Source organism: Nelumbo nucifera, chromosome 4 (genome assembly GCF_055504915.1).
Source record: "Nelumbo nucifera cultivar China Antique chromosome 4, China Antique-T2T, whole genome shotgun sequence".
Taxonomy (NCBI): domain Eukaryota; kingdom Viridiplantae; phylum Streptophyta; class Magnoliopsida; order Proteales; family Nelumbonaceae; genus Nelumbo; species Nelumbo nucifera.
In genome coordinates this window covers 35291195-35363283 of record NC_142652.1, presented here as the reverse complement: position 1 = coordinate 35363283, position 72089 = coordinate 35291195, and the positions used below count along the sequence as shown (strand labels likewise).

At 41.8% G+C, this 72089-nt stretch overlaps 2 protein-coding genes across 7 annotated transcripts; one reads left to right on the top strand and one right to left on the bottom strand.

Annotated features, from left to right (window-relative positions):
- Nucleotides 1–16480: 16480 nt before the first annotated feature.
- Nucleotides 16481–50230, bottom strand: LOC104607393 (uncharacterized). 6 transcript variants are annotated; one of them, XR_016068545.1, is made up of 6 exons: nucleotides 45565–49709; nucleotides 45374–45438; nucleotides 44235–44376; nucleotides 44055–44148; nucleotides 18178–18387; nucleotides 16481–16979 (listed from the first exon to the last, which is right to left on the bottom strand). XR_016068545.1 is itself a non-coding variant. In XM_088886363.1 (3 exons), exons 1-3 carry the CDS (start codon nucleotides 50058–50060, stop codon nucleotides 16962–16964), a joined length of 573 nt encoding a protein of 190 aa, XP_088742489.1. In that variant the 5' UTR covers nucleotides 50061–50228; the 3' UTR covers nucleotides 16499–16961. The 6 variants fall into 6 exon arrangements, 3 of the variants coding, with proteins under 3 accessions (XP_088742489.1, XP_088742488.1, XP_088742487.1); XR_016068544.1 differs by lacking the exon at nucleotides 16481–16979 and adding an exon at nucleotides 17056–18024; XR_016068546.1 differs by lacking the exon at nucleotides 16481–16979 and adding an exon at nucleotides 17056–18019.
- A 17602-nt stretch (nucleotides 50231–67832) lies between these two features.
- On the top strand, nucleotides 67833–70213 carry LOC148792163 (uncharacterized). The gene is made up of 4 exons (XM_088903733.1): nucleotides 67833–68273; nucleotides 68394–68532; nucleotides 68620–69073; nucleotides 69568–70213. Exons 1-4 carry the CDS (start codon nucleotides 67833–67835, stop codon nucleotides 70211–70213), a joined length of 1680 nt encoding a protein of 559 aa, XP_088759859.1.
- The last annotated feature ends 1876 nt before the right edge of the window (nucleotides 70214–72089 follow it).

The window sequence follows — 72089 nt, the reverse complement described above, 5'->3', positions numbered from 1 at the left end:
TTTGATCCTATACATATCTAATAGTAAGATTTGGTCATCCTAGAGAATTGATTGCTGGAAATCAGCTCTGAATCCAAATCGGGTCAAACCCTACTCAAAGCTGAGAGTTATTCAATACATGTTTGCCATCGGGCAGTACTCTGAGCAAGTCGATTAGAAGGAGCAATGGGAGCTAGATAGATTAAATTTGCTTGTTGGTGACAATATTTAAGACGAATTGAATAACTTGAGCAAAAGAGAATCGATTTGCAATTTTTTTAGCATAAACAGCTAACTGCTCTCTTCATTTACTTTATTTTTTTATATAGCCTCCGAACTTGAACAACAGTCTCCTAATTACAACCAATTGCTTTCTTCATTTACTTTTGCAATACTCTTTACCATGTTTGCTACTGCTTTGTCCCAAGAGCTTAGCAAAATTGAGAAATTGAATGGCAACAATTATGCTCTTTGGAAATGTAGGATGTTAGGAGGATATTAGATGAAGAGAATGTTGATTATATATTAGATATGTATGTTCTTGCTAAACCTACTGATGATGATGCATTAACTATAATTTGTGAATATCGAAAATGGGAAAAGGACGATCTCGGACCAAGTTGGGACCATGTTTACAAACTTCTCCCCTTTTGGGATTACAGGCCAATATCAGACCAAGCTGGATTTGGCTATTAAGATTGGCAGCTATTGCAAACATTGGCCAAACCATTCTTTCTCTGGTACTCAGGTGGAGTGATGGGATCTACTGTGGGCATCATGTGCATGAGGTCAAGCTAGGGAGTCAGATCTTCAAGATGGTTAAAGTCATTCATAGTCAGACTGGGTCCTATGACTGTCTGCATGGTGTTAGACAGTTTTGTATGCCCTTAGCTTCAATCATTTTGATGTACTTTTGTTATTTAGTGGAAATAAATAAAGTGCATGTTTGATTCATGTTGTTTGGTTTAATTCTGTGTAAAACCCTAAAACTGGACATTTGTAGAGACTCATGTTAGTTTTAAATGTTCACAGCCGTTGGATAAGTCTGGGGAGATTTATCCTGCCAAGGCTGATACTGGTGTGCCACCAAGTGTTGGGATGGCCTGTCTTAGCCATCAGGGTAAGACCCGAGGCACATACAGCATGGGATTACTTGAATCCTTGAACCGGACCAGATTTCCAGTCTTGCCCTGGACCTTAGAGATAGATGGGCAAAACTGGAAAGTTACACCTGACCCCTAGACTCGATTATGACACTTCACTAGGTGTTGGATCAGGCTGCCTTTGATATGCCAATCAGTGAGATCCTTAGTGGGGATCAAAACCTGGGTATGTTGGGGCAGTTTGAGAATTCATCTGAGTGGGTGGTCATAGTGACAGAATCAGCCACTTTGTCGGACAAAGGGTAATGATCGGGAATGCACTCTCTCTGATGGAAACCAAACTGCCGGCAGTTGATTTCAATCGTTGGAATTTTGTTTTTGCAAAATTAATATATTTACAAATATATGTACGGTTTCAAAATGTTTGCAAATGGTTTTAATTCCCGGGATCCATGTGAGAGGAGAGTGCGGCACTGTTCCTTGCAGCCGAGGGAGAGGTCCTCTCTTGTCGGGCAGTGCTTGATCATTAAGGGCTGAGAGGTTAAGTGTAAGACCATTTAGGATAATACCTGATGGGCTAATCTTGCACCTGCCCACAGTCCCTGGGTTTTTATAAGATGGCTTGGCCCAGGGACCACTTAATGTAAGTGTTGGGCCCATAGGGTTCATACGATGGACTCAAGGGGTTCATTGAGTTTTTCAGTGAATTTGGCTGGGCCTTCTATTAAAGGCTGGGCCGAACCCATGTGGCTGGTGTGTAGATCAATACTTGGGTCCCACGCCATACAAAGAAGCCCAACTGGGCAGCAGATTGGAAACTAATTAAACACTGAATACTTAATGGGCCTAAAGCCCATTTCGAAGTGGGCTGATATGATCACCCATCAATGGGGCGAATTTGAGATTGAAGTTAGCAAAAAGGATTGGGCTCTTAGCCTTATCCACTCTTAGAGACCAAATTCAAATCAGATTTGAATCTGGTAACCTCCTGATAAGATCAGGAGTAAGCTAACTCTATCTGGGAAAAGGATTAAGATTATCCCCTATCCAAATACTGATTTGGATTGGGATAACTCCTGATTAGGAGATTTCTTAATCAAGAAGAAAAGAGAGGAGAATTTCGAATGAACCAAAAAAAGGGAGGGAAATCAGATTTCGATCCAAGAGGTTCTGGTAAGCAAGAAAGGTTCCTACGAATTGAGATTAGATCTCATTCTCTCCAGAAAAGAAAACAGTTCAGCCTTTTCGTTTCTGGAAATCTCCTCCTGCCGCCGCCATCTGCATTGTTGCAAGATTTGATCTTTGCAGAAAAGAAAGTCAAGAAACCAGTTCTTGACATCAGTCTTGCAAGAAAGACTGAAAGAATTCAGTGTTTAGTACATCCAGGGGATTCTTGTGAAGGATCCAGTGTGTAGGACGCACCCTGCTGGTTCTGTTCCATCCACAGCTGTGTCATCTTCAGCAGGGACAGATCTTGGAGCATTCTTTGGGCGTGAACACCAACTTTGGGAGATACTGCTTCTCCGGATCAGGTATAATCCTCCCATTTATCTTTTGGTACAGATCTGGTTTGATTAGGGTTCAAGTAGATCCTTGAATATTGTATTCTAAATTCAGGGAATATGATTCCCAGTTGGGAGAAGGTAGGAAATTTTTGAAATTCGCCCCACCCATTCCGCAACCTTTATGGCGTCCATTAGATGGATCCTACCATTCTTTCAGTGGTATCAGAGCCACAGGTTCGAATCTTGAACCAAAAGAAAATCAGATCTGACCCTGCGCAGATGGATAGAAGGTGTTCTTTCAAGATTGCGCAGATTGTCTTTTTTTTTTTTTTTTCAAGAAACTGTTTCTTGTTAAGGGCGATTGATCTGAAATTAATTTCTATTAAATCCAAAATTTATTTGGAATTGTTCTTTATTTATTTTGATTTAATGGACTGTTCAAACCTGGAGATCGCAGTGCAGTTTTAGCGCAGATGGTCTGCGCACCCTTTTTCTTTTCTATTTATTTATTTCATTCAATTCGGTCTGTAAATAATTTTTTTTTATTTTTTAGACTGAATGTATAGGATTTGATCAAGAATGTAATTAATAGAAATAGGATTTCTGTTATTTTTCTTGATTAAAGAAGATGGAAGAAGATGGCGGCGCTGGAGATTTGCAGATGGAGAAATCGTTTTCTGCGATTTGTAGTTTATGAAACTGCAACCCTTGTGATTAACCTCTGTTTTGCAGGTGGTGCGAACAGTCCATAATTGTTTTGTGTTTGCTAGAAATCAAAACTATTAATTTCAGATCATTCAATAATTAATTCTTGAATTGAAAATCAGTTTTGGACCATTTCGGACTAGATTGGACCAAAACTGTTTGGACCGAATCTGGGTTTCGAAAGGGGCTGTTCTCAGTCCAATTGTCTCACACTTTTGTTCCAAATCTGATGTTCAATTACAGGGATTAATTCGGCCCACCTGTAAAGCCCAGTTTTAAAGGGTTAAAACTGCAAAAGCCCATTATTGTGAGATAAGCTGTATGGGCCGAACTGCTATCTGCGATTCAGCCCATACACCTAGTGGACATTAATCGTTAATGACTTGGTTTTTAAATGGGCCGTTGAATGGGCTTTACAGCAATTAATTGATTGGATCAATTCCTCCTTTACATGTGATGTTTGGATGTTTGATGTGCTGCGACCATGGGCCATAAGTACTTGGCCCGTGATGACTCGTTAGTGGCTCTTGCGCACACCATGGCTGAATGCACATCATTGCCATGGTGTCCCTGAAGGTCATTGGATGACCCCCTCTTTGCCTGGTGGGCCCCACAACCCTGAAAAGGGATGCGTACGGAACCCCTAGCCGATGAAGGCCCACCAGAAATCTGACTTTATGAAAGTCAGTGGGAGCCACTTTGGTTTGACCTAAATTAGAACTAGGCCGTAATTTTGTTCCCTCCAGCAAATATGAATGCAAGTGATAGGGAGATCCATATGATGGACTCTCTAAAGGCCTTCCGTCATTAGCACAATGATGGGTCCATCAGTAATGAGGAAACGCACCATAAAATTGGGCTATCCATTTGCTGTTGGATCTGTTAGAGTGTTTCATAAGATGATAGGGGCGTCATAGACCGATGTGGGAGGGGCTTCACCAGAAAATGGGAACTCTCTCACGGTACCTTGGCGTAACCTGAATATGATGGGTGTGCACTCACTGACAGAAGGGTTTACCTGAAAACGGCTCTGAACCTTGTCTGACAGAGGCCAAAGGGAAACTCATTTGATGAGTGGATATGATCCGTCACAGAAAGGTGGTGGGGTTATGCAGCTGAAACAGTTGGCTTCACGCACCCCATGTGATTTCCCACATTTCCAGAGACATTTCGTCGTCTCCGTCACAGAGATAGGAGGGAAATCTCAGAGATGAACAAAATGGGAATGGAACATAGATTAAAAGCCATATCTATGTAGGTAAACATGAATCAAACTAAGGTTGTGGACTAATGATTTTGCTGTTTTATCAGAAAATGGCAAACGGTCAATTTGCAAAGCTTCTAGACGATAACAAGCTTAAGGGCCCAAACTATGCCGACTGGTACAGAAATCTTATGCTGGTCCTAACTTCTGAAAAGTTAGACAAGGTAGTGAAAAATCCTGCCCCGGAACGTCCGGGTGATAGGGCTTCTGAGGCCCGTAGGAGGGACTACCAAGATTGGGAGGATAAGAACTCCCTAGCCCGCTGCTTTGTCATTGCCTCATTAGACAACTCAATACAGAGGCAGTTCGATCAGATCGAACTTGCCAAGGACATATTGGACAGTCTAAGGACAATGTATGAGGAGCAGAACCGTTCTACTCGACAGAAGGTCCTGAAATTGTTCATGACCGCGCAGATGACCAAAGGGCAGAAAGTTCATGACCATTGTCTTCGGATGATGGGATACATCAATGAACTTGAAGCTCTTGGATCCGGGCTAGATCTTGGCACGCAAGTGGATGCCATCCTAAATTCTTTGCCCTCTTCCTTCAATGCGTTCACTATGAATTACAATATGAATAAGCTGAATGTCAGCGTCCAGGAACTCAGCAATATGTTGCAGAGGGCCGAGGATTTACTCAAGAAGGATGAGCCTGTGGTTATGCTTGCTGAAGCTAACAAATCGGGCAAGAGAAAGAGAAAGGCAAAGAAGCCCCAGAAGAAGACTACCAAACCCAAGAAGCAGAAGAAGAACAAGGCATCTGATGTCTGTCACTTCTGCAAGCAGACCGGCCACTGGAAGAGGAACTGTCCTACCTACCTGGAATCTAAGAAAGGTAATATCGAAACTTGTGTCATAGAAACTAATATGTTAGTTACTTCTGTGTCCTGGTGTGTTGACTCCGGGGCTTCAACTCATGCGTGTAACTCACTGCAGGGGTTCAAAGTTAGCAGAAGGCTGAGTGAAGGTGAAGTGACACTGTTCTTGGGAACAACTGCAAGTGTTGCAGCTGCGGCAATAGGAACCGTAGAATTAGTTTTTAAAGAAGGAGTCCTTGTACTTAAAGATTGTCTTTATGTACAGAACTTGAGAAGGAATTTAATTTCTGTTTCAAAATTGTGTGCTGATGGATATACTGTTTACTTTAGTAATATGATTACTGTTAAACGGAATAATAAATTCATCGCATGCGGGGAGCTAGAGAACGGTCTCTATGTTCTGCATCCTTCTTTGGAAACTAACTTAACCGAAACTACGTCGGTCGAAAATCCCAAGAAAAGGACTCGTGATACAGTAAATCTCACGTGCCTCTGGCATTACCGACTTGGCCACATCGGTGTCGACCGAATCACAAGACTGGTAAGGGATGGTCCTTTGGATTTTCTAACCATAGAAAATCTTCCCACTTGTGAACCTTGCCTCCAAGGTAAGATGACTAAGCGGCCATTTGACGGTAAGCCTGAAAGATGTGCAGGCACACTTGACCTAATACATACTGATGTATGTGGTCCCCTGAGTGTTAGGACACGGAATCAACACGTGTACTTCATCACCTTTACAGATGATTTTTCACGATATGGTTACGTGTACCTAATGAGACATAAGTCTGAATCATTTGAAAAGTTCAAAGAGTTCAGACAGGAAGTCGAGAAACAGTTAGGGAGAGAAATTAAGGCCCTTCGATCAGATCGAGGTGGCGAGTATCTCTCTGACGAATTCAGGGACTACTTAAAGGCCAATGGGATAGTGTCACAACTAGCTCCTCCTGCTACACCTCAACTCAACGGTGTTTCAGAGAGGAGAAATAGGACCTTGTTGGACATGGTCCGGTCACTTCTCGTACGCTCAGAATTACCCACATCCTTTTGGGGATACGCATTAGAGACTGCTATCTACGTGCTGAATAGGGTTCCAACCAAATCAGTTCCGAAAACTCCATATGAGCTTTGGACCGGAAGGAAGCCAAGTGTGAGACACTTGAAGATTTGGGGTTGTCCTGCACACGTTAAAAGAACAAGTGCGGACAAGTTGGAATCTAAAACCAGTCGTTGCCTGTTTATAGGCTACCCAAAGGATTCGGTGGGTTATCTATTCTATGACCCAAGTGAGCAGAAAGTGTTCTGCAGTCGAAACGCCCGATTCTTAGAATCCGATTACATCCTGGACACCCATCGTCAGGAAATAGTTCTTGATGAGGAGAGCTCAGGAGCAGTGGGAGATGACCCACAAGTTCCAGGTAATGACCAACCTAGAAGGTCCACCCGGGTATCCAGACCACCAGTCCGATATGGTTATGACCAGGATAGTTACCTGGTGGAAGCCTTGACTAGTGAAGAGGATCCCGTGTCTTACGCGGAAGCTATGTTAGACATAGACTCCCAGAAGTGGGTGGAGGCCATGAGAGCCGAGATGGACTCAATGGAGACCAATGGAGTCTGGACTCTAGTGGATCCGCCCTCCGGGGTAAAAGCAATTGGTTGCAAATGGATCTACAAGAGGAAGAAGGGCCCCGATGGCAGGATTGAGACCTTTAAAGCTCGATTGGTGGCGAAAGGGTATACTCAGAAAGAAGGCATCGACTATGAGGAAACCTTTTCACCGGTGGCCATGCTTAAATCCATTAGGATCCTGCTAGCTGTAGCAGCGTACCATGATTACGAGATTTGGCAAATGGATGTCAAAACAGCGTTCCTGAATGGAGATCTTAGTGAAGATATCTACATGCAGCAGCCGCAAGGCTTCATTGCTGCTGGTCAGGAACACATGGTATGTAAACTTAATAGATCCATATATGGACTTAAGCAGGCTTCTAGGAGTTGGAACATCCGTTTTGATTCTGCAGTCAAAACGTTTGACTTTGAGTAGAATCCGGATGAGCCCTGTGTTTACAGGAAATCCAGTGGGGATAAGATCACCTTTTTAGTCTTGTATGTGGACGATATCCTACTCATTGGGAATGATGTAGGAATGTTGACTTCGGTCAAGGTATGGCTATCACAGCAGTTCTCCATGAAAGATCTTGGAGAAGCTTCATACATACTGGGTCTTCGACTCTATAGAGATAGATCAAAGCGGATAATTGGATTATCCCAAGCTGCTTACATTGACAAAATTGTCAAAAGATACAGCATGGAAAACTCCAAGAAAGGAAACGTTCCTTTCAGGCACGGAGTCACTCTCTCCAAGAAGATGTCTCCCAAGACTTCTGAGGAGATTGAGAGCATGAGAGACGTTCCCTATGCCTCAGCTGTGGGGAGCATCATGTATGCCATGTTGTGCACTCGCCCGGACATAGCTCAGGCGGTGAGTGTGGTAAGCAGATTCCAGGCAAACCCAGGACAGGAGCATTGGACTGCTGTGAAGAACATACTCAAATACCTTCGAAGGACGAAAGAGTTTTGTCTGGTATTCGATGGTAGTTCACTGCAAGTTCTAGGTTATACCGATGCCGATTTCCAGTCGGATCCAGATGATAGAAAGTCTACATCTGGGTATGTTTTCACGATAGGATCGTGTGCTGTTTGCTGGAAAAGCAGCAAACAGGGGTCCACTGCAGACTCCACAACCGAGGCCGAGTACATTGCCGCAAGTGAAGCTGCCAAGGAAGCCGTGTGGATGAAGAAATTCATACACGAATTGGGAGCGATTCCATCCAGCACATCACCCATCCCGTTGTTGTGTGACAACAATGGAGCGATCGCCCAGGCTAAAGAGCCTCGGGCCCACTCGAAGTCAAAGCACATCGAGAGGAAGTACCATGTACTGCGGGAGATCGTTGGTAGAGGGGACGTCCTAATTCAAAAGGTAGCATCAGCGGATAATGTGGCAGACCCATTGACTAAGCCACTGACACAGAAGGTGTTTGAGAAACACGTGGAAAGTATGGGACTCCGGCTTGTACCAGATTGGACCTAAGTGCAAGTGGGAGCTGTTAGACAGTTTTGTATGCCCTTAGCTTCAATCATTTTGATGTACTTTTGTTATTTAGTGGAAATAAATAAAGTGCATGTTTGATTCATGTTGTTTGGTTTAATTCTGTGTAAAACCCTAAAACTGGACATTTGTAGAGACTCATGTTAGTTTTAAATGTTCACAGCCGTTGGATAAGTCTGGGGAGATTTATCCTGCCAAGGCTGATACTGGTGTGCCACCAAGTGTTGGGATGGCCTGTCTCAGCCATCAGGGTAAGACCCGAGGCACATACAGCATGGGATTACTTGAATCCTTGAACCGGACCAGATTTCCAGTCTTGCCCTGGACCTTAGAGATAGATGGGCAAAACTGGAAAGTTACACCTGACCCCTAGACTCGATTATGACACTTCACTAGGTGTTGGATCAGGCTGCCTTTGATATACCAATCAGTGAGATCCTTAGTGGGGATCAAAACCTGGGTATGTTGGGGCAGTTTGAGAATTCATCTGAGTGGGTGGTCATAGTGACAGAATCAGCCACTTTGTCGGACAAAGGGTAATGATCGGGAATGCACTCTCTCTGATGGAAACCAAACTGCCGGCAGTTGATTTCAATCGTTGGAATTTTGTTTTTGCAAAATTAATATATTTACAAATATATGTACGGTTTCAAAATGTTTGCAAATGGTTTTAATTCCCGGGATCCATGTGAGAGGAGAGTGCGGCACTGTTCCTTGCAGCCGAGGGAGAGGTCCTCTCTTGTCGGGCAGTGCTTGATCATTAAGGGCTGAGAGGTTAAGTGTAAGACCATTTAGGATAATACCTGATGGGCTAATCTTGCACCTGCCCACAGTCCCTGGGTTTTTATAAGATGGCTTGGCCCAGGGACCACTTAATGTAAGTGTTGGGCCCATAGGGTTCATACGATGGACTCAAGGGGTTCATTGAGTTTTTCAGTGAATTTGGCTGGGCCTTCTATTAAAGGCTGGGCCGAACCCATGTGGCTGGTGTGTAGATCAATGCTTGGGTCCCACGCCATACAAAGAAGCCCAACTGGGCAGCAGATTGGAAACTAATTAAACACTGAATACTTAATGGGCCTAAAGCCCATTTCGAAGTGGGCTGATATGATCACCCATCAATGGGGCGAATTTGAGATTGAAGTTAGCAAAAAGGATTGGGCTCTTAGCCTTATCCACTCTTAGAGACCAAATTCAAATCAGATTTGAATCTGGTAACCTCCTGATAAGATCAGGAGTAAGCTAACTCTATCTGGGAAAAGGATTAAGATTATCCCCTATCCAAATACTGATTTGGATTGGGATAACTCCTGATTAGGAGATTTCTTAATCAAGAAGAAAAGAGAGGAGAATTTCGAATGAACCAAAAAAAGGGAGGGAAATCAGATTTCGATCCAAGAGGTTCTGGTAAGCAAGAAAGGTTCCTGCGAATTGAGATTAGATCTCATTCTCTCCAGAAAAGAAAACAGTTCAGCCTTTTCGTTTCTGGAAATCTCCTCCTGCCGCCGCCATCTGCATTGTTGCAAGATTTGATCTTTGCAGAAAAGAAAGTCAAGAAACCAGTTCTTGACATCAGTCTTGCAAGAAAGACTGAAAGAATTCAGTGTTTAGTACATCCAGGGGATTCTTGTGAAGGATCCAGTGTGTAGGACGCACCCTGCTGGTTCTGTTCCATCCACAGCTGTGTCATCTTCAGCAGGGACAGATCTTGGAGCATTCTTTGGGCGTGAACACCAACTTTGGGAGATACTGCTTCTCCGGATCAGGTATAATCCTCCCATTTATCTTTTGGTACAGATCTGGTTTGATTAGGGTTCAAGTAGATCCTTGAATATTGTATTCTAAATTCAGGGAATATGATTCCCAGTTGGGAGAAGGTAGGAAATTTTTGAAATTCGCCCCACCCATTCCGCAACCTTTATGGCGTCCATTAGATGGATCCTACCATTCTTTCACATGGTGCCTTTTGGGGTTCTCAATGTGAGGATCAACGATAGTAGGTGCTTGCATGGCAAGGCGAGTGGCTTGGGGCGTGAGCTTGTTTCCCTAACGTCCCTATCATGGGTAGGTTGTAGTCAACTTTGTGCTGCATGGCTTGGAATTGCACAAGGTCAACCGTAACTTGATGCTGGGGCTCTCGAGGTGGAGAGCTGCAAAGCGAGTAGGATCTCCAAGATGGAGAACGGACTCCAAAGCAATCGTATGTGTTTTTGGGCATGGTTGCTTTAAGCTCATCGAAGGGTGTTTGAGAAATGACTTTTTGTACATTTCCTACAAACAATGCCAATCTGATGTTGTCCAATCTGAGGTGTTTCGAACCGAGGACACAATTAGACAACCTTGCCAAGTAGACAAGGCCGAGGTGGAAGGACGGAGTTGTGCACTGAGATCTACAACCAAGAGAAAGGTCAAAGGCCCGAGGAGTTAATGCTTGGTAGGTACTCCGACGCTCAAGTCTGTTGGGCAAAGAAAGAGGTGGCCGGGACGAGCAGGTTAAAGTAATGCTGGTCCAGGCCGAAGAGATAGTGCAGAGACATTCAAAGAATGTTCTTCCAAAAATCCCTTATCTCAAGTAGGGAATACTTGTTTATAGTTGGGCGTCCGTGTTCCGAATGGATAGGGCCTCTAGGGTTATCCGGATGAGGTCATCTGCCAAGGTCTTTGGGATATTTCCTCTTCCCCGGTGAAGTTTGCTTCCTTGTTCATGTGGGACACTCCTTAGTCGTGCTCTCCCATCACATGAGGTGCTGATGTGGCTTAAGAGAGGACAACCATGGAGGTTGCCACGTGGCATTCTTGGCCAAATCAACCATGACCCGAATAAGAAAAGGACAATAAGAGGGCTAGAACTTGCTTGTTAACTTTTATGGAACCTAATATAGAGGTTGTTTTCAAGGAATATAGTAATGCTAAAGACATGTTTGAAGCCATTAAATAAACATATGGAAAAATAACTAAAACCTATGTTCAACTTCTAATTGAGAAATATTATGGTTGTGAAATGAGAGAGGAAAATTCTGTAATGGATCATGTTAGTAAAATAAATGTGATTGCCAAAGAGTTGGTAGCCATTAGGAACCCCATTCCTGAGAAAATACAGGTCTCCACTATCCTCAATAGCCTCCCACCTTCTTGGGATTCTGTACTAACAACTCTAAACCTATTTGGAAGAGAAGTTAGTATAGAAAACTTACCTACTTTGCTAGGCTTAAAGGCTGAAAGAAAGATGAAGGAATCCCAATCTTCAACCTTAATGGTTACTTCCCAAATGACTAAAAAGCCTAAGGGAAAAAATTTCAAAGATAATAATAGAAAGAAATTCAATAAAAAGTTTAAATTCTCAAAAGGATTCAAGAAGACTAAGAGAAAACATTACTTTAGTTGTGGAAAACAAGGCTACACAAAATATAATTGCCTTGAATGCAAGAAGAACAAGTCAAATAATGAAAAGAACAAAACCAAAAAGAAGGATATAGTTTGTGTAGTCTCTGAATCTTACTTTACTGATTCCAATTTTTCTTATTGGTGCATAGATTCTAGCTCCTCTAAGCACATTTGCAAAACTAAAGAGATGTGCTTGAAATTGAAAGAAATGAAGACAAAAGGACACTGAATTTTTATGGGAAACAACCCTACACTGATGAACTTGGAACGAGAAAAGTAAAGATCCCCATAAATAAGAACATGAATTTCATCCTTACCGATGTATTGTATGCACCTAATTTTAGGAGAAATTTGTTATCTATACCTCTTTTAGATGAAAAAGATTTTGATGTACATTTTAGGGGAAGAAAAGTGACCATTGGGAAGCATGGTAGAGTGTTAAAGTTTGGGAATAATTCTAATGGATTGTATTGTTTGAATATTAATAAAGTAAATGCTCATTCTAGTTATGTTGACAGTGTTTATCATGTAGATGAAAATGCATATATATGGCACATGAAACTTTGCCACGTAAATAAGGATAAAATAATGAGAATGAGCTCCAATGGATTAATTCCCAAAATAGAAATAAATTTCAAATTCCATGAACCATGCCTTAGTAGAAAAATGACTAGACTCCCTTTTAAGAAATGAAAGAAATTGGATGAATTATTAATAATAATACGCTCTGATGTCCATGGCCCTTTGAATGTTAAAACACATAGGGGTATGGAATACTTTGTGACCTCTATAGATGATTTCTCTAGATTTGATTTTGTGTACTTGGTTAAGAGAAAATTAGAAGCATTAGAAAAAAATATTAAAGAATAAAAAACACTTGTAGAGACCGGTTAAGAAGAAATTAAAATAAAAACTCTTAGGAGTGATAGAATTGGAGAATATATCTCCAACCTATTCAATGACTTTTGTACACAAAATGGATTTATACACCAACTAACCACGTCCTTCACACCACAACAAAATGGAGTGAGTGAATGGAGAAATAGGACTATGTTGAATATGATGAGATCAATATTATCTCACTCAAATCTAGGAACACGCTTTTGGGGAGAAGCCTTACATATTGTTGTATATATTTTAAACAAAGTTCCAACTAAAATTAATAGCATAACACCCTATGAAATGTGGACCGATAGAAAACTAGATCTAACTGAGTGGAAGGAATTGATCTAACACCCCATAAAAGGAAAACTCAAAGTTAATGAGTCTATAGAAAAGTATAAGGCAATGCTAGTGCCAAAAGGGTACACCCAAGTGGAAGGAATTGACTATGAGGAAACTTATTCTCCAATTGCCAAGTTTACCTCTATTAGAATCCTAATGTCCTTAGTTGCCTTTTTGAACTTAGAATTATTCCAACCAAATGTTAAAATAGCTTTCCTTAATGGAAAGCTGAATGAAGAAATATACATGACTCAACCCATAAGCTATGTAATAGAGGGACATGAAAACAAAGTGTATAAATTAAAGAAATCATTGTATGGTTTAAAATAGTTCTCTAGGATGTGTTACCAAACTTTTCAGGAAGCAATCTCTAAACTTGGATTTGTTCCTAATAAATTTGATCATTGTGTTACTCTCTGAATAGTGAAAGTAGTTTTGTTACTCTTTCATTTTATGTAGATGATCTTCTTATTGCTAGAAATGATGTGCCTATGACTACTGGAACTAAAGATCGGTTAAAAACCAACTTTGAAATGAAAGACATGGGTAATGCTAGCTAAATAATTGATCAATCATTGTGGGGATTGTTAGATTTTAATCTCATAAGAGATTAAATCCAATGGGTTTGACTTGTCAGTTACATGAGAAATTGCACTAGCACACTTGATTGGAAAATTAGTTTTTTTCTTACAAAATCCAGTTTTGAACTTATCCCACATTGGAAAATTATAAGCTTTGTTTTCAACATTTTAATAGGAACTGATTTACACTCCTTAGAAATAGAAGATGAGAGTGTGAGGGTTTGATACCGCGCAACGCACACGCACGCGTGTGCGCGACACAATGAGACGCTTTAGAGGTGCACTTTCCTCGCACTTCGCATGCACCCACGTGGCTCGCGAAGGATAGCTTTGGTTTTGGTGCGATGCTAACCATTTATCACCGTTGATGACATCAACGGCCACCATTCGATCTAATGTGATCAAGAGGCACAATTCAAAATTAACAGTCATTAACTGTTATTTACCTTTTAAACAGTCACAATGTTTGAAATTGTGACTGTTCAAGGTGCCTTCTCTGAACTAGCACCTACCTTTTCTTCATACATTTTCATAAACTATTTAAGGAGCTTGAATCAGACTTCAAAAACACACATTTCCGAAATCCACTTTCTCTCTCTCTCTCAGTCCAGCCTGCTGCAGCCTCATAGAAGGTTTCTTTAGAAATTCTTCAACTTTGCTAGTTGCAGATTCTCGCCCAAGGCTTTGTTGTATCCTAAGAATTGATTTACCTGTAACTCAATAGCAAACTTAGTAAAACTGAGTGGGGGCAAATAACGTTCTAAGGATAGTGTCTTCAGACGCGCCTCAAAGCTTTTCCTCTAAAGTTACAGTGACCCCATTTACCAATAGATATCAGCTGTCAAGTGTCTCTAGATGGCATGACCATGTATGAATATGCTAAAATATTATGTAGAAACTTCAGCACTTTTGCTATTTATCTGCATTTTTCAACTTCATAATATTGGCATTTTCCATGAATAATTTATGCCGGTTAGTGATTGCTGGGATTTTGGTAAGCATGATCTTTTGGTGATTGATGGACTTGGCATTTTTGTTATGGAAGGAAAATGAAGCAAGTATATTAATGTTACTTTCCTTCAGTCCTTTTATCCCACCCGCCTTTCTTTTTAGTTTTTGTAAAACCTTTGTAGAAAGTAGAATTGCTAAAAACATCGAGGGATCTCCTGTATGGTTTGATTTTAGTATTCAATGGGTTGTATCAGAGTTATAATGATTATACACTTAACATATTAAAGGAAAATTACATTACAAGGGTCACCCTCTCATTTAGCATTTGCTATTAGTGTATGCTTTCTTAGGAAAGTGGCTATGGTGGTTCTTGGAGATCACTAGAGTTTGGGATTGGGAGAAAGCATGGGATATAGTTAGCATTTGGGACTCTGGCCTTTCTTGGGACAGCTGAAGTGGCTGAACTGAAAAGTTTATTGTTTTGTCTTTTAGTGAATAAGTTTTTAAGGAGGTTGTGTGCTCCTTGGTGGCTGAAGCTGAAGTTGATTAGCTTTCTATACCATTGAATATTTTATTATTATTTATTGGCAAAACAACAAGTCATTCAAATATCCCCTTTGTATGGTATGCGTTGTTCTTTCTGCCCTTGAAAGGCCAATTCTGGTGCTATTTACCTCCAATTAATCATATATGTTATTGTCTGGTGAAATGGAGGTAGATTTTGGGGGATCTTGATAGGGAGAAGTTTTATGGTCTGACCAGTATTGTCAGACCTGGACCAGATCAGACAGTTGAACCAGTGAGAAATTGAGCCTTCTGATTCTTGAATTTGGGTGGTTTTGAGTCTTTTGACAGGCTGACAATTACAATATTGGTCAACCTGGTAAACCAGTGATTTTGTGAGGTTTCTGGTCTTTGTCTGCTTCGTTAAAACAGTGTTTGCGAGATGCCCTGAACTTTTTTTTTTTTTTCTTGTGTAGAGAGATGCCTTTGGCTTTATATTATTTTCCAACTATAAATGCAAATCTAGTTTTGTGCCCTAATTGAACCGAAATTTAATTTCAACCATGGTAGTTTATGGGGTTTAACCTTATTGGGATAAAGATGGAATTTATGCTGATTTGAAGCTAAGTTATTGTTCCCCGGTCTTCCCCATCTAACGCAAAGATTGCTTATTGATGGGTCTTGCTTCCTTGATGAAACTAATTTTGAAGTACGCATGTTTTGCAATTTTGGCATTTATGGAATGGAGGGGTTTTTATTCATTAGAAGCAATTAAAGGGAGATACAGGTTTGCTATTTTGGACTGGTTGGCATCAGCAAACATTATAATTGAGGTTCTGGTTTTTAGAGTCCCTCACTGTTTGGTCAGTATTAGCAAAGTTTATCTCTTCTTCAAGGTCGGTATGTAAATTGAGTTATTTAAGGGCTCTCTCTTGTATCCATTCTTTAACAAGTACGAATAAATTGAGTTATTTATCCCAAAGAATGAGGTAACACAGAATTAGTGTAAATTGCTAAAGTTCGATTTTTAATTGAAAATTATATTAAATTTTTCTTTCATTTTTAATCTCCCGATTATTCAATAAAGAATTATTCAAAATTGTTTCGTTGCCTTCCCATTTGCCCGTGATCAAACAACATTTAACTAACTACATTTCAAAAATGGATGGCATTAGGAATAGAGCAAGCACATGATCAAACAACAATACGAAGAGTGTTAAAATGACCACAACTGGAAACCCTTTGGATCCAAATGCAATAGGTTTCAACATAAATATTAATTTGACTGAAAAGCCAAAACCAATAAAACAGATTAAAGGACGAGATTAAACCAATCCTCATTATAGATTGCATTATATCGCCTACGAAATACAAACATGGGATCCTTTGTTCAGCAACAAAAGGATTGAATATTTCTTACATATTCCATGTGGCAATGCATAATGACAGAATTTCACAGTTGTGCCAAAACCCCAAAGATATGAAACTGATTGATAAATAGAGCAAATGAAACAAAAAACCATAATAGAGCAAATCAAGAAAGCACATAGAGATTTAACGCGGTTCGGCTTTAAGCCTACATCCACGGTAGGAAGAGCAAGAATCCATTATAATCAACAATGGGGTACAAGTATTAACAGCTTCTTTCAAACCCTTGCGCCCTATACACCCAAAATCTTCTCTCTCACACTCTGTTTAGTATAACATTCTCTTGCTTCAAACCCTAGAAACAAATATAATATATATGAAACCCAAGCCCTCTGAATCCACCGCAGACCTCAATGAATTTTTATTTGCTGGATTTTCACCACAAAATTAGGATTGGATCATGGCTCAGGCTGCAACTGGAATTCAAAACACAATCACAACAATCACCATCTGATTTGTTGTACTTGAGCCCTAGAACCGAATACTGTACAATAGGCATTACACATATTCCTTCGCAGTTGGAAAAGAACATATATTGGACTAGTAATGACCCAAATCATGAACATGGGCATGCATCCCACAAACAAGATCTCAAATGCCTTGGATTCGGGATGAAAATCCCCAATCATAAACACATATTCCTTGGCAGATGAAAATCCCCATCTTCATCTCTAATTAATAGGAATTGCACATTTTCACGGGAATTTGCAATTATAAAATGTTAGCAGATGGCCAAAAATAAGAGAACAAAATTTTCAGTGGAGCTCCTAGTTCGAGAAAGCTGACAAGTATTCAAGAACTAGCATCCTATTTAGCAAAACAGAAGGTTTCAACTGAAAAAACTGCAAGGACCCATTTGATTAACCATGCTGGTTGATGAAGGATTTAGTTCCCTACAGAAATGCAAAATTGCAATGTTTCCGCTCCTTCTGTTGATCCCAAGCATTTTGACCCTTGAGTGTAGTTAATTAAACATTCCAAAGTGTGCTATGGGAAGGATATTTCAGTAAAGCATTAAAATCAGAGTATCATATTCTTATTTTATTTTTTTTGGTATTATTCTCTTTGACCCCTTTTTCCCCAAGGTGCAGGATGTAGGATTCGATTCTACATAACACTGGAACAAACCAGCTAATACACCAACGAACCAGCCCTCGGTTATGAGAGCAATGGTAGAGTCATGGATTCTTGAATTCATCAGAAGAAATACAGAATGTAAACTCCATAACCACTTACATATGAAAAACCTTATTCATGTTTTGTGCACTTGTGATCTCAAGGGTACTCTCCCCTAATGCTAGAACTGCTCTAATATGGAATGCCGATGAAAGTAATTAAAATGAAGCCAGCAAGTTGTTTAGAGTGCTTGAAGCCATGCATCAACAGATGAAATCCTCTTATTCAAGTGTATTTAGTAATTTCAACCATATATTTTAGCCTCAACAACACAATACGGCTGTCCTGTAAGGGAAAATTCTTAATTAACAACTAGTCTCTGTAATAAATATTTTTATACCCACACAGTATAAAAATAATTGATTCATGATAAAATGATGCACTTTGGATACTAATTAATTACAGAAAACTGGAAAGAAAAAGGAAATGATCTCTTACCTCCTGGCTTTCCCAATCTGAGCATATATGCGTAGTGAAAATGAGTAGGGGAACACCAGAAACATGAGCTGGGGAAGACAAGCAACAAGCTTTTCTGTGATGGGTGTTTACTGGGTTTGACAGGATCACATGATTGATGAGGTTGAATGCTAGCTCCATACGTGTGTTCATATCAACAGACAGCAAATTCGATGCAACTGAAGTTGGGCCCTGTTCAAATGAAAAACAATCAATAAATTGTTTATGATAGATTGAGAGTAATTAAGGTGTTACTAGGATTTCAACGTTGTGTATAAATTGATTGATGGAGAGCAACCTAATGCTAATCCAATGGTTCAACATTGTGTATAAATTGATTGAGAGTATAAGTTATAACTTAACGGTTATAATTTGATAAGATTAATCGGTAAAACGAATATAGTGTTTATGGAGCTTAAGAGTTAAGCCAACATAAACAAAAAAAAAAGTGAAGAAAGAAAAAAGAAAGATGAGTACAAACAGACAAAAAATATGATAATTCTAAAATCCTTAAGATCAAATGTCTAGCAGAACATTCCATGTGTCCATTCACATCATCATACTCAATGTAGCCAAAGTTGGACCCTGTTTCAATTGGAAAGAGTCAATAAGCCTACATTTATCCATAGAACAGAATACATACATACATGCGTAGGAGTGTTAAAAATAATTAAAATAAAAGTAGAAATTGATGGATACATAATTAAATCTAGTTCTGTTTATAGGAGTAAGGCATTATTAGTATTGGAATGTTGCATATGGATTGATTGATCCTGGGGGAACTAGGGAAAATTATTAAAACTCTTGACAGAAATAAGAGGAAGAAAAGAGAAGAGAAGAAGAAGAGAGAAGGGAGAAGAGAAGAGAAGGGATTGGCAATGTAACAGTGCTGGCAGCACCAGCTTTTATTATAATATATATAGGGCGGCAGAAATAAGAAGGGGAAAGACCCTTGTGCCCCTGCTATGAGTACAATAACAGACATAACAGAAGAAAAAATATAGAAATAAAAAATGCTTTAACTAGCCAAATAGACCCCAACACCAACAACTAAATTATTTCAACACTCCCCCTCAAGTTGGAGCATAGATGTCAATCCTGCCCAACTTGTCACACAAATCTTTGTGTCGCACATGATGAAGACGTTTGGTGAAGATATCTGCAAGTTGTTCTTCTGAGCTGACATATGGAGTACACTTCTCCATTTACAAGTTTCTCTCTAGTAAAATGCTTGTCCACTTCAAAGTGCTTCGTCCTATCATGCAGGAATGGATTAGCAGAAATATTGATGGCAGCTTTATTGTCACAGTAGAGTGACATAGGATTGCTCACTGCAAAACCCAATTCACCTAACAGATTTCTTATCCACATGATTTCAGCAACCCAATGAGCCATCACTCTATACTCTGCTTCAGCACTAGATCTAGCCACCACACCTTGTTTTTTACTTCTCCATGTGACCAGGTTTCCTCCTACAAATGCACAATACCCACTGGTAGACTTTCGGTCATTGACTACTGCCCAATCTGCATCAGTATATACTTCCACCTTTAAGTGACCATGTTTCTGGAACAACAAACCAGCTCCGGAAAACTTCTTGAGGTATCTCAGGATCCTCTCTGCAGCTTCAAAGTGAGTTGTCCTAGGATTGTGCATGAATTGACTAAGGACACCCACTGCATAGGCAATATCAGGCCTGGTCATAGAAAAATACAAAAGTCTCCCCACAAGTCTCTGGAATTTCTTCACATCTTTCAAAAACTCTCCTTGACTATCTCCCATGTGATGATTAGATTCAATTGGTGAATCAATTGGTTTTACCCCCAACTTGCCTGTATCTTCTAGTAGATCTAGTACATATTTTCGTTGGGAAATAAAGATGCCCTTGTGAGAGCGAGCAACTTCAATTCCAAGGAAGTAATGTAAGGGGCTTAGATCTTTCACCTCAAATTGAGTGGCTAAGAATTTTTTTAGTCTCCGTATTTCAGCCTCCCAATCTCCTGTGATCACTATGTCATCCAGATACACAATAAGAGCTGCAATTTTTTCATCACCACTTTTCACAAATAGAGTGTGATCTGACTGGCATTGTGTTATGGACGCATTCCTCGGGAAGAAGTATCATCGCCGCCGACAGCAGCAGAGACTTGACCGCCGCCAGCAGCAGCAGTGATTCAATTTTCTCATCCTACCCAATTCGGCAACAACAGTCTTATCCAGATTAGATTAGACCATCTTACTTGTTCTTATCTTATCTTATTAATTGATTAGATTATCTTATCCTATCAGATTAGGATTAAGAGAGACTTATCTTATCCTTATCAAGATAGAGCCGGAAGTCTCCCTATTCAGCAAGGAGACTCCCTAGGATTAGGACTCTTGTAATCTCCTATTTAAGGAGACACCATTATTGGATGAGGATATCGAATATTCAGTCAAGAAGTGAGTTAGGAGAGTTGGTGATCTCTTGAACAAATCACCAAGGCGCCAAGATAGGTTCATCAAGAGCAGGAAGGAACAAGGGAAAACAGGAGGTTTTCCCCGTGGACCGACCCATGTCGAGATCCTATTCGCGGGCCCTCAACACATTGTTTGAATCCCATTTGTTGAACTATTAAATGGAACTTACTAAACCAAGCCCGAGGTGATTGTTTCAACCCATATAAAGATTTTTTTAACCTGCACACCTTTTGTTAACTGCCTTTAGCACAGAACCCTAGAGGTTGGGTCATGTACACTTCCTCTTCCAAGTCACCATTCAAGAAAGCATTTTTGATGTCCAATTGGTGAAGTTCCTAGTCAAGATTTGCTGCCAATGAAAGAAGGATCCTGATAGAATTCATCTTGGCTACTGGAGCAAAAGTCTCTGCATAATCCACTCCATATACCCGTGTAAAACCTCTTGCTACCAATCTAGCCTTGTACCTTTCAACAGTTCCATCAGCCTTGTGTTTCACTATTAACACCCACTTGCAACCCATTGGTTCCTTCCCTTCAGGAAGGTCCACCAACTCCCAAGTGCCATTTTTGTGTAAAGCATCAATTTCTTCTTGCATTGCATCTATCCATTCAGTAGAAATCTACTGAATTAAAAAATATGAAAGAAAGTTGTTTCTTGAAGAGAGAAGGAAGAGAGAAGAAGAAGAGAAGTTGAAAGAAAAGAGAGCAATCATTCTGGCCGCCCCCTTCACTTATTATTTATACTAAAATAATAGAACAATACAAAGACAACTATGCCCTTATAGGGCGGCAAAACATAAAACAGCATATAACACTAAAAAAAATTAATAAAATTTGGACTCACATAACTACTGTGGTCCCCACCTCCTATCAAACAACTAACATAAACATCTACATAGAAAAACATCATAAAACTAATTAATCTTCAACACTCCCCCTTAAGTTGGGAGTAAATGTCACACATTCCCAACTTGTGTAGATCATGTTCAAGCTTGTTCCTTGCCACCCCTTTAGTGAGAACACCAACCAGCTGCAACTCTGAAGAGACATAAGGCAAACAAACCTCTCCGGTTGTTACCCTTTCTCTTATAAAGTGTCTATCAACTTCAATGTGTTTTGTCCTATCATACTGAATTGGATTGTGGGCAATATTGATTACAGCCTAATTGTCACAGTATAACATCATAGGTTCTTCTGCTTTCACCCCAATCTCACTCAAAAGAGATCTAACCCAAAGAAGTTCTGAGACACCATGAGCCATGGATCTATACTCAGCCTCTGCACTTGACCTTGCCACAACCGCTTGCTTCTTACTCTTCCAGGAGATCAAGTTTCCACCTACAAAGGTACACACTCCTGATGTAGACCTCCTGTCATCTAAGCATCCTGCCCAGTTTGCATCTGTATAGGATTCTAGCTTCAGATTCTCATGATTTGAGAAAAGAATACCTCTGCCAGGGTGATTTTTCAGATATGCAAATATTCTCTCAATAGCTTCCCAATGCTAAACCCGAGGTGCATGCATGTACTAACTCACAACACTGACAGCATAAGAAATATCCGGTCGTGTCATACACAGATACAGCAGTTGGCCCACCATTCTTTGATATCTCCCTACATCATTTACCAATTCACCATCCACACCATTAATTATGTGATTTGGATCAATATGAGTGTCTGCTAGTTTGGTCCCCAGCTTCCCAGTCTCTCGTAGTAGGTTAAGTATATACTTTCTTTGTGAAATGAATATCCCATGCTTAGATCTTGCAACTTCAATCCCCAAGAAGTATTTGAGCTCACCAAGATCTTTGATATCAAATTCTTGCTGCAATGATTTTTTAAGATCATCAATCTCCTCTAGATCATTTCCTATCACCACTATATCATCCACATACACAATCAGAACCGACACCAAAGCATCTCTCCTCTTCACAAAGAGGTGTGATCAGACTGTGTCTATGTGTATCCAAAACGGATGAGTGCCCCTCTAAACCTGTCAAACCAAGCCCTAGGTGACTGTTTCAGTCCATACAAAGATTTTCTAAGTCTGCACACCTTTCCTTTTCCAACATTTTCATAAAAGCTTGCTGGAATGTCCATATATACCTCCTCCTGTAAGTCACCATTGAGGAAAGCATTTTCGACATCAAGCTGGAACAAGGGCCATGAATAGGTGGATGCTAAAGATAAAAGTATACGGACTGAACTCATCTTAGCTATTGGTGCAAAGGTTTCCAGATAATCAACACCATAGGTCTAAGTATACCCTTTTGCTACCAACCTTGCGTTGTACCTCTCTATCTTGCCATCGGCCTTGTACTTCACTGTGAATACCCATCGACATCCGACTGTCTCCTTGTCTGGGAGAAGATCAAATATTTCCCAAGTTTGGTTTTTGACCAATGCATCCATCTCATCTTGCATGGTTGTTTTCCACTCATATTTGGAGAGAGCCTCAGTAACATTCCTGGGTATAGACACAGAATCTAGAGAAGAAAGAAAAGCACGGTAGGAGGGTGATAAGGCCCTGTAGGAAAGATGGTGTGAAATGCAGTGGGTTGTACACTTTCTCTTCCCCTTACAAAGTGCAATGGAAAGATCAAGGTCAGTGGGATCAGCTGCAACAATGGTATTAGGGACAGAAACATTATCATCGGAAAACATAACAGGCTCAAGAGGAATACCTAGAACTGTATTTGCCGAATCTAAAGTTTCAGAAGGTTTGACAGAGAGTGGTGTGGGTCGAGGATGTGTGGAGTCAACCATCATCTGTCGGCGCTGATATTGTTTTAAGGCTGCCCATAGTGGCTCAGGTAATGAAACTAGAGGTGCAGGTGCTGGCTGAACCAATGCTGGTTGAACTAATGGTGCAGGTGGTGGCTGAACTGGTGGTGCAGGTGCTAGCTGAACCGATGCTGGTTGAACTAATGGTGCAGGTGGTGGCTGAACTGGTGGTGCAGGTACTGGCTGAACTGGTGGTGCAGGTACTGGCTGAACCGATGGAGGCACCACAGAAACAGGAAGAGGAACAGATTGTGAGTTCTCCTCCCCAAAACTCTCCCCTTGAGGAGAACCACTCGAGAAGAAGAATGTGGATTCAAAAATGGTAACATCCATAGTGACAAATTTGCTCCTCCACACTGGGTCATAACAACAATACCCCTTTTGGTTCTGAGCATACACAAGAAAAACACATCTCTTGGCCTTAGGATCAAATTTCTTGCGATGAGGGCCAAGAATGTGAGCAAAAGAAATACCACCAAAAAACCTCAAAGGTATATGAAATATCTCTCCATTTGGAAAAATGAGGCAAAATGGCACCTTAAACCCCAAAGTCCATGAAGGAACACGATTAATCACATGTACAGCTGTAAGAACTGCATCTCCCCAGAACTGCACAGGGACTGAAACACGCACCATAACACTCCTTGCCACCTCTACAATGTGTCTATTTTTCCTCTCAGCAACTCCATTTTGTTGCCGTCTATATGCACAACAGCTTTGATGAACTACACCATGTTCTAAGTGATACGTGGTTAGATCCTTCTCAAAAGTACTCTCTAGCATTATCTGATCTAAAAACCTTAGTTCTCACTCCAAATTGTGTGAGAACCATCTGGTGGAATTGTTGTATTAACTTAGGAACCTCATCATATGATTTCATCAAATATAGCCAAGAATATCATGTATAATCATCCACAAACAAGAGAAAGTAACGGAATCCTCCCATTGAAGGGATTTGATATGGCTCCCATACATCAGTGTGAACAATATTAAAAGCAAAAGTACTTCGTTTATTACTTGGTTTAAAAGACTGTCTACAATGCTTTCCTAACTGACAACTCTCACACTCCAAAGTAGATAATTGAACAGACTCAAACAACTTTGGGAAAAGACATTTCAAAGAATTTAAAAAAAAAATGATGTCCCAAGCGATTGTGCCAAAGCATAATCTGGTTTATTGACTCTAACCAACTACTACTACTGCTGCTAACACACTTAAGAGGGCATTTGATCAGATTTCGAACCTAGGGTTGTGTGCAAGAAATCATCCTGCGAACTGAGATTAGATCTCACACACACTCCAGAGAGAAGAGAAGCAATTCAGCCATCTTCGTCCCAGGAGTTCTCCTCCAGCCGCCGCCGCCATTCTTTCTGGCAAGATTTGATCTTTGAAGAAGAAATAAATCAAGAAATCAATTCTTGACATCAGTCTTGCAAAAGGACTGAAAAAGATTTGGTGCTTAGAGTTTCCAGAGGATTCTTGAGAAGGATCCAGTGTGTAGGACGCACTCTGCTGGTTCCGTTCCACTACAGTTGTGTCATCTTCAGCAGGAGCGGATCTTGGTGTCCTCTTTGGACGTGAACACCAACTTTGGGAGATACTGCTTCTCTGGATCAGGTATAATTCCTCCCTTCCCTTTTTGGTTCAGATCTGGTTCGATTATGGTTCAAGTAGGATCCTTGAATATTGTATTCTAAATTTAGGGAATACGATTCCCAGTTGGGAGAAGGTAGGAAAATTTTTGAAATTCGCCCACCCATTCCGCAATCTTTATGGCCTCCATTAGATGGATCCTACCATTCTTTCAGTGGTATCAGAGCCACAGGTTCGAATCTTGAACCAAAAGAAAATCAGATCTGAACCTGCGCAGATGGACAGAAGATGTTCCGCCAAGATTTGCGCAGATTGTTTTCTTTATTTCAAGAAACCGTTTCTTATTAAGGGCGATTGATTTGAAATTAATTTTTGTTAAATCTAAAATTTATTTAGAACTGTTCTTTATTTATTTTGATTTAATGGACTGTTCGAACCTGGAGATCGCAGTGCAGATTTGGCGCAGATGGTCTGCGCACCCTTTTTCCTTTTTTTTCATTTATTTTATTTAATTCGGTCTGTAAATAATTTTTTTTTATTTTCTAGACTGAATGTAAAGGATTTGATCAAGAATGTAATTAATTAATAGAAATAGGATTTCTGTAATTTTTTATTTTCTTGATTGAAGAAGAAGGCGGCGCTGGAAATTTGCAGATGGAGAATTCGCTTTCTGCGATTTGCAGTTTGTGAAACTGCAACCCTAGTGATTAACCTCTGTTTTGCAGGTGGTGCGAACAGTCCATATTTGATTTGTGATTGTCTAAAATTAAAATTGTTAATTTCAGATCTTTCATGAATTAACTCTTGAATTGAAAATCAGTTTCGAACAATTTCGGACTAGATTGGACCAAAACTGTTTGGACCGAATCTAGGGTTCGAAGGGGACTGTTTTCAGTCCATTTTTCTCATACTTGTTGTTCCAAATCTGATGTTCAATTACGAGGATTAATTCGGCCCACCTATAAAGCCCAGTTTTAAAAGGTTAAAACTGCAAAAGCCCACTCTTGTGAGAAAAGTTGTATGGGCCGAACTTTTTAGACAGTTGTATGCCCTTAGCTTCAATCAGAAATATGTACATTATGAATTTATTGTAAATGAATAAAGTACACATTTGATTCATGTTTCTGTGGTGTGTTTCTGTGTAATACCCTTAAACTGGACACTTAATGAGACTTGTGTTAGTTTAGAATGTTCACAGCCATTGGGTAAGTCTGGGGAGATTTATCCTGCCAAGGCTGACACTGGTGTGCTGCCAACTGTTGGGGTGACTTGTCTCAGCTACCAGGGTGAGATCCGAAGCGCATGCAGTGTAGGATTAATAGAACCTTTGAACCGGACCAGATTTCCAGTGTTGCCCTGGACCTTGGAGATAGATGGGCAAAATTGGAAAGTTACACCTGACCCCTAGACTCGATTATGATACTACACTAGGTGTCGGATTGGGCTATCTTTGACGTACCAATCAGTGAGATCCTTAGCAGGGGTCAAAACCTGGGTATGTTGGGACAGTTCGAGAATTCATCTCAGTGGGTGATCATAGTGATAGGATCAGCCCCTTTGTCGGACAAAGGTAATGATCGGGGATGCACTCTCTCTGATGGAAACCAAGACTGCCGGCAGCCGATTTCAATTGTTGAGATTTTGTTTTGCAAAATATATTTATATAAAGATATACATATATATGTTATGGTTTCGAAATGATTTGCAAAAGGTTTTAATTCTCGGGATCCATGTAAGCAGAGAGTGCAACACTGTTCCTTGCAGTCGAGGGAGAGGTCCTCCCTTGTCGGGCAGTGTTTGATCATTACGGGCTGAGAGGTTAAGTGTAAGACCATTGAGGATAATACCTGATGGGCTAATCTTGCATCTGCCCACAGTCCCTGGGTGTTACAAGGTGGCTTGGCCCAAGGACCACTTAGGGTAAGCGTTGGGCCCATAGAGCCCATAAGATGGGTTTCAGGGGGTGCACTATTCGGCCAAGCCTTGTAACAAAGGCTGGGCTGAACCCATGTGGCTGATGTGTAGATCAATGTTTGGGTCCCACGCCATACAAGGAAGCCCAACTGGGCAACAGTTTGGAAGGCTAAGTGAGTACATAACCTTAAATGGGCCTTAAGCCCATTTCGAACTGGGCTGATTTGATCAGTCAAATTAAAAGGGGCGAATTCTGAGATGGATCAGCTGATAGGATTGGGCCAAGACCCTATCCACTTAGAGAGTCCAAGATCTAAATAAGATTTAGATCTGGAAGCCTCCTAATTAGATTAGGAGATGGCTGATCTGATCTGCAGATAAGATAAGGGTTCTCCCTTATCACTTAAAGGGACTTCTAATCCAAATATAATTTGGATCAGCAGCTCCTAATAGGATTAGGAGTTGATCCCTTTAAATCTATAAAAGGAGGAGGGGGTGGCAGCCTTTAGACATGCAACCAAAAGACTCTTGTCTTCAGAGCTGAAATCACAGAAGAGAGATTTCTGCAACCTCTACAAAATCTCTCTTGCCACCTCCTTCCTACCGCCGCCTTTACCTTCAGTTCGACCTCCAGTTCTTGGGAGAAATCAAGATCTGATCTTGATACCAATCTTTTGGGAAAAGATTGATTGGAGCTATACTCACAAGCCATCCAGTTGATTCTTGCGAAGGGTCAAGTTCTTTTGAAGAACATTGCTGATTATGCTCCATCCTGCACTGCACCATCTTCAGTGGGAGCAGTCTTTGGATCCTTCCTTGGGTGTGAACACCTCCATTGGGAGATACTAATTCTCTGGATCAGGTACATCCTCCCTCCTACTCCTTTTGGTTCAGATCTGGTTTGGTTCATGGTTCAAGATTGATCCTTGAAAAATATGTTTTTCTAAAATAGAGAATTCGATTCCCTGCAAAGATGGGAGAAATTTTTTTTGAAATTCGCCCAGTCCCTTCCGCAAAACTTGGGCATCCATGTGATGGATATCCCATCCCTTCAGAACTGCTAACTGCGATTCAGCCCATACACCTAGTCGACATTAATTGTTAATGTTATGGATTTTAAATGGACTGCTCAATGGGCTTTACAGCAGTTAATTCATGGGATCAATTCTTCCTTTACATGTGATGTTTGGATGTTTGATGTGCTGCGACTATGGGCCATAAGCACTTGGCCCATGATGACTCGTTAGTGGCTCTTACACACACCATGGCTGAATGCACATCATTGCCATGGTGTCCCTTAAGGTCATTGGATGACCTCTCCTTACATGGTGGGCCCCACAACCCTGAAAAGGGATGCGTACGGAAACCCTAGCCGCATAAGGCCCACCAAAAATCTAACTTTATGAAAGTCAGTGGGAGCCACTCTAGTTTAACCTAAAATTAGTACTAGGGCGTAATTTTGTTCCCTCCAGCAAATATGAGTGCATGCGATAGGGAGATTCATATGATGGACTCTCTAAAGGCCTTCCGTCATTAGCACAATGATGGGTCCTTCAGTAATGAGAAAACGCACCATAAAATTGGGCTATCCATTTGCTGTCGGGTCTGTCAGAGTGTTTCATAAGATGATAGGGGCGTCATAGACCGATGTGGGAGGGGCTTCACCAGAAAATGGGAACTCTCTCACGGTACCTTGGCGTAACCTAAATATGATGGGTCAGCACTCACTGGACAGGAAGATTTACCTGAAAATGGCTCTGAACCTTGTCTGACAGAGGCCAAAGGGAAACTCATTTGATGAGTGGATGTGATCCATAGCAGAAAGGTGGTGGGGTTATGCAGCAGAAACAGTTGGCCCCATGCACCCTATGTGATTTCCCACATTTCCAGAGACATTTCGCCATCTCCGTCACTGAGAAATGAGGGAAATCTCAAAGATGAACAAATGGAAATGGAACATAGATTAAAAACCATATCTATGTAGGTAACATGAATCAAACTAAGGTTGTGGACTAACGTCTTTGTTGTTTTATCAGAAAATGGCAAACGGTCAATTCGCAAAGCTTCTAGACGATAACAAGCTTAAGGGCCCAAACTATGCCGACTGGTACAGAAATCTTATGCTGGTCCTAACTTCCGAAAAGTTAGATAAGGTGGTGAAAAATCCTGCCCCGGAGCGTCCGGGTGATGGGGCTTCTGAGGCCCGTAGGAGGGACTACCAAGATTGGGAGGATAAGAACTCCCAAGCCCGCTGCTTTGTCATTGCCTCACTGGACAACTCAATACAGAGGTAGTTCGATCAGATCGAACTAGCCAATGACATATTGGACAGTCTAAAGACAATGTATGAAGAGCAGAACCATTCTACTCGACAGAAGGTCTTGAAACTGTTCATGACCGCGCGGATGTCCAAAGGGTAGAAAGTTCATGACCATTGTCTTCGAATGATAGGCTACATTAACGAACTCGAAGCCCTTGGATCCGGGCTAGATCTTGGCACGCAAGTGGATGCCATCCTGAATTCTTTGCCCTCTTCCTTCAATGCGTTCACAATGAACTACAACATGAATAAGTTGAATGTCAACGTCCAGGAACTCAGCAATATGTTGCAGAGGGCCAAGGATCTACTCAAGAAGGATGAGCCTGTCGTTATGCTTGCTGAAGCTAACAAATCGGGCAAGAAAAAGAGAAAGGCAAAGAAGCCCCAGAAGAAAACTGACAAGCCCAAAAAGTAGAAGAAGAACAAGGCATCTGATGTCTGTCACTTCTGCAAGTAGACCGGCCACTAGAAGAGGAACTGTCCTGCCTACCTGGAATTTAAGAAAGGTAACGTCGAAACTTGTGTCATAGAAACTAATATGTTAGTTACTTCTGTGTCCTGGTGTGTTGACTCTGGGGCTTCAACTCATGCGTGTAACTCACTGCAGGGGTTCAAAGTTAGCAGAAGATTGAGTGAAGGCGAAGTGACACTATTCTTGGGAATGACTGCAAGTGTTGCAGCTGCGGCAATAGGAACCGTAGAATTAGTCTTTAGAGAAGGAGTGCTCGTACTTAAAGATTGTCTTTATGTACAGAACTTAAGAAGAAATTTAAATTCTGTTTCTAAACTGTGTACTGATGGATATACTGTTTATTTTAGTAATATGATTACTGTTAAATGGAATAACAAATTCATCGCATGCAGGGAACTGGAGAATGGTCTCTATGTTCTACATCCTTCTCTGGAAACTAACTTAACCGAAACTACGTCGGTCGAAAATCCCAAGAAAAGGACTCGTGATACAGTAAATCCCACGTGCCTCTGACATTACCGACTTGACCATATCGGTGTTGACCGAATCACAAGGCTGGTAAAGGATGGTCCTTTGGATTTTCTAACCGTAGAAAATCTTCCCACTTGTGAGCCTTGCCTCCAAGGTAAGATGACTAAGCGACTATTTGACGGTAAACCTGAAAGATCTGCAGGCACACTTGACCTGATACATACTGATGTATGTAGTCCCCTGATACATACTTGACCTGATACACACTTGACCTGATACATACCTGATACATAAGATGACTAAGCGGCCATTTCATCACCTTTACAGATGATTTTTCACGATATGGTTACGTGTACCTAATGAGACACAAATCTGAATCCTTTGAAAAGTTCAAAGAGTTCAGACAGGAAGTCGAGAAACAGTTAAGGAGAGAAATTAAGGCCCTTTGATCGGATCGAGGTGGTGAGTATCTCTCTGACGAATTCAGGGACTACTTGAAGGTCAACGGGATAGAGTCACAATTAGCTCCTCCTGCCACACCTCAACTCAACGGTGTTTCAGAGAGGAGGAATAGAACCATGTTGGACATGGTCCGATCACTTCTCGTACACTCAGAATTACCCACATCCTTTTGGGGATATGCATTAGAGACTGCTATCTACGTGCTGAATCGGGTTCCAACCAAATCGGTTCCGAAGACTCCATATGAGTTATAGACCGGGAGGAAGCCAAGTGTAAGACACTTGAAGATTTGGGGTTGTCATGCACACGTTAAAAGAACAAGTGCGGACAAGTTGGAGTCCAAAACCAGCCGTTGCCTATTTATAGGCTACCCGAAAGATTCGGTGGGTTATCTATTCTATGACCCAAGTGAGCAGAAAGTGTTCTGCAGTCGAAACGCCCAATTCTTAGAAACCGAATACATCATAAACACCCATCGTCAGGAAATAGTTCTTAATGAGGAGAGCTCATGAGCAATGGGAGATGTCCTGCAAGTTCCAGGTAGTGACCAACCTAGAAGATCCACTCGGGTATCCAGACCACCAGTCCGATATGGCTATGACCAGGATAGTTACCTAGTGGAAGCCTTGACTAGTGAGGAGGATCCCGTAACTTACGTAGAAGCTATGTTAGACATAGATTCTCAGAGGTGGGTGGAGGCCATGAGAGCTGAGATGGACTCAATGGAGACCAATGGGGTCTGAACTCTAGTAGATCCGCCCTCCGGGGTAAAAGCAATTGGTTGCAAATGGATCTACAAGAGGAAGAAGGGCTCCGATGGCAGGATTGAGACCTACAAAGCTCGATTAGTGGCGAAAGGGTATACTTAGAAAGAAGGCATCGATTATGAGGAAACCTTTTCGCCCATAGCCATGCTTAAATCCATTAGGATCCTGCTAGCTGTAGCAGCATACCATGACTACGAGATTTGGCAAATGGATGTCAAAACCGCGTTCCTGAATGGAGATCTTAGTGAAGATATCTACATGCAGCAACCGCAAGGCTTCATTGCTGCTGGTCAGGAACACATGGTATGTAAACTTAATAGATCCATATATGGACTTAAGCAGGCTTCTAGGAGTTGGAACATCCGTTTTGATTCTGCAGTCAAAATGTTTGACTTTGAGAAGAATCCGGATGAACACTGTGTTTACAGGAAGTCCAGTGGGGATAAGATCACATTTTTGGTGTTGTACATGGACGATATCCTACTCATTGGGAATGATGTAGGAATGTTGACTTCGGTCAAGGTATGGCTATTACAGTAGTTCTCCATGAAACATCTTGGAGAAGCTTCATATATACTGGGTTTTCGACTCAATAGAGATAGATCGAAGCGGATAATTGGATTATCCCAGGCTGCTTACATTGACAAAATTGTCAAAAGATACAGCATGGAGAACTCCAAGAAAGGAAACGTACCTTTCAGGCACGGAGTCACTCTCTCCAAGAAGATGTCTCCCAAAACTTCTGAGGAGATTGAGGGCATGAGAGAAGTTCCCTATGCCTCAGCCATAGGGAGCATCATGTATGCCATGCTGTGCACTCGCCCGGACATTGCTCAGGCGGTGAGTGTAGTAAGCAGATTCCATGCCAACCCAGGGCAGGAGCATTGGACTGCTGTGAAGAACATACTCAAATACCTTCAAAGGACAAAAGAGTTTTGTCTGGTATTCGATGGTAGTTCACTACAAGTTTTAGGGTATACTGATGCCGATTTCCAGTCGGATCCAGATGATAGAAAGTCTACATCTGGGTATGTTTTCACGATAGGATCGTGTGCTGTTTGCTAGAAAAGTAGCAAATAGGGGTCCACTGCAGATTCCACAACCGAGGCCGAGTACATTGCCACAAGTGAAGCTGCTAAGGAAGCCGTGTGGATGAAGAAATTCATACACGAATTGGGAGTGATTCCGTCCAGCACATCACCCATCCCGTTGTTGTGTGACAACAATGGAGCGATCGCCCAAGCTAAAGAGCCTCGGGCCCACTCGAAGTCAAAGCACATCAAGAAGAAGTACCACGTACTACGGGAGATCGTTGGTAGAGGGGATGTCCTAATTCAGAAGGTAGCATCAGCGTGCAATGTGGCAGACCCATTGACTAAGCCTCTGACACAGAAGGTGTTTGAGAAACACGTAGAAAGTATGGGACTCCGGCTTGTACCAGATTGGACCTAAGTGCAAGTGGGAGCTGTTAGACAGTCTTGTATACCCTTAGCTTCAATCTGATTTGATGTACTTTTGATATTTGGTGTAAATAAATAAAGTGCATGCTTGATTCATGTTGTTTGGTAAAATTCTGTGTAAGACCCTAAAACTGGACACTCATTGAGACACGTGTTAGTTTTAAATGTTCACAGCCATTGGATAAGTCTAGAGAGATTTATCCTGCCAAGGCTGATACTGGTGTGCTGCCAAGTGTTGGGATGGCCTGTATCGGCCACCAGGGTAAGACCCAAGGCACATGCAGTATGGGATTACTCGAATCCTTGAATCGGACCAGATTTCCAGTATTGCCCTGGACCTTGGAGACAGATGGGCAAAATTGGAAAGTTACACCTGACCCCTAGACTCGATTACGACACTTCACTAGGTGTCGGTTCAGGCTGTCTTTGATATGCCAATCAGTGAGATCCTTAGCGGGGATCAAAACCTGGGTATGTAGGGACAGTCTGAGAATTCATCCGAGTGGGTGATCGTAGTGACAGGATTAGCCCCTTTGTCGGACAAAGGTAATGATCGGGAAGGCACTCTCTCTGATGGAAACCAAACTGTCGGCAGTTGATTTCAATCGTTGGAATTTTGTTTTGCAAAATTAATATATATATATATATATATATATATATTTGTACAGTTTCAAAATGTTTGCAAATGGTTTTAATTCCCGGGATCCATGTGAGTGGAGAGTGTGGCACTGTTCCATGCAGCCGAGGGAGAGGTCATCTCTTGTCGGGCAATGCTTGATCATTAAGGGCTGAGAGGTTAAGTGTAAGACCATTTAGGATAGTACCTGATGGGCTAATCTTGCACCTGCCCACAGTCCTTGGGTTTTTATAAGATGGCTTGGCCCAGGGACCACTTAATGTAAGTGTTGGGCCCATAGGGTCCATGTGATGGGCTCAGGGGTTCACTGAGCTTTTCAGTGAATTCGGCTGGGCCTTGTAATAAAGGTTGGGCCGAACCCATGTGGCTGGTGTGTAGATCAATGCTTGGGTCCCACGCCATACAAAGAAGCCCAACTGGGCAGTAGATTGGAAACTAGCTAAGCACTGAACACTTAATGGGCCAAAAGCCCATTTCGACCTGGGCTGATATGATCACCCATCAATGGGGCAGATCTGGGATTAAAGTTAGCAAAAGGATTGGGCCTCTAACCTTATCCACTCTGGGAGACCAAATTCAAATCAGATTTGAATCTGGTAACCACCTGATAAGATCAGGAGTAAGCTAACTTAATCTGCAGATAAGATTAAGATCATCCCCTATCCAAATACTGATTTGGATTGGGATAACTCCTGATTATGAGGTTTCTTAATCAAGAAGAAAAGAGGAGAAACCCTAAGAGAGATAATCAGATTTCGAACCTAGGGTTGTGTGCAAAAATCATCCTGCGAACTGAGATTGGATCTTACACACACGCTAGAGAGAAGAGAAGCAATTCAGCCATCTTCGTCCTAGGAGTTCTCCTCCAGCCGCCGCCATTCTTTCTGGCAAGATTCGATCTTTGAAGAAGAAAGAAATCAAGAAATCAATTCTTGACATCAATCTTGCAAAATGACTGAAAAAGATTTGGTGCTCAGAGTTTCCAAAGGATTCTTGAGAAGGATCAAGTGTGTAGGACGCACTCTGCTGGTTTCATTCCACTACAGCTGTGTCATCTTCAACAAGAGCGGATTTTGGTGTCCTCTTTGGGCGTGAACACCAACTTTGGGAGATACTGCTTCTCTGGATCAGGTATAATTCCTCCCTTCCCTTTTTGGTTCAGATCTGGTTCGATTATGGTTCAAGTAGGATCCTTGAATATTGTATTCTAAATTTAGGGAATACGATTCCCAGTTGGGAGAAGGTAGGAAAATTTTTGAAATTCGCCCACCCATTCCGCAATCTTTATGGCCTCCATTAGATGGATCCTACCATTCTTTCAATATGAGCCATTGTAATCAGTTTTATTTTATGAATATATAAACAATGAGTGGGGCTGCCAGATCATCATTGGCTTTTCACCATCTCTTTTGCTCTTTCTCCTCTTCTCTTCTTTTCAAGAACCCCTTTTTCTTTTCTTATTTTGGATCTGAAGGTACCCCCACTTTTTTAAGTGATCATTGATCAACTAAAAGATTCTTCTCCAGGAATATTAGCCAGATGGAATGCTCAATGTCAGGGGGAACCCATTGGATCCAAATGCAATAGATTTCAACACATTGTTGAGTTGGTCTTGTTTGTTTTATTTAGTTAGAAAGTTGTTGGGCTTTAGGCCCATTAGTTTATGTTTTTTTAAGTTGTGAATGTTCAGCTTTTAGTAGCCACCCTACTAAGGGCATCCTTGTAATATCTCATCTTTTTAAGTTAAGTATAAATATAATGAGAGGGGGGTGACTAGGGTTAATTTCACAATCCTGGTTGATTTCCTACTCTCTTCTTCTTCTCCTTTCTTCTCTACTACTGAAATCTTCATCTTCCCCCTCTTTCCTTCATAAGAAACTCGACTAAATCTGCAATTAGTGATCTCTACTTGGTATCAGAGCAGGCCAAAGGTTCCTTGAAGTTGTTCTCTCATGCAGCCCTAGATCGGCCGACTGCATGGTGATTTAAGAGGCTATCGAAGCTCTCAGGTAAGTCCAGTTTTTGGATTTTTTTGTGGATCTGTGTGCCCTGTAGTTGGTCTAGGGTTTCTCATCAAAATCAGGAAAAACTGGAGAAAGGGGAAGAGTCGTGTTTCTGTTGGACTCTTCAATTTTGATCTAGGAAGTGGCGCCCAAATTTTTTAGGCTTCCTTGGAGTTTCTTGTAAGGGGTGATTCAAGTCCTGCCTGATTTGGAGGCTTCTAGAGAGGGTGGCTGCCTCTTTTCTCTCTTCTCCCGTTCCACAGAAAAGGAATCTTTTGTGGGAAGAAAGTCTAGGACACGAAAAAGGTGTTGCTGGTTCCAAAAGGTGTTTTGTTTGATTTTGCTACAAATTTCAGTTATTTTCTTTACATTTTTTGAGAAGCATGGAATGCCACGGAGCCTGGGACTGAAATGGAACCAGTGGAAGGAGGTGTTGGAGACCCTTTCAGGGCTGGTACCATTACTACAGTTAGGTTGGATGGTGCAAATTACTTAGAATGGTTACAATCTGCAAAGATGGCCATTAGTGCTCGTGGGAAATTAGGGTGTATCACTGGTGAAGAGGTGAAACCCGAAACTAGCAACTCCCGATGGGTACAGGAGAATTATATGGTGATGACTTGGTTGTATAATTCCATGTTGCCACATATAAGTAAAAATTTTTTATGGGCAAATACAGCTAAGGAAATATGGGATGGGGTTGCAAAAACCTATTCACAGAGGGAGAATGTTTCTAGGGCTTATCAATTGAGAAATCAGATTATTGCTACAAGGCAAGGAATAGATCTGTTGCAGCCTATTTTTCAGTCCTTAAAACCCTGTGGCAGGAGATTGACCATTTAGAAACATTTGCTTGTGAAACCACTAAGGATGCAGCTACCTATCAGAAACATCTAGAGAAGTATAGGGTGTTTGAATTCCTTGCTAGCCTTAATCCTGAGTATGATATTGCACGACAGCACCTTCTTTCCAGGGACAGTGTTACTCTCTCCCAAGCATATGCCCTTGTGTCAGGGGAGGAGTCCAGGAGAGATGTGATGATGAAAAACCTTATTCCTGATCAGTCTGCCATGGTAAGTGTTGTGAAACCTAAACAAAGTGGCAGTGACATCAAGAAGGAAGATAAAAGAGATATGATTTGTGACTACTATAAGAAGCCTAAACATACAAGAGATACTTGTTGGAAGCTTCACCCACATCTTGTGCCGATTAGATTGAAAAATAAGAAGGGAAATGCACACATGGCAGTTACTAGTGACATTCCGGCCCCTCCTACTACAGCTGCTCTGGAGTCTTTTGTAGCTGCTGCAGTAAGGGCCGAACTTGAGAGGTATGGGCCGGCTGAAGGGATGAAGCCGCCTTTCTCAGGTCTCCTTCTTCTTCTTCTTCTTCTTCTTCTTCTTCTTCTTCTTCTTCTTCTTCTTCGACTGCTGTTCTCTAGCAAACATGGTATCAAAGCACTAATCGGTCTAACTGGTTACAGCCGCCTCTTTTCTCAACTTCTCTATTCCGTCTTTTTTTCTCTCTCCTATCTCGACCACTGTGAAGAAACCCTAAGGCTGACCGTAGAACACATCAAGGTCTGTATCTAGGGTTTCCCTTGGTTGTAGGGCCCAAGGGGATCTGTGTGGAAACCCTGCAGCAGGTAGTAGCCATTCGGCTGCTAAGAGAGATCTGTGTGGAACAGATCTAGGTGGAAGGACTGAGTTAAACAATCCTAATACAGATTGTAAGGGTGGTCATAGTCTAGGTTCGACCACAGGAGGTGCCAAAGAGGTATTGCCCTCGGCTACAGCTACGATAGCAGAAGTCAAAGCCCAGTCCAGAAGTGTTCAGCACAGTACAAGGGTGGATTGTTCTTGGTTTCGGACCTATTACGGGGGGTTCTCAGACTTGTAACAGCTTCAGTAAGTCTGAAATCGTGTTCTTTGTACTGAGATTTCAATTGTGATCACTGTAAGGAGAAGGAGATGTCTTCAATATCGGGAGAAGTGTCTTCTAAGGATAATAGAACTGGTGGGAGGTCTTCTAATCTGGAAAACCCAAATCCGCACAGCTTGCAAATCACCAATGTATTGTTGGATGAATATAACTTTAGAGAATGTCTATTTTAGCCATGCTCTTCATTACTTCCTGGGGAACTTACGGGTTATTTAGATGGACAGAAGCAGGAACTTGAAGTGGGTGGTGTGGAGTACGCAATATGGCACAAGGAAAATGCTACTGTTATGTCCTGGCTGCTTGCTTCGATGACTCCAAGAGTGGCTAAGACTGTTCAACACTTTCCCATGCTGCTAAGATTTGGGAGAAAGTGTCTAAAACTTATGGACAGAAAAAGAACAATGCAAGAACTTGATCATCATCTTATTCTTGGTTTGGAGAATCTAAGAGACAAGGAGAGGCATGATAAACAAATTGAAGAAGGTAGAGCCTTTAAGTTCTTAGCTGGCTTAGACCCAATGTATGAGAGCATAAGGTCTCAAATTTTGGGAAGGGATGAAATGCCAGATTTACACCATGTCTACTATCTAGTAAGGAATGAAGAGGTTAGGAGGAAAGAGATGCAAGTTGACACTCAAATACAACCTGTTGAACATTCAGCCTTGATTTCTTCAAACCAAAAAGGGAGCAAGCACTCGGACAAGAGGCATCTTAAGTGCACTCATTGTGGAGGTAAAAGGCATGTAAAAGAGACTTGTTGGGTTTTTTATCCTCATCTAAAACCAGCTGCGTTAAGAAAAGACAAGAAGCCTCAGAGGAATCAAACAGCAAGTGGGAACCTTGTTACTAGTCACAATGGTGAGAGCTCGAAGAACATGTCTATAGTTACACTTCCTCCCATTGCACAGACTGCTAATTCCCACACATCTGGGTCCTTGGATTTCACTACTGATGAGGTAGAGGTCCCTAGCGGGGCCTTAACCCATCCAAGGACTAATTCCCTTGCTTTCACCTCTCTTGCCAGATCAGGTATTGTCCTTGCTTATAGTGCAACTAGTTCTATAGAGTCTACTTCTTGGATTATTGATTCCGGTGCAACTGACCACATGACACACATGTCCTCTTTATTTTCTTCTTATCATTTGATGTCTAGCCAAGATAAGATGAGAGTTGTTGATAGTTCTCTCTCCACCATCTCTGGGAAAAGGGGGGTTGACCTAAGCAAGGACCTCTCTCTTAAATCTGTTCTACATGTTCCCAATCTTACTTCCAATATCTTATCTGTTTCAAAGCTTACCAAGAATTTAAACTATAGCATAACTTTCTTTCCTACACATTGTCTTTTAGGATAGACTAACTAAGAGAATGATTGGGAGCGGTAATGAGTGTGGAGGTCTCTACTATTTTGATGCAGACATCAGTTCGGCCTTACAATCATCTGCTGCCAATAGTCAGAATAATGAGGAGTCAATAGCTAGGTTACACTTGTGGCATGCTAGGCTAGGCCATTTACCTTTTTCGTCATTACAAGGGTTGTTTCTTGAATTATTTAAGGGTATTTCAAGTCAAAGTTTAGTTTGTGAAGTGTGTCAGTTGTCAAAACAATGTAGAACTCTTTATCCAATTTCTAGTAATGGAATTCAAGCTCCTTTTGATTTGGTCCATTCTGATGTTTGGGGCCCTTCACCTCTTGTTTCTGTAGATGGCTTTCATTACTTTATCAGTTTTATTGATTACTATTCATGATGCACATGGATCTACTTGTTAAAAGGACGTGATGAAGTGTCACAGATAACCATGGCATTTTGTAAAATGATTGAAACTCAATTCGACAAGAAGATTAAGCAATTCCGTTCAGACAATGCTACTGAATATTTTGAAAGTTCCTTGAACCTGTTCATGGAGGATGTAGGCATGCTACACTAGTCATCTTGTGCTAGTACCCCTCAACAGAATGGGGTTGTTGAGCGCAAAAATAAACACTTATTGAAGACAGCTCGAGTTTTACTATTTCAGCAAAAGGTTCCCAAGCACTGTTGGTCTCAACTAGTCATTACCGTATCATATCTGATAAATCGGATGCCATCTAAGGTGTTGGGTATGAAAACTTCTTTATCTGTCCTTTGCCCTAATCTTCCAGACTTTCCTCTTCCACCTAGAGTCTTTGGTTGTGTATGTTTTATTCATGTAAAGGATCCAAAGAAGACCAAGTTGGATCCTAGGGCTATGAAAGGAATCTTTCTAGGGTATTCTCCTACGCAGAAGGGTTACAAGCGTTATGATCCCGTTACCAAGAAGAAATACGTCACAAAGGATGTGGTATTTTTTGAGTCTCAATCCTATTTTCATTCTTCCCAAAATCCTCTTCAAGGGGAGACTAGTGGGATGGAAGAGGATTCTTCTTCTCCCTCTTTTTTTGTGCCTCTTTCAGCCTCAAGCCTTCCATCTTCTCCTCCTGGTCCTCCTAATTGTAGCATCCCAGGTGAATCTAGTGAGGCTTCCATTAAACCTGTTAACACTAGTAGACAACAAAAACATATGAGAATCACCTACAACAGAAGGAAAAAAGACCCTCCAACTCATGGCAGCAACCAATGGGACTCGGATCAAGCTGCCTCAACAACTCCAGGTAATCTTATCACCCACACTTCTGATTTGGATCTCCCTATTGCTCTTCGTAAACCTACCCGTTCTTGTACTATCTGACACCCCATTGCTAAAAATGTTTCTTACTCACGTTTATCTCCTCGTTACTATTCCTTTGTGCCTTCTCTCTCTTTCGTGCATGTCCCTACTAGGTACTCAAAGGCAATGTCTGATCCAAGATGTAGAGAGGCTATGAATGAAGAAATGAAAGCCATAATGAAAGCCAGGACTTGGGAATTAGTGGATCTACCAGAAGGGAAGAGCACTGTGGGATGCAAATGGGGGTGTTCACTGTGAAGCATAGGGAGGACGGGTCCATTGAAAGATACAAGGCTAGACTAGTGGCAAAGGGGTTTACTCAAAAAGAAGGGATTGACTACAAAGAAACCTTTGCTCCAGTTGCAAAGCTCAACACAATCCGGGTTCTATTGTCATTAGTTGCAAACTTCTCATGGGAGCTACATCAGTTGGATGTGAAGAACACTTTCCTAAATGGCGATCTACGTGAAGAGGTATTCATGGATCCTCCACCAGGTTATGGTCTTGATGGGAAAGTGTATAGACTGAGGAAAGCATTATATGGTCTTAAGCAGTCTGCTCAAGCTTGGTTTGAGAAGCTCTGTGGAGCCATGAAGAGAGTGGGATACACTCAAAGTGGTGCAAATCATACTTTGTTCATAAGGAAACAAGATAGTAGACTTACGGCACTCATCATCTATGTGGATGATACGGTGATTATAGGGAATGATCTAGAAGAGATAAAAAAGATTGAAGGAGTTCTTGGCATCTGAGTTTGAGATCAAAGACTTAGGCCATCTGAGATACTTCCTTGAAATTGAAGTTGCTAGGTCACAAGAGGGCATCTATATATGTCAACGGAAGTACATCCTTGATCTTCTAGAGGAGACAGGTATGATGGGGAGTAGACCAACAGATACTCTAATAGAACAGAATCATTGTCTACAAGAATCAATTGGAGAGGACTACCTTGATAAAGAGAGATACCAAAAACTGGTAGGGAAATTGATATATCTGTCTATCACTCGACCAGATATTGCTTATGTTGTACATGTTGTCAGCCAGTTCATGCACTCTCCAAAGATTCCTCATATGAGAACAGCGGAAAGGATTCTTAGGTATTTGAAGACTTGCCCAGGAAAAGGAATTCTGTTCAAAAAACACAATAAAATTGAAATTGAAGCATATACTGATGCAGATTGGGTTGGTTCTATTGGAGACAAGAAGTCTACTTCTGGGTATTGCACATTTGTGGGAGGGAATTTGGTTACATGGCAAAGTAAAAAGCAAAATGTGGTTGCTAGATCAAGTGCAGAGGCTGAATATCGAGCTATGGCTCATGGTGTTGTTGAACTATTGTGGCTTAGGACCCTTCTTGGTGAGCTCGGGATAAGGGTCGAGTGTCCTCTCAGGCTATAGTGTGACAACAAGGCTGCCATCAATATTGCAAATAACCTAGTGCAACATGATAGGATGAAGCGTATTGAGATTGACCGACACTTCATTAGAGAAACGATAGTCTCGGGGGAACTTTGCATTCCTTATACTCCTTCCGATATGCAGATTGCAGATAAGCTAACAAAAGGACAAGCTTCAATGAAATTCTTAGATTTACTTAGCAAGCTAAACATGACTAACATCCATGCTTAGCTTGAGGGGGAGTGTTGGTTCAATTGGTTTAGTGTTTATGTTAGTCTTATTTATGTTTTAAGTTCTTAGTTATTGGGCCTAAACTTGTTTTATTCTTTTTATGTCTAGGTGTCCCATCAATATTAGGGGCATTCTAGTCCATTCTTGCAACATTACTTTGTAAACATCTATATAAGATTATAGGGCCGGTTGAAGTGATGAAGCCGCCATTCTCAGATCTCCTTCTTCTTCTTCTTCTTCTTCTTCTTCTTCTTCTTCTTCTTCTTCTTTGTTTGTTGACGTTTTTTTTTTGTTTTGTTGGTACAAAATTCAGAAAAACAAGTTAGAAATGACTATAGTTTACTATGAGTTATGACTTATGATAGATCTTTTATGTGCGGCAAACAACAGAGAGGAGATGAATAAAATTTTCAAAGAACATAAAATAATGCTATTGAGGTTTTAGTCTTTCTAATTATGATTAAGTGAAGTAATTATCTTAAAATAAATACATGATACTATGTGGTGGGGGCTATACAAATATCAAGCATCTAAACCAATCAATGTATGTTATATATAACATATAACATATATTTATATATGACATGTACTACGGAGTCGGAGTCGGATTCGGGTTGGGTTGGGTTGCCTAAGGGGTCAACCCTAACCTAACCCGAAGTAAAGTTGGGTTCATGAATTTCAACCCTAACCCTAACCCAAGCATCAACCCGACCCAACCCAACCCAACCTTTTCAGCCCAAGTTGCAGCCTTAGCAGCAGGAATCCACTATAATCAACAACGGAATACATTATGAACAGATTCTCTCAAACCCTTGAACCCTGTACACCCAAAGCCCTCTCTCTCTCACTCTGTCCCGTGTAACACTCATTTCGAACCCAAGGGACAGGTGCAGTATATACAGGACCCAAGCCCTTTGCATCCACCACAAACCTCAATGAATTTTCCCCTTCAGTTCCTTTTCCACAAAAGTTGAGTTGGGTCATGGAGCGGACTGCAAATGGAATTCAAAGCATACACAACAATCACAATCCGATTTCTTGTACTTGAGCCCAACAGCTGAATGAGAAATAGGAATTGCACATATTCCTTGGAAAATGAAGAAAACATGTATTGAATCAGTAATGAACTAAATCATGAAAATAGATATGCATCCCACAAACAAGATCTAAAATGCCTTGGATTCTGGGGTTAGGCAGGTTCATTATTTCCAAGTCCCCATCTTCATCACTAATCAAAAGGAATTACAGATTTTAACATGACTTTGCAATTAAAAATGTTAGCAGATGGCACAGAATAACAGAACAGAAATTTTCAGAAGAGCTCCAAATTCTAGAAAGTTGTCAATTCAAAAACTAGCACACTGACAGTCTGACTATCTAGCAACACAAAGGGTTGAAACTCAAAAAACTACAAAGATCCATTTGATTAACCTATATCACCATTTATTCAGTTTCACTGTTCTTATACCAAACAGGCTTTGACAGATTAAGACCTAGAGAAGTGCATATGTTTTGGTTTCTTCAGTTGATCACAATCATTGCGACCCTTGCAAAACCAATTCTTAGTATAGTTGATTATCCACTCCAAAGTAGGCTATAGAAGGATATTGCAGCAAACTATTAAAATCAGAATATCATATTCATATCTGACTGTATGTGTCAATAATTCATCACTTATATACAAGATCAATGGTACAGTCATGGAGTCCTTGAATTCATCATAAGAATTACTGAATGTAAACTTCATAGCCCCTTGTTTAAATGTGTAAAAAGTGTGAAAAGCTTTTTCATGTTCTGTGCATTTGTGATCTCAAGAGTACTCCCCCTTGATGCTAAAACTGATCCTACATGAAATACTGATGAAAATAATTAAAATGAAGTCAGCAAGTTGTTTATATGTATGGCTGTCCTTTAAGGGAAAATTCTTACTTAACAACTAGTCTCTGTAATAAATATATCTACACTACACAATATAAAAATAATTGATTCATATGTTAAAATAATGCATTTAGACTACTAACTAATATACAGAAAACTAGAACAAAAGAAATGATATCGTACCTAGTGACTTCTAAATGATCCAATAGTCCCAATCTGAGCATATATGCATAATGAAAATGAGCAGTAGGGTAACACCAGAAATATGATCTGGAGGAAGAGAAGCAACAGGCATTGCTTTGATGGGTGCTTATTGGTTGGTAATGATCACATGGTTAATGAGGTTCAGCTGTGATATTTGAGATCTACTACTACTACATACTTGGGCTCATTAAGACAAACGCTGAGCAGAAAGCTAGCTCCATACGTGTGTTCATATCAGCAGATAGCAAATTCAATGCAACTGGAGTTGGGCCCTGTTTTTTTTTTAATAAATGAGAGTACTTTTATTGAAATAAATATCAGAAATACAAGCAGCCTAGGAAGAGGCACGAGATGTTACCTCCCCAAGGACTGAATCATAAACACTAAACATGCCCAAACCAGAGATACAAATTGCAAAGTAGCCCAAAGCAGATCACCCCTTGCTTGGCCAGAGAATCAGCCATTGCATTTGCTGATCTGCTAACCCACTGGAGTGGGCCCTGTTTCAAATGAAAACAATCAAAAAATCCACAATTATAGAACATAAGTACAAGTATTAAAAAGAATCAAAATTTATATTAAATTGCTGAGACATGTTTTGATCAAAAACAGTAAATAAATCCACATTTAAACATGTTTTCTTTATGAGAGATTGAGAGGGAGGTGTTACTAGGATTTGAATGTTGTGTATAGATTAATTGGATAAGAAAAAAAAAATATGGCTAGGCTTCTTATTTAGGAAAGAATGGATAAATAAATGTTAGTTCAAACTAGAAGCATGTGTACAATGGCATAGTCCCCACTCTAGTCTTGCAATTGATCAAATTAGAAATTAATATCTATCTATCTATCTATCTATCTATCTATCTATCTATCGATCGATATATATATATATATATGAATCAAAATTTAAGATGTTTCTAAATCAAATACAAAACCACAACATAAAGGCTTTAAAGATATTATATAAGTACAGTATGTCCTATATCCTATAGTGATTAAATCTAATTTAGTCTCTTGATCAAATAAAAAACCAGGCCTAAACACTAAAGAAGATTGCAACATGGATGGTGGACAGTGGATACCAAACATAGTTGCTGCCTACTCAATACAAAATCAACAGCCAATAATCAACTAATTAGTTCAGCTCTGATCTTCGAATACAACAATAGATAGATAGAGAGATAGATCAGAATAAAGTAGAAGCACTAAAAAATTTTGAGATTTGGTGTTAGACGGTACTGTTGAGAGATAAATTTTTCAAATTAAAAGTTATGAAGTTAATGAGAGTGAGATGTTTCATACTGATGGATATATACATGTGAAGTTACAGGTTATCCAATCAAAGATAGTAGAGCAGATTAAGTGTTGTCACTGTAAGTATTCAATAGAATAAAGATAAGGGTGATGAGAAACAACCAGATGGTTCAGGGTTCTCTATTTATAAGTCCCCTTGTAAATCTAATTAATGGAGCAGGAGTGGTGTTTATTTCTTACCCATACCATACAAATTTTGTATGTAGATGCCTCTAAGAAATAGTAACTGTTGGATCTACATCTACCTGCTACCAAAGAGGACAACAACGATATTAATACAATTGGAGCTTGGATGGAGGAGCAGTTATAAATTAAACTTAATTGAATTTAAAACATATAGTGGGTTTACATGAGAGAAGATGAATACATACCACCTATTGATGCAATGCTGTCAATATCAGATTCATGGTGCCACATCAAGAAGAGAGATGAGAACATCAGAGTGAAGCAGGTAATTCAATAGTGGGAATATGAGAAATCTTGGGCCAATCTTCCCCTCCCTCTTGCAGCGAACTCCTTAGTTCATCAGGGCAATTATAAATAATAAAACGACGGAGGCTGATGGGCAGCTCCTCCTCCAAAAGGGGCTTCATATTATTAGACCACTCTATATTCAATGCTAGTAGAAAGTTGAGCTTGTGGAGTCCCGTGGACAAGGAGGTCAGACGGGGACATCCCAAGATTGTCAAATTGCAAAGAGAGACAAGGCCTTGTAACTCTGTCAATGATTGAAGAATAGGACAATCAATGATTTCCAAATTCTGAAGAGATGTAAGACCTTGTAACTTTGGAAATGATCGAATCATAGGACAATTGAAGATTTTCAAATGCTCAAGGGATGCAAGACTTTGTAACCCTGGCAATGATTGAAGAATAGGACAATTGGTGATTTCTAAATACCAAAGGAATGCAAGACCTTGTAACTCTGGAAATGATTGAAGCATAGGACAATTGATGATTTTCAAATGCTCAACGGACGCAACACCTTGTAACTTTGGCAATGATTGGAGCATATGACAATTGATGATTTCTAAATAACAAAGGAATGCAAGACCTTGTAACTTTGGCAATGATTGAAGCATAGGACAATTATTGATTTCTAAATATCGAAGGAATGTAAGACTTTGCAACTCTGGTAGTGATTGAAGCATAGGACAATCACTGAGTCTCAGATCCTGGAGAGATGTGAGACCTTGTAACTCTGGCAATGATTGAAGCATAGCACAACCATTAATTTTCAAATCCTGAAGAAATATAAGACCTTGTAACTTTGGCAATGATCGAAGAAGCATAGGGTAATCATTGATTTCCAAATTCTGAAGAGATGTAACACCTTGTAACTCTGGCAATGATTGAAGAAAAGGATAATCATTGATTTCCAAATCCTGAAGAGATGCCTTGTAACTCTGGAAATAATTGAAGCATAGGACAATCATTGATTTTCAAATTTTGAAGAGATGTAAGACCTTGTAGCTCTGGCAATAATAGAAGCATAGGACAATTGATGATTTTCAAATGCTTAAGAGATGTAGGACCTTGTAACTCTGGAAATGATTGAAGCATAGCACAATTGGTGATTTCTAAATACCCAAGGAATGCAAGACCTTCTAGCTCTGGCAATGACTGAAGCATAGGACAATTGGTGATTTCTAAATAGCAAAGTTGTGAAAGACCTTGTAACTCTGGCAATGATTGAAGCATAGAACAAATGGTGATTTCTAAATATCCAAGGATTGAAAAATCTGGTAACTCTGGCAATGTTTGAAGCATAGGACAATCATTGATTTTCAAATCTTGAAGGGATTCAAGACCTTGTAACCCTGGCAATGATTGAAGCATAGAACAATTGGTGATTTCTAAATGTCGAAGGGATGCAAGACCTTGTAACTCTGGCAATGATTGAAGCACAAGACAAATGGAGATTTCCAAGCCCTCAAGCAATGCAAAAACTTGTAAATCTGGCAATGATTGAAGCACATGACAATCATTGATTTCCAAATTCTGAAGAGATGTAAGACATTGTAACTCTGGCAATGATTGAAGCTTAGAATAACTCTTTATATTTAACTTAGAAGTTGATGGAAGCCTTGGAAGAGAAGTCACCATATCACACTGATTGATTTCTACTTGTTTCACAGTGGGAAGGAAAGATGGCAGTTTCATCAATTTGGGACAATTCCTGATGCTAAGTTTTTCAAGGCAAGGAAATTCTCCTTCCTCTGTCCCCCACCATTCATTCAAACCAGTCATATATGAGAGAGATAAAATCTCCAACTTTTGAAACCCCTTCTTTTTATTGTTGTTATCACTATACCCATAAAATTCTTTACCCAAATGTTCCAGTTCCTTCATACCAGATATATGCAATACTTTGAGTGAAGGTAGATTCCAAAAAGGAGGAAAAAACTTGCACTTCTTACAATTCATTAATTTTACCGTTGCCAACATATCATAGCATGTGATCATCATCATCCATTTTGGAAAACTTATGCCACCATAATTATTTATTTTGAGTTCTTTCAATCCTGTGTATGGTTGTAAGCCCTCTAGTACACCCTCCATGCTACCTCTTTCATTATTATCATCCCATTGCAACTCCAACGTATCAATCTGATGGTTATTAATGAGGTTAGCCTCCTTGGCCTCCTCAAAGACAGCTACATTTTCTAACCCCCAAAGACAAATAGATCCTTGGAGATGACATAACTCTTTTAGCTCTCCTATCATACTATTGTTGCCATTGCTCTTTTTCACCTGAAACTTAGGCAATGTCTTCAAAAAATGTAATCTCCCAATGCCTCTTATTAGATTGAAAATTTCCCACTTGTTATCTTCCATCACTATATATTGGAGGTTGATTAGGTTTCCCATGTTTTTAGGAAATTCAATGAGGTCATTACAATCTTTAAGCATCAAAGATTGCAAATTGTAGAGGTTGCACAATGACTCGGGTAACACTTTAATGCCTGTCTGGTTGAGGTTAAGCAATTGTAGATGTTTCAAATTGCCTATTGAGTTTGGCAAATTAATCAATTTATAATTTTCACTCAAATCCAATACACGCAGGCATCGGCATTGTTCAAATAAGCCATCTAGGATATGCTGATCCCATCTTGATGTCAAAAACATCAATGTTGACAATTCCTTATATTTATATAATTCTTTTTCCACTGACTTTGGTTGGACACCAATCATTGATACGTAATGAACCTTCTCAAGATTGCTACTGCTATTGCTCCGTGTTTTGCTCTCCTCCATCCTAAAATACATGTCTTTTGAAACTGACTCTGCTAAACCATGCATCAGATCATGCATCACAAATCTGTTATCAAAATAATACTTTTGAAAAGATGACCTATTCAACAATTCATCAAAGTATTTGCCTGCAAGGTCTTCCATAATGCCAATTTCTTTGGGTGTAATGAAACCTTCTGCTATCCAAAGCCGGATTAGGTTTTCCTTATCAAATTTGTGATCTTTAGGAAACAAAGAGCAATATGCAAAGCATAATTTTAAATGTGCTGGTAGGTGATAATAACTCAAACATAGAGCTGGCATTATTGCCTCATCTCCTTCAACCTCCCACATGTCACTTTCTAAGACAGATTTCCACCTTTTCACATCCAGATCACCAAATAGAAGTCCTCCAAGTGATTTTACTGCTAGAGGCAACCCTTTTGCATTTTTTAACAAGTTCCTCTCCAATTTTTTTCAAGTTTGGATGCTTATTACAGATCTCATCATCAATAAAAGCCTTCCTTTTGAACAATTCCCCGCAATGTTCATATGACAAGGCTTCTAAATCAATTCTTTTTATGGCGCTCATAATGGAGGAAACTTTGTTAAACCGAGTGGTTACTATTATTCTGCTTCCTTTTTGTGCTGAAGCATTAATTGGAACCCTTACGGCATCCCACATTTTGCAGTCATCACTCCATATATCATCAAGCACAAGTAAAAGTTTCTTTCCCTTAAACCAATTCTTGAGTTCTTGTTGAAGTGGTTCCACTCGTTCTATTGCCTGGTGTTTACGGGTTATTGACTCAAGAATTGATCTAGTAATTTTTGTAACATCAGAATCCTGGGAAACACAAACCCATGCTCTCACATCAAAATGATAAACTACATTTTCATCCCTGTAAATGAGTTGAGCGAGTGCAGTCTTGCCGATCCCCCCAGTACCAACTATTGAAATAACGGGAACTTTTTCCCTATTATATATATCAGATAGTAAAACGTGCATTATATCTTCTGCATCTTCACTCCTACCAAAAATTTTATCATCAACTAGGGAAACACTCTGACTCTGAGGGCATGAACCCAGTAATGAAATAGCTTTGAGTTTCCTTTCCGTTTCATTAAGTTTCCTACCAATTGATGAGACCGAAGCCACACAAATGTGGTTCATCTTTTGTTGAACCTCATGCAACTCATTTTTTATGCCAGTTATGACAGCAGGAATCTCATCGCGACATAACAATTGCTTCTTGTTGAAAGAATAGGAGAAGTATTCGCAGCGTACCTTTCTGATAGCCCTAGAGGTGCTCTGTTTACTTTCATCATCATCATCATCAGCCCCCTCCAAACTTCGTCGTTGAGCTTCGTAGATGAACTCCCCCAATGTGTAAGTGGCTTTGCACACAACTTCTGTCATATCTTTGAGGAGCAATTTCAAGTGTGGATCTCTTATTTGCATATCCTCTGTAGAACTCGCCATTGCATGTGCCTCTTGGAGTGTTCTAAAGAGGTCAATCAGTTGTTCCTGAATGCCCCATTCAGATCCAAATTTGATCATCCAAGGGGAGTCCAATTGGTTGAGTAACCCCTCAAGCCATGGGGATACCACTACATCTGCTGTTGTTGCCATTAAAATCAAGATAGTCAGCCGATTGCCTTCGAGATGATGAGTAGTTGAAAATCGAAAGGATCACCCCCTTATAACCTTTGGCAACAATTCGCATCATTTCTTGAATTTCCCCGTTCTTTAATAATTAAAGAATCCACGCAATCGTTGAATTGTCAAAGCTCGCTCAAAATAGTATCTTCTCTGAAACGTAAAACAATTATTGCAAAGTTAAAATTAATTTTGCTTTAACAAAATGAAAGAAGAGTTTTTTTTTTTTTTTTTTGTACAAAATAGATGAAGGGATTATGATGAGTTGTAAATTGAACGTACGATTATTATGATCACCTGAAAAATGACATCTCTTGCCTTTGCTTTTTGGAAGGTAAATGGACGAATGATGAGCCGTAAATTGAACTTACGGTCAACTCATATTTTATAGAAATATCTGTTGTTGAGAACATCATGTTCTCTGCTATTTCGCCTTATGGTGAGGTGAAATCATCTAGATCTTTTTTATATTAATCTGATGAAGGCCCCTCGGCCAAATGGCATTTCTTTCAATTCTATCAGAGATGAGCTTGTTGGTTTTATACAGGAGTTGAGGAGGTATCGAATTTTAGGCCCATTGGGCCACAACATAGTTAAGGAGAGAACTGGTGAGTTCATATTAAAACTTGACTTGTCTAAAGCATATGATACAAAGGAATGGGAATTCATCCTCAAAGTTATTCAATTAAGGGGATTTATTTATTTATTTTGTTATTTGATCCATAATTACATCACGTGCTTTGCTATGTGCATGGTTCTTACATCTTAAATAAGTAGTGTGCAACTGTGCACTCCTATAGTCCTTTTCTATCCACAAAGAGGATTGTGGCAGGGCTCCCCTTTTCATCTTATATTTTTAGGGATTTTTGGACTGCATTCCCCTCCGAAATTGAAATTGCAGCCCCTCCTAATCTATTACTATAAGCTTCACCTAGTCTAATACTAGTTTCACTTAGGGGTGGATTGAACGGTTAAAACCCCATTCGTGTTGCTACTCAATGGTGTCTCTAATGGTGAACTCAATGATTGAAAGTTTGCAGATAATATTATTGTTTGTGAGATGACTAATATATATAAATAGGATCTTAACTATATTTATGGTTGTAATCACTTGTGGGCTCGTTCTCTACTTTAAATATATTGAACATGTCAATTCCTTTTGGAGTTTGCCAAGGAGGAATCGCCACTCAGATATTTGGGCAAGTATGCTTTAGTGTAGAAATTTAGTGAGAAAAGGTCTGCACTAGGTGGTTGGTTCGAGTTGGGATATCAATGTCCTCCATGACTTGTGGATTAGTGGTCGAGTCCGAAGTTCTTGCACAGTTGCACAAGCTAGAGTTACTTTTGATGGAAAGGTTGGGTGATTTGGAAGAATATATGTAAATTGGTAATGGAGGGTTGTACTTTTGATCCATATTGGATTTTACTTACCATTCAAGCTTCTTTGCAAGATTTGGATATGCTAACAGATCAAAGACCTCCACGCCCATTGCACCTATCCTTGATAGTCAAAGTTGGAGCAAACCCCCTAGCGGTTGGCTTTAAGGTAAACTTTGGTGGCGCCTCTAGGAGTATTCACGGGTCAGGTTGGATCGATTTGAGTCATTTTTTTCAACTGATCCAACATAGTCGGTTTATTTATTGACTAAACTAAAACAGATCGACCATGAACCAAAACTGACCCAAACAGGAAAGTCGGTTTATCGGTTTAGTCGGCTTTTATATATATTTTAAACTAAAATATCTATTTATATTTAAGTTTATTTCATTTTAGTTTTTATGAAAAATCAAAATATATATTTAAATCAATTAGTTTTTTATATAAAACTAATTTTTTTGTTAATATATATTTAAATTTATACAAAATTGAATTAAATATTGTACCATTGTATTATATTTGTATTGGTTTTACGTTTTTAGTTTTTGTCATAAATAACCATTTTTTTTTCAAATTTCAAACAAAACACAAAAAATATATATATATATCAACATTTAACATATAGGGTAAGGGACTACTTAATAATTACTTAAACATATAAGATTCTTCGGGATATTTTCTCTTCCCCGGCAAATTTTGCTTCCTTGTTCATGTAGGACACTCCTTAGTCGTGCTTTCCTGTCACATGTGGTGCTGACATGGCTTGAGAGAGGGCGACCGTAGAGGTTGCCACGTGGCATTCTTGACCAACTCAACCATGACCCAAATAGAAAAATGACAATAAGAGGGCTAGAACTTGCTTTTTAATTTTTATGGAACCTAATAAAGAGATTGTTTTTGAGGAATATAGTAATGCTAAAGACATGTTTGAAGCCATTAAAGAAACATATGGAAAAATAACTAAAACCTTTGTTCAACTTCTAATTGAGAAATATTGTGGTTGTGAAATGAGAGAGGAAGACACTGTAATGGATCATGTTAGTAAAATAAATGTGATTACTAAAGAGTTGGTAGCCATTCGGAACTCCATTCCTGAGAAAATTTAGGTCTCCACTATCATCAATAGCCTCCCACCTTCTTGGGATTATGTAGTAACAACTCTAAACCTATTTGGAAGAGAAGTTAGTATAAAAAACTTACCTACTTTGCTAGGCTTAAAGGCTAAAAGAAAGAGGAAGAAATCCCGATCTTCAACCTTAATGGTTACTGATGAAGGAAGATTTGGCCCGACCTCGTAACCACTCAACACGTGGCAGAGGCAATAGCTCGGCACGACAGTACGCCCAAGGCGCGAGCTCCGAAAGGAGGAACCAGCGGTCTGAGCTCCCCACAAGGAGCCCGAACTCTCCCTTTGACCCCGGGCCTTACAAGGAGCACAAAGGGCAACAAAACCCGAACTGGCCCGCCCTAGGGCAGTTCGGGCCACACCTCTATCCGAACTCAAGACTTCACCTCGCACACCACTCCAGCACTTCGCCTCCAGGATGCCGAACTAAACAACCGTACCTGACCTGACACCAAAGGAGTCCGTATCTTGAGGCGGCTCACCTGACTGACTTAGGATCTGACACTGAACAGCCGCACTTCAACGGCCACCTGCCACCGCCACCTCCAGTCATAGAGACGACTCCGACAAAGAGAGCAGTGGCGGTTGTCTGCCCCAGCAGAGGTGATGACACCCGAACTGGCAGAAGTGAAGAGGTAATGATACCCGACCTGACAGGAGCTTCGGAGTGAGTGCGCGAAGTGGTTATAAAAGGCTCCCTTCCCCCTCAAGAAAGAGGTATGTGATAACTTTGTGCCATTCGGTTTTTTATCTTGCCTTTGAGTAAATACTAACTTGAGCTTCGGAGCACTCTCACCGGGTTCATCCCCAGAGATTACTCGCTTTCTCCCCTGTTTCAGGCACCTTTTGCTCCAGCCTGAGGCAAGATCATTGACAACTAGGACCGGCCGGATTGCGCACCATCAATTGGCGTCGTTTGTGGGAAACGCTTCTAAAAGCCTCACTCTAAAACTCTCATAACCCCTTTTTTCCAAGAAACCCCAACACTCATGGCTTCTTCCAGCAATGTCGGACGTGGCACGGAGATGAACGCCACCGGGGAACAACTTCAAGTCCCCGTGGGGTGCATCGGACAGTTCACCATCCCCCTTCCGGTGGATGAGACCCCAGCCTGAGTACGCCACGAACAGTGGAGCCCGTGAACCTTCCCGTCATGAACGTCCCCCTTCCTCCTCTCCTTGTCGAGACAACCTTTACCGAACCAACTGTTGTTCTCCTAGCGACTAGCCAGAACCAGTTTGATGACTTGATGCAGTGCATGCGGGCAATGCAAGCCCAAATGCAGCAGTTCCAGCAACATCAGCTCCAGCAGCACCAAGTATTGCACCACATCTCTCAGTATCACTATCAACAGCAGTTCCCCCAACTGCCTCTGAACCAACCACAGCTTCCACCTCAGTACCCTGCTCCAAAGCCGGTTAAGCCCTTCCCTCAGGGCGGACGCCATCACCGAGGAGAAGCCTCCCAACTTCAGAACCCCCCCAAGAGCCAGGCCTCATCCCCGGGCCAGGGGAAATAAAAATCACCCCCGCCTCGTAGCTCGTCGACGGGTCGGGAACCTCGCCCACCAAGTCAGCACCTTGGCACTCCAAGTCTGAGCTCCCACCTATAGAGAACCGATTCAGCATCCTAGCGGCGGACTACCAACAGTCCGGGCCCATTGAGCTCAGCAACACAGAGGCCAGCAGTGCCAGTACCAGGCCCACTCAGCAACGAAGACGCCGGCGAAGTCGCCGAACTGCCATCCGTGTCCTGCCCGAGCTCCAAGGTAAAGAAGAGACAAGCTCGGATGAGGTAAAAGCTACCCCTATTCTCTCAGTTCCTTCCCCCCTCTCATCAAAACTCCTTGCAGTCCCCATGCCCAGAGATTTCAAACTCCCCCCTTTAGACAAATATGATGGGTCCTTCGACCCCAACGACCACGTCGATGCCTTCCAGTCCCAAATGCACCTAGCAAGGGCCAGTGAATCATGCATGTGCGTGGCCTTCACCACCACCTTTAGGGGGTGGCCCACACCTGGTATAGGAACTTGGCCCCCGGGTCAATAAGAAACTGGACCCATTTCGTTCAAGTCTTCATCGCACACTTCGTTACCAGCAAGCGGTGCCCCAGAACCGAGGAAAACATCTTCGGAGTAGTCCAGAGGGAAGGAGAGTCCATTCGGGGTAGACTTGTTCATGGGCCGGGTAGCCCGATAGCCCGACCCGCACCCCGGCCGGGCTTGGTCATATAATTAGGCCCGCGGGCCTGACCTCGGGCTTAACACAGTAAGCCCGATTGTGTTTCGGGCCGGGCTTGGGATTTGTCAAAAAAGCCCGGCCCAGCCCGACTCAGTATTATATATTTTATAAAATATATAATATGTATTTTATATATTATATAAAATATATAAATAATATAATATTTATTAAAATATATATTTATAATTTAATATATACATATATATTTTTTATTCTTTTCTTTATAATTTCAATCTCTATCTCCCTCTATTTAGCTGCTTCAACATTAATAATAATAATAGTATAGGCTAAATTTCGGGCCCGGGCCCAGGCTCGGGCTTTAGGCTTTTTATGAGGGTCAGGCTCAGGCCCAAGTTGTAGGCCCGATGGTTGGGTCGGGCTCGGGCTCGGGCCTTAAAAAAATTTGTTAATATACAGTAAAAGCCCCGCCCGAGCCCAGCCCGGCCCGGCCCATGAACAGGTCTAATTCGGGGCTACATCAAGCGGTTCAATGACGCGTGCTTGCAGATACCGCGACTGGACCCCACGGTGCAGCTCGCGGCGGCCAAGAGAGGAGTGACACACAAGGAGTTCAAATGGCACATGATAGCTAGCCAGCCCGCGACCGTAGCCAAATTCCTCAAGCTCGCGGATAAGTTCATGAGAACAGAGGAGGAGATCAACCAAAGGACCAAAAGCGGGATCGACCCCAACGACCACGTCGATGCCTTCTAGTCCCAAATGCACCTAGCAAGGGCCAGTGAATCATGCATGTGTGTGGCCTTCACCACCACCTTCAGGGGGTGGCCCGCACCTAGTATAGGAACTTGGCCCCCGGGTCAATAAGAAGTTAGACCCAGTTCGTGCAGGTCTTCATCGCACACTTCGTTACCAGCAAGCGGTGCCCCAGAACCGAGGAAAACATCTTCGGAGTAATCCAGAGGGAAGGAGAGTCCATTCGGGGTAGACCTGTTCATGGGCCAGGTAGCCCGACGGCCCGGCCCGCACCCCGGCCGGGCTTGGTCATATAATTAGGCCTGTGGGCCTAACCTCGGGCTTAACACAGTAAGCCCGACTGTGTTTCGGGCCGGGCTTGGGATTTGTCAAAAAAGCCCGTCCCGAGCCCGGCACAACCCGACTCAGTATTATATATTTTATAAAATATATAATATGTATTTTATATATTATATAAAATATATAAATAATATAATATTTATTAAAATATATATTTATAATTTAATATATACATATATATTTTTTATTCTTTTCTTTATAATTTCAATCTCTATCTCCCTCTATTTAGCTGCTTCAACATTAATAATAATAATAGTATAGGCTAAATTTCGGGCCCGGGCCCAGGCTCGGGCTTTAGGCTTTTTATGAGGGCCGGGCTCGAGCCCAAGTTGTAGGCCCGATGGTCGGGCCGGGCTCGGGCTCGGGCCTTAAAAAAATTTGTTAATATACAGTAAAAGCCTGCCCCGAGCCCGGCCCGGCCCGGCCCATGAACAGGTCTAATCTGGGGCTACATCAAGCGGTTCAATGACGCGTGCTTGCAGATACCGCGACTGGACCCCACGGTGCAGCTCGCGGCGACCAAGAGAGGAGTGACACACAAGGAGTTCAAATGGCACATGATAGCTAGCCAGCCCGCGACCGTAGCCGAATTCCTCAAGCTCGCAGATAAGTTCATGAGAACAGAGGAGGAGATCAACCAAAGGACCGAAAGCGGGATCGAGAAAAGGAAGAGGGAAGGCGAGCCCTTCAACCTAGATGACAGAAGAAAAAACCCAGCCCGGGAGACGAAGCCGAGCCAGCTGTTCCGAGCTCCCTTAGCAGCTCGGACGGACTACACACCCTTAAACACGAGGCGGGCCGAGATCTTGATGACGATCAAAGACGCCCCGTACGTAAAATGGCCACCTCGCCTAAAAGGGAACCCAAACGAGAGAAACAAAAACTTGTACTGCAGTTTCCATAGAGATCACGGTCATAGTACCGAACATTGTAATAATCTCCGAGATGAGATAGAGGGACTCATCCGTCGCGGGTACTTGAGAAATTTTGTATAGCATAATAATAATAACAATAATAATAAGACAGGTCGGCAAGGGGAGCACGGTAGGGATGCCCCCGAATCCAGCAGCAGGCCAGACGAACCGTCGCAAAGACAGCCTCCGGAAGAGAGGCCAATTCGGGGAACCATCCACGTGATAGTGGGAGGTTCGGTGGTAGCAGGTTGTACTTCGGCAGTGGCCCAGGCGTCAGTTCGCGAAGCTGACTGAGAAGAACAGAACCCACCGAAGAGGCCGAAGACGGAGGAACCGATTTTCTTCATGGAAGAGGATGCGCGAGGGGTCCACTACCCCCACGATGATGCGCTTGTCATAAAACTAAGGATCAACGACTTCGAAGTCAGGCGCATACTTGTTGATTCAGGCAGCTCGGCGGACATTCTTTCAAGTCGGTGTTTGACCAGCTTCAGTTGCAGAGAAGCGAGTTGAAGCCCGCGAACACTCTTCTGGTGGGCTTCAGTGGAGAGGAAGTCAGGCCCCTCGGGAAAATAACAGTACCTGTGGAAGTCGGCACATGGCCCTGTGCGGTCAGACTCAACCACGATTTCCTGGTGGTCGCGACCCCCTCCCCATACAATGCCATAATAGGGCGGCCAATCACACATGTTCTACGGGCAGTGGTCTCCACCTACTACTTGGCAATGAAGTTTCCTATAGACTTCGGTGTGGGGGTAGCGCGAGGCGACCAGCTTGAGTCCCGCAAGTGATATGTTGCCGCCTTGAAGAGAAAAACCAAGGTGGCCGATGACCTCGAACTGGAGCGGCCTACGAAGCAAGGTGAGGAACGAGCTTCGCCCACAGAGGAAACGGTCGCAATCCCAACTTCAGCTGCGGACCCGGCTCGGACGCTACAGATCAGTGCCTCTGTCCAGGAACCTCTACGAACCGAACTGGTGAGTTTCTTACTTCAAAATTTAGATATTTTTGCATGGTCCGCGGTCGATATGCCCGGTATTGACCCCAACCTTATAACTCACAAACTTAATACTGACCCTATAGTGAGACCCATTAGACAGAAGAAACGCAACTTAGCGCCAGAGCGCTGGAGGGCGGTCGACGAGGAGGTCGAAAATCTCCTTGCAGCAGACTTCATAAGGGAAGTTTATTACCCGAGCTGGGTAGCCAACCCAGTGCTGGTAAAAAAGGCAAACGACAAGTGGCGTATGTGTGTCCACTACACCGACTTGAACCGAGCTTGCCCGAAAGATTGCTTCCCCCTCCCCAGAATTGACCACCTAGTGGACGCGGCCTCGGGACATGAGTTGCTAAGCTTCTTGGACGCCTACTCGGGCTACAACCAAATCAGGATGGACCAATGCGATGAGGAAAAAACCACCTTCATAACCGAGTTTGGCCTGTACTGCTACAAGGTCATGCCCTTCGGACTGAAGAATGCTGGAGCGACCTTCCAAAGACTTGTGAATAAGCTGTTTCAGCCCTTAATTGGCACGAAGATAGAATGCTATATAGACAACATGGTTGTTAAGACACAATTCTCGCATGAATTAATACAAGACTTAGATTCTGTCTTCCAAATTCTGCATCAATTTAGCATGAAACTGAACCCGAACAAGTGTGTCTTCGGTGTCACCTCGGGTAAGTTCCTAGGGTACATCGTCAACCGGCGTGGTATTGAGGCCAACCCGAACAAGATAAAGGCCATCCTAGATATGAGACCACCCCGAAAAGTAAAAGAGGTTCAGAGGCTAAATGGCCGCATAGCCGCTCTGAGCCGCTTCATGTCCAAGTCGGCAGACCGCTGCCTGCCTTTCTTTAAAGCAATCAAAGGCAAAGGGTTCGAATGGACCCGAGACTGCCAGCTCGCGTTCGACGAGCTAAAAAACTACCTTGCTAGTGTGCCGATCTTAACCAGGCCCGAGGAAGGCGAGGTCTTAGAACTGTACCTCTCGGCAAGCGATGAGGTAGTCAGTTCGGTACTAATAAAAGAAGTAGATCGGGTCCAATGACCCATCTATTATGTTAGTAAAATTCTGCAGGGAGCAGAGACGAGATACCCGCAAATAGAAAAGCTGGCATACGCACTGATAATTGTAGCTCGGAAACTCCGCCCATATTTCCAGGCTCACACTGTCATCATCTTGACTGACAAACCTCTGTGGCAAATCTTACTCAAGCCCGAGGTTTTCGGTCGGTTGACGAAGTGGGCCATCGAGCTCAGCGAGTACGACCTCCAGTATAAGCCACGAACTGCTATTAAGGCCCAAGCCTTGGCAGATTTTATCGCCGAGTGCACGTTCAGCCTCGAAGTCCCTAGGCCGGTTGAGCCCGAGATCCCCAGTTCGGGTGAGCCCAGAGCTCCCAAGCCAATAGAGTCCGAACCCCGTGAAGTAGCAACTAGGGTGGCATCTCTCCTAGTTAGGCCAAACGCGAACTGGGATGAGGAGCCCTGGATCCTTCACGTAGATGACTCCTCGAACCAACAGGGCAGCGGGGCTGGAATAGTCCTACGCGGCCCGGGTGGCACGAAATTGGAATACGCACTACGCTTTGAGTTCGGGCATCCAACAACGAGGTGGAGTATGATGCATTGATAGCCGGGCTGAACCTAGCGCAAAAGGTAAGAGCAAAACACATAGTTATTTGCAGCGATTCCCTGCTTGTGGTCAACCAGGTTACGGGCGAATACGAAGCACGCGAGCTAACTATGATCACCTACTTGGCAAAAGTAAAGGAGGCTCTACTCAGCTTACAGTCACACTTCATCAAGCAAATCCCAAGGTCAGAGAACACTGAGGCCGACGCTCTGTCCCGGTTAGCTAGCATCAGTCACAACGCCATGAGAACCGTATACATAGAGGACTTACCTCGGCCTAGCATTCTCGGTGGGGCAGAGGAGGTCACTCCCGTCCTTGAAGCAGAGGAGGTCACTCCCGTCCTTGAAGCAGAGCCGAGCTGGATCGACCCACTCACGAGCATCTTGCTAGATGGGACTCTCCCTGCAGACCGCAATGCAGCTAGAAGGGTGTAGTGCCAGGCAGCCAAATATGTCATAATAGACGAATGGCTATACCGACGGTTCTTCACGCTCCCCTACCTGCATTGCTTGCGACCTACTCCGCGACACACATGAAGGTCTGTGCAGTGGACACTTGGGGGGCAGAGCCCTCGCCAAAAAGGCACTTCGACAAGGGTACTACTGGCCAACGATGAAGGCAGAGGCCGTTGAGCTCGTCAGAAAATGCGACAAATGTCAAAAGCATGCAAATATCCACCATCAGCCTGCCGCCGACCTCAAGTATCTCACCAGCCCATGGCCCTTTGCGCAATGGGGCATCGACCTCCTGGGGCCATTCCTTCTAGCAATAGGTGGGAGGAAGTTCCTAGTGGTGGTGGTAGATTACTTCACAAAGTGGATAGAAGCTGAACCTCTTGCAACAGTTACAGCTCGAAACGTACAGAACTTCTTTTGGAAGAACATAGTATGTCGCTTCGGGTTACCTCGGGTACTGATCTCCGACAATGGCAAGCAGTTCGAGGACATCAAGTTTTAGGAATGGTGCCAAGATATGGGGATTCGGCAGAACTTCACATTGGTCGCGCACCCGTAGGCAAACCGTCAAACAAAAGTAATGAACAAAGCTATCCTCCGCGGACTAAAAGCGTGACTAGACCGAGCTAAAAGGTTGTGGGCGGATGAGCTACCAAGTGTTCTATGGGCTCACCGAACTACGGAAAAAACTGCCACGGGAGAGACCCCCTTTAACCTCACTTACGGCACTGAAGCAGTAATCCCGGCGGAGATCGAAATACCTACACTGCGACTAGAAGCATATGACGATCAGACAAACGAAGACGAGTTACGTACCAACATCGACCTACTAGACGAGGTAAGAGACCTCGCATACATCCGGACCGCAGCTTACCAGCAAAGAGTAGCTCGATACTACAATGCCAGAGTAAAAAAGCGGAACTTCCGCGTCGGCGACCTGGTTCTCCATAAGATCATGGCACCCGAGCCCGGCGTGGGCAAACTTGGACCGAATTGGGAAGGGCCCTACCGAGTAAAGAGAGCGCTCGGGGGGCATACGAGCTCGAAACTTTAGAGGGCAAACAAGTACCCTGAGCGTGGAACGTCGTTAACTTGATATGATACTACCTATAGATCACTAAGCGAAGTAGACTAAGTCGCTACCAGAGCCTAAGGGCTAGAATGCCGAGCTAACAAGGACCTCGGCATGGGCAAGCAAAGGCAAAAAATGCCAACCAAAAGCTCAGGCAAAGTTCTAACAACGAACTAATAGGGACATCGACATCTCAGAGGCCAAGTGTTAACACCAAAACAGGCCGCACGAGTGCAGTAACCCGGGCAAAAGCTTAAACCCCGGGCGAGGAGACAGGTAGTACGCCCGCCTATGCTCAGGAAGGGGACCCGCTTGTTTCTTAAGCAAGAGAATGGAAGAAAAGATCTCCAGGTCTAAAGGCAAGATCTGTTCGCAAAAGAGGGAGATAGTCCCCACCAAGTTACGAATAGAATTCGGGTGAAGCTGGCCGATGGTAACGCCGAAGTGGTTCATAACCTCGACGATAAGGGGGTGGAAAGGTAGGCGCAACCCTGCGACGAGCTGCTCCCGGAATATAACGATCTCATCGGGACCGTGTTCCCAAGGGAAGTCGCCCGAGGGTATGAAGTAAGTGTACTCCCTAGGCAAGTTGAACTGGGTGATAAGGGAGTAAAGCCCCTCAGGCATCATGGTCGAGGGCCCAAACTTGTCTAATGTCCGGCCTCGATGGGAGGAGGACGCCAAACTACTCAAGGCGACTTGGCCTATGGGTTCGAACTCTTCCTCGAGCTCGAGCTCTACCTCGGGTTCACTAAGGCTATCGGGGGATATAGCTCGGTTCGTAGAACCTACATCTGACCCCCTCGAAGAACTGTTTGAGATATCCGAGCTAGACATCGGGAGGAAAAGGATACTAGGAAGAAAGTAGACTCACCCGGAAAAAAGGCAAACAGACTACGGAAACTTGGACGCGAGGTAAAACTTGGACGTGAGCTCAAGAAGCAAAACACAGGAGAATGGCAATGAAAAGCGACTGGGGCCCCCCAATATTGCGCTGACCGCACGTCTCCTAAGACCGAGACGTGACTGACCGCACTTCTTTTGAAACTGAAGCAGCGCCGACGCACGTCTCCCCGCATTAAAGGTGGCAGCGGCGCATTTTTTCAAATTTGAAATAATGCCCGCTGTCACGTCTCCCAGTGGCACGCTTTTTAAATTTTGAAATAAACGCGCACTGTCACGTCTTCCAACATTTATAAACAGATTGGCGCGCGTCTTGGCTTTTTGGCGCTCGAGAAACCCGGGAATCTCCTGACGAACGCGCACTTCGCGCTATCAGTCAAACCAGTCCGAAGTACGGGTCAAATCCACCCGCCACCTTGCGAACTCCTCGCGCCAGGGCAAGCCCCTTAGCGCGAGGAGTGGGGGGCAATTGATGAAGGAAGATTTGGCCCGACCTCGTAACCACTCAACACGTGGCAGAGGCAACAGCTCGGCATGACAGCACGACCAAGGTGCGAGCTCCGAAAGGAGGAACCAGCGGTTCGAGCTCACCACAAGGAGCTCGAACTCTCCCTTTGACCCCGGGCCCTACAAGGAGCACAAAGGGCAACAAAACCCGAACTGGCCCACCCTAGGGCAGTTCGGGCCACACCTCTATCCGAACTCAAGACTTCACCTCGCACACCACTCCAGCACTTCGCCTCCAGGATGCCGAACTGAACAACTGTACCTGACCTGACACCAAAGGAGTCCGTATCCTGAGGCGGCTCACCTGACTGACTTAGGATCTGACACTGAACAACCACACTTCAATGGCCACCTGCCACCGCCACCTCCAGTCACAGAGACGGCTCTGACAAAGAGAGCAGTGGCAGTTGTCTGCCCCAGCAGAGGTGATGACACCCAAACTGGCCGAAGTGCAGAGGTAATGATACACGACCTGACAGGAGCTTGGGAGTGAGTGCACGAAGTGGTTATAAAAGGCTCCCTTCCCCCTCAAGAAAGAGGTATGTGATAACTTTGCGCCATCTGGTTTTTATCTTGCCTTTGAGGAAATACTAATTTGAGCTTCGGAGCACTCTCACTGGGTTCTTCCCCTGAGATTACTCGCTTTCTCCCCTGTTTCAGGCACCTTTTGCTCCAGCCCGAGGCAAGATCGTTGACATCTAGGACCGGCCGGATTGCGCACCATCAGTTACTCCAAAACCAAATTATACTTTCCAAATGACTAAAAAGCCTAAGGGAAAATTTTCAAAAGTATTCAAGAAGACTAAGGGAAAACATTACTTTAGCTATGGAAAATAGGGCTACACAAAATATAATTGCCCTGAATGCAAGAAGAACAAGTCAAAAAATGAAAAGAACAAAACTAAAAAGAAGGATATAGTTTGTGTAGCCTCTGAATCTTAGTTTACTAATTCCAACTTTTCTGATTGGTGCATAAATTCTGGCTCCTCTAAGCACATTTGCAAAACTAAAAAGATGCTCTTGGAATTAAAGGAAATGAAGACAAAAGAACACAGAATTTTTATGGGAAACAACACCTACACTAATGCACTGGGAACTAGAAATTGATTATGAGGAAACTTATTCTCCAACTGTCAAGTTTTCCTCTATTAGAATCCTAATGTCTTTAGTTGCCTTTTTAAACTTAGAATTTTGCCAGCTAAATGTTAAAATTGCTTTCCTTAATGGAAAGCTAAGTGAAGAAATATACATGACTCAACCCATAAGCTATGTAATAGAGGGACAAGAAAGCAAAGTGTATATATTAAAGAAATCATTGTATGGTTTAAAACAGTTCTCTAGGATGAGGTACCATACTTTTCATGAAGCAATCTCTAAACTTGGATTTGTTCCTAATAAATTTGATCATTGTGTTACTCTTTGAATAGTGAAAGTAGTTTTGTTGCTCTTTCATTATATGAAAATGATCTTCTTATTACTAGAAATGATGTGTCTATGATTAATGAAACTAAAGATTGGTTAAAAACCAACTTTGAAATGAAAGACATGGGTAATGCTAGCTATGTGCTTGGAATTAAAATCGAAAGAGATAGGAGAACTAAAACTTAACTCTTTCACAAGAGCATTACTTAGAGAAAATCTAAAAAAAAATTAATATGGAAGATTATAATGAAGTTGGAACTCCGATTTATGAAGGAACCAAACTATGTAGAGATATGACTCCCACTAATGATGAAGAAATGGAGAAAATGAAGTATAGACCCTATACTCAAGCCATTGGTAACTTGATGTATTCAATGCTATGCATAAGACCAAATATTTCATATGCAGTTAGTTTTGCAAGCAGATAACAAAGTAACCTAGGTAAAACACATTAGAAAATTGTTAAAAGAATATTTAGGTATTTGTAATTGACAAAACACTTCAAATTAACCTATCATGCAAATGACTTAGAGTTATTACATTTCTACGATGCTGACTTTGTAGGAGACCCAAATGATAGAAAATCCACAACTAGGTACCTATTCCTCTTAGGAGGATATCCTGTTTCATGGACAAGCAAAAAACAAAGTTGCATAGCTAAATTCACCATCGAAGCTGAATTTATCGCATGTAGCTCTGTGGCATCTGAAACAATTTGGATTAAGAGATTCTTGGAAAAACTTTGAATTCGTGATGTGCTAGTAGAAACTGTGAAAATCTTCAATGATAACCAAACTGTTATCAAAACAATTGAAAAGGATAAGATCGGTCATAAAGGAAAACACATAGATATCAAATACCAGTATTTATATGATGTCTGCCAACGGAATGAGATCTTAGTAGAATACGTGCCTACAAAACAAATGATTTCCGATCCATTAACTAAACCCATTGCAATTATAAATTAGATAAGGCACATGAAATCAATGGGATTGGTTGGCACTTATTCATCTCAGGCCTAACTGGCCAAGTGGGAGATGTGGTAAAGTAAACATAGGCCCTCATTTGATTGTCAACATGTCAGAATATCCATTGGTCATGTGACAAGCCACTGGTTGATGGAAGATGTCTTTTCATGGTTATCTCTATGCAACACTTTCACACACAATCATTCACTTTTTTTTCTTAAATTATTATCTATTTATTTGTTTTTTATAAAAATAAATCTATTTGATTGTTTACTTGAAAATGTTTTATGCATAAAGATACCAATACTATTAGATTACTTTGGATCCTAGTTCTAATCCTTATTAGGTCAGTAGATATCCATTTGACTTGGTCTAGGTTGGATGACCAAGTGGTTAGATCATTGGTCAATGTGAGACTTGTCACAATCTAGAAAGGCCTTCACTTGGTCTTCCCCCCAAACGTTCAAGTTGAATAACCTTAAAACAAGAAAGTGAAATTGGGTTGAGACCTATATATATATATTGCTATATCATAATGATAGCACATCAGAAAATCAGATATCTTGGAAGGTCAAGTAAGTCTCGGATCCCATTTTGTATGGCTGCAATTCTTTTCTGATCAGGTTTGGAGTGCCCACATATTAGCTGCCCATCTCTGCATCTTCATCTGCCATCAGAAATACTATTGGCGTACCTTCTTGTTCTGTACTTTTGTTTAGTTTCATCATCATCCTCCAGGATTTGTTGTTGAGCTTCATAGATGAATTCTCCAATATGTAAGTGGCTTTGATTACAATTTTTCTCATATCATCATTGGCCAAAATTTTCAAGAGTTGATAACTTGTCTGTAGAACTAACCATTGTGTATGTCAGTTTGAGTGTTTTAAAGAAACTACTCAACTCTTCATTAAAGCCCCACTCAAATCCAAATTTGGTAATCGTAGGAGAGTCTGCTTTGTTGAGTAGTGCTTGAAGAAACGGAGATACCACCACATCTGCAATTGTTGCGATATGTGGTTTGCCTTCCAATTAGTTGGAAGAACAAAATGAAGATTGGCAGCTGGTTTCCTTCCAGAAAATGAATATGTAGTTGAACACCTTCATAGTTTCTCTGAGGACAATGCAATTCGTTCAACCATACAGAAGTTTCAATGTCGCTTCCTCTAACACTCCGATATGGCAGTGATTTTCAAGAAGTCATCATTGATGCTAAACAACACCTAGGTGCCACATCAACATTAGAGAAATCAGACTTGAAATGTCTTTGGTTGACATTATCCCTTTGGTTGACTGGTTTTGGTGGTTTTCAGGAAATCAACCAAAAACTAATTCTTGAAATTATCCCTTCCAATATATCACATTTTTTTTTGGTGATTTCTTGATTTCTAGTTGATTCCGGTTTTTTTAGGATGACATGGCATCCAACATGACATTGAATAATAACTCTAATACAAAAATAATCGATCCATGAGAAGCAATTCCAAATGGCAATGTTTTTGAACCGTCATTGACCCAGACGGTTGGACCGTTCGGATCGGAAACTGTTCAGGTGACCGGTTCCATTTTACCCCAAACCCAATCTTGGTCAAAAACTGTTGAACTAGTCAATGAACCGTTGACCCAGACTGTTTGACCGTTGAACCGTTCGACCCAAAGAACAGTTTGTAGTTTATTACTTCTAACAAGTTTTGTCAAAATAAGAATGAAAAGAGAAGAAGATCTCTCAGATCTGAGATCTACTAGAGAGAGATGTGTGAGACAGTGAGAGAGATGTGTGAGACAGTGAGACAGTGAGAGAGATGTGTGAAACTGTGAGAGAGATCTTCTTCTTCTTCTTCTTCTTCTTTGATGGAGTGCCAGCTCGTGACCAACCGGCGCCACCAATTCCATCTTAGGGAGGAGTTCCTATGCTAGAGGAATCCTTGTGATATCCAGCGTTGGATGATGGGCATCGAAAGTTATTTACTTAGTATCGAAGACTATTATTTTACTTATTTTACAATTTGTCCTAGACCCATTATAAATACCTCTTCTGTTTTGAGTTTTAAATAACAACAATAATATTTTCGTTATTCATTCTACTATTCTATTGTGTCGTACGTTGAGTATTCTTCGTGAGTGAGGTCAGTCTCTCGACTGACATTCGACCGAAAGGTTTGCTCATGCAACCATCGCTGTTCGAGCAAACTCACGCTGCGCCAGGTGGTATCAGAGCGGGAGTTCGCCCAATCAGATGGCCAACCAAGACGGTAGTGGTCGCAACCAACCCCGTGACGGAGATCAGGGGTTACAAGCTGTTTGGAGAGCAATCGAAGAGTAGCGAACAACCACTCGTAACATTGAGCAACAGTTGGTAGAGATCACTGGACAACTACGGACTGTGTTGCGAGAGGATGTTCCAAGGAATGGGAATAATGCACTGAATCAAGCCAGATGAGACAACCACGGTAGGCCGGTCAATGATCCTATACCTCAATTACCCAGGAACCCTATTATTGATGATGATAGCGACGATGAGCTAGAGTTCGGCGTTGCTCCAGTTAATCCCGGGGATGGTAGGGCTGATAGGAATTGGCGATATCATGGCAATTTTAATCGACACCGGAATAATGACGAGTTTAAACTAAAAGTGGATATCCCTACTTTTAGTGGAGAGCTGGATATAGAAGGTCTTCTAGATTGGATTACCGAGGTAGATCGTTTCTTTGAGTACATGGAAATCCCGGAAGAAAGAAGGGTGAAACTAGTAGCTTTTCGATTGAAGGGAGGAGCATCCGTCTGGTGGGAACGAATGAGGGAGACTTGGATTAGAGAAGGAAGAGGTCCAGTTCGAATATGGAGACGCATGAAACAGTTAATAAGAGGTAGGCTTTTGCCTCCTGATTACGAACAATACATGTTTGAATCGTATCAACGATGTGCGCAGGGAATGAGGAGTGTGAATGAGTACACCTTGGAGTTTCTGATACTGGCCGGGAGAAACCAATAGTCAGAAAGTAACAATCAACAAGCAGCTCGTTATTTGAGTGGTTTGAGGCCTGCTATTCGAGACAAGATTGGAGTCCAGATGGTTATGAGTGTACAGGAAGAGAGGAACTTAGCTTTGAAAGCTGAGCTGATGTCTCAAGAGAGGACCTGGGCTGATAATTATCGACGGTACAACGGGAATGAAAATAGGCAGGCCGCGGCTGATAAGGGCAAGCCAACTCAAGGGATGCAACCCCCCAACCCGCCTAATGTAGCTAACACCAATAAGGCTGCAACGGGAGGAAGCACTAGAGGTAACACTTCAAACCCTCGTAAAAACATTAATCCTTATGCAAGACCTGCTCCTTTTAAGTGTTTCAAGTGTAATGAGGTTGGACATAGGTCTAGTGATTGTCTCAGGAGGAAAGCAGTTAATGTGGTAGAAAGGGAGGAGGAAGAAGTTTGTGGGGATGAAGTGTATTATGGGCCCGATGGAGAGGATGAAGGAGATGTTTATGAACAAGAAGAGTACATGTGTGTTGTAAGGAAGCTTATGTTTTCTCAAAAAAATGGGGATGACACACAACGACACCGGCTGTTTCGCACCAGGTGTACGGTGCAAGGTCAACTGTTTGAATTGATTATTGATAATGGCAGCTAGGAAAACATTAGTGGCAGAGATGTGGTGAAGAAGTTGCAACTAATTCCTGAAAAACACCCGAACCCTTACACGATTGGTTGGATCAAGGAAGTTGGTGGCGTACGTGTGGAGGAACGCTGCAAGGTTCCATTCTCTATTGGTAAGTATACTGATGAGGTTTATTGTGATATCGTGGATATGGATGCTTGCCATATTTTGCTTGGTAGGCCTTGGCAATTTGATATAGATGCTAAACACTTGGGTAGGAAGAACACATACCAGCTTGAGAAAGAGGGTGTGCGCTATACATTGTTGCCTATGGCGGAAAAGAACCAAACCAAAGCTTCCAAAGTGAAGGGGAGGAATTTTCTTACCATAACGCATCGCCACTCTGAGTTTGTAAGGGAGTGTAAAGATACCCGCGAGGTCCACTTACTGGTTATAAAAGGGGAGAGTGTGAGTGAGCCACTAGGGGTGAACAAAATTCCAGTGGAAGTGCAGGGATTGCTCGACGAGTTTCATGATGTAGTTCCTGACGATTTACCTAATGAGCTTCCACCCATGCGAGATATTCAGCACCACATTGATTTTGTTTCTGGTGCTAGCCTACCTAATCTGCTACCACACTATAGGATGAGTCCTAAGGAGAAGGAGATCTTACGGGAGAAGGTAAAGGAGCTGTTGAGAAATGGCACATTCAAGTTAGCATGAGTCCTTGTGCGGTGCCGGCATTATTGACACTAAAGAAAGATGGGAGTTGGAGGATGTGTGTTGACAGCAGAGCAATCAACAAAATCACTATTGGCTACAAGTTTCCCATTCCTAGACTGGATGACATGCTTGATCAACTTGATGGGGCTGTGGTCTTTACCAAGATTGATCTCAGAAGTGGTTATCATTAGATCAGAATCCGTCCCGAAGACGAATGGAAGACACCTTTCAAGACGAGGGATGGGTTGTTTGAGTGGTTAGTCATGCCTTTTGGACTAACCAATGCACCAAGCACCTTCATGAGACTGATGAATCAGGTACTACGTCCTTTCATTGGTAAATTTATTATGGTGTATTTTGATGATATTTTGATTTATAGTAAATCTGTTGATGAGCACATGGGACATATCCGAGGGGTATTGAGTGCGTTGAGAGAAAATAAACTATATGCTAATTTGAAAAAATGTACTTTTATGAGTGATAGCTTATTGTTCTTGGGTTTCATTGTAAGTAAGGATGTGATTAAAGTAGATGACGAGAAAGTGCGAGCCATTAGAGAGTGGCCAACTCCAAAGAATGTGAGTGATGTGAGGCATTTCCATGGGCTAGAAATTTTCTACAGGCGGTTTATTAGACACTTTAGTAGTATAGTAGCTCTTATTACTGAGTGTTTGAAGAAAGGTAAGTTCCAGTGGGGAGATAAACAAGAGCAAAGTTTTGCTCTAATAAATGAGAAGTTATGTACCGCTCCTATCTTAGCTTTGCCAAGCTTTGACAAGTTATTTGAGGTTGAGTGTGATGCTAGTGGAGTGGGCATAGGGGCTGCATTATCACAAGAGAAGAGACCAATTGCTTTTTTTAGTGAGAAGTTATGTGAGGCTAGAAAGAAGTGGTCTACTTATGATAAAGAGTTTTATGCTGTTGTGAGGGCATTGAAGACATGGGAACACTATTTGATTGCTAAAGAATTTGTCCTTTACACCGATCATCAAGCCCTTAAGTATCTAAGTAATAAAAAACATTTGAGGAGTGATCTGCATGCTAGGGGGTCTGTTTTTGTTGATAAATTCCCATACAAGATTGTGTATAAGATAGAACAGCAGAATACGGTGGCGGATCCCTCAAGATGAAGACTTCAAGTAGGTGTGGGAGAAGTGCATGTCCAAGCAACCAGTGGGTATGGGTTTCTTATGAAGGGAGACCAATTGTGTACTCCTTGCACATCCCTTCGCGAGAAAGTCATTAGGGATTTGCATGGTAGCAGCTTAGCAGGACACCTTGGAAGGGACAAGACGATTGAGGCTGTCAAGGGGCGTTACTACTGGCCCAGGTTGAGGAGAGATGTGGCTACTATCATGAGTAGGTGTTATATATGTCAGACAGTTAAGGGGCAGGCTCAGAATACTGGTCTTTACATGCCTCTACCAGTTCCTACTACTATCTAGGAAGATTTGTCTATGGATTTCGTCTTGGGTTTGCCAAAAACTCCACGAAACATGGACTCCGTGTTTGTGGTTGTTGACAAGTTTTCCAAGATGGCGCACTTCCTTCCATGCAAAAAGACTGCGGATGCAACAACAACAACCAAACTATTCTTCAGGGAGGTTGTCCGTTTGTATGGGGTGCCTAAAACTATTACGTCAGACAGAGATATGAGGTTCCTGAGTCACTTCTGAATGACTTTGTGGAGGCTATTTGACTCGTCGTTGAATTTCAGCAGTATAGCTCATTCGCAGACTAATGGACAGACAGAAGTGGTGAATCGAACTCTGGGTAACCTGATTCGTAATATTTGTAGAGAGAGGCCTTAGTAGTGGGACTTTGCTGTAGCTCAAGCCAAGTTTGCCTACAACAATGCAATTCATAGCTCTACAAGTAGATCACCCTTTTCTATTGTTTATATGAAAGCACCTAACCATGCCTTGGATTTGGTGAAGCTACCCAGGGTACCAGGCTTTAGTACTACAACTGAGCAGTTCGTAGGTCAGATTCAGTCAGTACAAGAGGAAGTAAAGCAGAAACTTCAAAGAGCCAATGAAAAGTATAAACTTGCAGCTGACAAGCATCGAAAGTACAAGGTGTTCGAAGTTGGTGATGAAATCTTGGTGTTCTTAAGGAAGGAGCGCATACCTGTTGGGAAGCATAGCAAGATACATCGTAGGAAATATGGCCCGTATAAGATTATTAAGAAGATCAATGACAATGCTTACGTAGTGGACTTGCCAGATCACATGGGTATTTCCAAAATGTTTAATGTTGCTGATCTTCATTGTTATTTTCCTGAGGTGACGCTTGCATATCCTGATCATGACTCGAGGTCGAGTTCTTTCCAAGTGGGGGTGAATGATGGAGTGCCAGCTCGTGACCAATCGGCGCCACCAGTTCCGTCTTAGGGAGGAGTTCCTATGCTAGAGGAATCCTTGTGATATCCAACATCGGATGATGGGCATCGAAAGTTATTTACTTATTATCGAAGACTATTATTTTACTTATTTTACAATTTGTCCTAGACCCATTATAAATACCTCTTATGTTTTGAGTTTTAAACAACAACAATAATATTTTCGTTATTCGTTCTACTGTTCTATTGCGTCGTATTTGAGTATTCTTCGTGAGTGAGGTCGGTCTCTCGACTGACATTCGACCGAAGGATTTGCTTGTGCAACCATCGCTATTCGAGCAAACTCACGCTGTGCCATTCTTTCAGCCGACAACTTCTCAAATCTCTCATTCAAACCTTATTTTCTCTTATATTTATATGCATCTTACCCTAATATCAATCTAATGGGTAAGATGGTCAAATTGTTCAAAACGTTTGAGCTGAACGATCGAATCACTGACCCAGAAACCAGTGGCTAGAACGGTTCTATTTCTGGGTCGGTATTTTAAACCTTGCCAAATGAACTTAAAGCTGGTCAATTTCTTAAAAATCATCTTACATGGCAGAAATGATGCCAAATAACAAAATTTATCAATTTTTGAAAAAAAAACACTGATTTCAGAAAT

Bases quoted from the DNA above. Each gene is read 5' to 3' on its own strand.
- LOC148792163 (XM_088903733.1), top strand. From the start codon at position 67,833: ATGGTTATGAGTGTACAGGAAGAGAGGAACTTAGCTTTGAAAGCTGAG. The intron at 68,274-68,393 runs GTAAGGAAGCTT...AATGGCAGCTAG, and splicing joins AAGAAGAGTACATGTGTGTT to GAAAACATTAGTGGCAGAGA. The intron at 68,533-68,619 runs GTAAGTATACTG...AATTTGATATAG, and splicing joins CAAGGTTCCATTCTCTATTG to ATGCTAAACACTTGGGTAGG.
- LOC104607393 (XM_088886361.1), bottom strand. From the start codon at position 50,060: ATGGCAACAACAGCAGATGTAGTGGTATCCCCATGGCTTGAGGGGTTA. The intron at 18,388-49,715 runs GTACGCTGCGAA...TCATTTGAACAG, and splicing joins CCTCTAGGGCTATCAGAAAG to GGCCCAACTTCAGTTGCATC. The intron at 18,025-18,177 runs GTAAGAGATCAT...TTTCCCTTACAG, and splicing joins CAGATTGGGAAAGCCAGGAG to GACAGCCGTATTGTGTTGTT.